The sequence below is a fragment of the Mus musculus genome, chromosome X, assembly GCF_000001635.26.
Source record: "Mus musculus strain C57BL/6J chromosome X, GRCm38.p6 C57BL/6J".
Lineage (NCBI taxonomy): Eukaryota > Metazoa > Chordata > Mammalia > Rodentia > Muridae > Mus > Mus musculus.
In genome coordinates, this window is record NC_000086.7 from 29120203 (window position 1) to 29192291 (window position 72089).

The 72089-nt window shown below is 40.0% G+C and overlaps 1 long non-coding RNA gene and 1 pseudogene across 1 annotated transcript in view; one reads left to right on the forward strand and one right to left on the reverse strand.

Annotated features, from left to right (window-relative positions):
* The first annotated feature begins 7921 nt into the window (after window positions 1-7921).
* Gm7415 lies at window positions 7922-29085 on the forward strand (annotated as a pseudogene).
* A 34079-nt stretch (window positions 29086-63164) lies between these two features.
* The window catches only part of Gm42181, a 16106-nt gene continuing 7181 nt past the window's right edge, over window positions 63165-72089 (reverse strand). Inside the window, exons 2-3 of the long non-coding RNA XR_880630.2 lie at window positions 64934-65044; window positions 63165-64638 (exon numbers count right to left, since the gene is read on the reverse strand). This is a non-coding gene — a long non-coding RNA (predicted gene, 42181). The remainder of the gene's footprint in view (window positions 64639-64933; window positions 65045-72089) is intronic.

Here is a 72089-nt window from a genome sequence, read left to right on the forward strand (position 1 = left end):
CCGGTCTCAATGGCTAATTTAGTCAAGGTCTCTTTTAAGGTCCTATTCATCCTCTCTACCTGTCCTGAGCTTTGAGGGCGGTAAGCACAGTGTAATTTCCAATCGATGCCCAACTGAGTGGCCAAGCCCTGACTTACCTGGGCAACAAAGGCTGGTCCATTGTCAGACCCGATTACCTTAGGGATTCCAAATCTTGGCAGGATTTCTTCAAGGATCTTCTTGGCCACAATCTGGGCAGTCTCAGTTTTAGTGGGAAACGCCTCAACCCATCCTGAAAAGGTGTCTACAAATACTAACAGATACTTGTTACCATACATTCCAGGTTTAACTTCAGTAAAATCTACCTCCCAATACACTCCAGGACGGTCTCCCCGTTGTCTCTTTCCAGGTTCTTTGTAGGCTCTAGTCGCATTAGTGAATGCACATGGTTTGCAGGAGTCTATAATCTTTTGAGCCACTGACTTCAGGTTGGGGACTTGGTATCGGGAATTTTTAATTAGTCTCATCATCTTTTCAACTCCCAGGTGGGTGAATTGGTGTAGTCCTTTCACAAATTTTATTCCTTCTTCGGGAGTCAATTCTATTTTCCCTTCAAAAAAGTATGGGAGGGGATCACTGGTCCACAATAGCTCTTTTATGTTATACCTCTCATCCTCAGGGCTTTTGGGCAGATCACCTTTTTCAGTTAAGATCATGGCCCCTTGAGCAACTTGTTTTGCCACTGAGTCTGCCATTCGGTTGCCCTTGGCCACCAAGTCTTCTCCTCTTTGGTGGCCGGGGCAGTGGATGATGGCTACCTTCTTAGGTGCATGTATGGCTTCCAACAGGGCCAGAATTTCTTCTTTGTTTTTAATGTCTTTACCAGCCGAAGTCAATAGCCCTTGCTGCCTGTAGATGGCCCCATGGATGTGTGTGGTAGCAAAAGCATAGTGGCTGTCAGTATAGATGTTAACGATCTTACCTTTAGCCTCTCGGAGGGCTTGTATAAGCGCTATAAGTTCAGCCTTTTATGCCGATGTTCCTTCAGGCAAAGCGCTTGCCCAAATTACCTTTTTCCCGTCCACCACCGCAGCTCCAGCCTTTCGCTTCCCCTCTATCAGGAAACTGCTGCCGTCCGTATACCAACTGGGAGCTCCAGGCCAGGGTTGGTCAGTCAGGTCCCTTCTGGTCCCAGTTTCTTCAGCGAGGATGTCTGTACATTGATGTACTGGGACGGAATCATTTGTTAGAGGGAGAAGGGTAGCTGGGTTGAGGATGGCAGGGGGGCGCAAAGGTTACACGCTCATTTAGCAGCAGGCTCTGATAGTGTGTCATTGGGGCATTTGTCATCCATCTGTCAGGTGGCTGCCGCACGATACTTTCCAGGGCATGAGGGGCTACAACAGTCACCTGCTGTCCCATTGTCAATTTGTCAGCATCTTTGATCAGCAGGGCTACTGCTGCAATAGCTTTCAGACATGTGGGCCATCCACTAGCAACGGGATCTAATTTTTTTGACAGATAGGCTACAGGTCTCTTCCAGGGTCCCCGTGCTTGTGTCAACACTCCCCTGGCTAACCCCGCTCTCTCGTCCACATATAGGACGAAAGGCTTAGTCAAGTCTGGTAATGCTAGCGCGGGGGCAGTCATTAGAGACGACTTGATAGCCTCAAAAGCTCTTTGGTGCTCTTCTTTCCACTCAAAAGGAAGCCCTTCTTTAGTCAAAGGATATAGAGGTGCCGCTAGGGTTGCAAAGCCTGGAATCCAGAGTCTACAAAAGCCAGCAGTCCCCAGAAACTCATGTACTTGCCGTGGGGTGGTTGGCGATGGGATCATCATAACAGTCTTCTTCCGGGCTTCTGTGAGCCATCTTTTACCCCCTCGGAGGGTATACCCCAGGTAGGTTACCTCAGTTTGACAAATTTGTGCCTTTTTAGCCGAAACTCGATACCCCAAGTCACTCAGTTCTGTGAGGAGCCTCTCAGTTCCCTGGTGACACAGCTCCTTCGAGGCCGCCGCGACCAAGAGATCATCCACATACTGTAGTAGGGTAAGCTGAGGGTTTCGAGCGCGAAAAGGCGCGAGATCCCGATGGAGGGCCTCGTCAAACAGGGTGGGGGAATTTTTGAACCCCTGTGGTAGCCTAGTCCAGGTTAGTTGACCAGTCTGTCTGCCCTCTGGGTCCCTCCATTCAAAGGCAAACAGGAGCTGACTCTTAGGGTGCAAGCGCAGGCAAAAGAAGGCATCTTTTAAGTCCAGGACTGTATACCATGTTCTCTCGGGTGGGAGAGAGCTTAATAAATTGTACGGGTTCGGGACTGTGGGGTGAATGTCCAGGACCCTTTTGTTAACTTCCCGGAGGTCTTGCACCGGGCGATAGTCATTGGTCCCTGGTTTTCGAACTGGCAGAAGTGGTGTATTCCAGGGGGACTGACAGGCCACTAAAACTCCTTGGTCTAGCAACCTCTGGATATGAGGCCAGATGCCCTCCCTAGCTTCCTTGCTCATGGGGTATTGTCTTACCGAGATGGGGGTGGCATCAGCTTTAAGTTCTACCACAACCGGAGGCACTTGTTTAGCCAACCCCATTCCTGCTTGTTCTGCCCAGACATTGGGGAACGCAGTTAGCCAGCCTGAAGAGACTGCATTTTTGGGTTGCTCTTCATGCAACCGGTACTCTTCCTCTGTGTTGAGGACAAGGCAGGCAACGGGGGCTTTTCCCCAGCTTACTTGTGGGCCTTCTGAAGTAAATTGGACTTGAGCCTTTAGTTTGGTTAGCAAATCGCGCCCCAAGAGGGGAGCAAGACACTCAGGTATCACCAGGAAGGAGTGGGTCACTATGTTCTTGTTTATCTGTAGGGCTCATTCGGTCGTCCAGGGGTAAAATTTACTACCAGTGGCTCCAATCACCATGGTCTTTTTAGAGCCTAGCTTGCCTCGGGGGCTAGTGAGTACTGAATGCTCTGCTCCGGTGTCTATCAGGAAGTTGACGGGGGTCCCCTCCACGGACAAAGTTACCCTAGGCTCAGGGAGGGGGTCTGAGCCCCGACTTCCCTAATCATCTTCTAGGGTCAGGACCTTGGATTGCTCCCGGTTTTTAGGGCAGTCTCTAGCCCAGTGTCCTTTCTCTTTGCAATAGGCGCATTGGTCTTTTTCCAGTGGTATCTTTCTGCCACCTGGCGGTTTCACTGCCCTGTTGCCCAGGAGCCCTGTTTTACCTTTTCCTGACTGTCTATCATTTACAACTGCGGCCAAAATTTTACTCAAATTTCTCTCCTGACGGCGATCCCGTCTATTTTCCCTCTCCTCCATTTCTTTCTTCTCTCTCTCCTGCCTCTCTTCTTCTGTTTCCCTCTTATGATAGACTTTCTCTGCTTCTTTTACTAAATCTTGGAGCGTATGATCTTGGAGCCCCTCCAGCCTTTGCAGCTTTTTCTTAATGTCGGGAGCGGACTGACCAATGAAGGCCATGGCTACAGCGGCTTTCTGCCCCTCTGACGAGGGGTCAAAAGGGGTGTACCTCCTATATGCCTCCATGAGACGCTCAAGGAAGACTGAGGGTGGTTCAGTCTGCCCCTGCAAGACCTCTCTTACCTTAGCCAAATTGGTGGGCCGTCTAGCGGCCCCTCTGAGACCTGCCACTAGAGTCCGGCGATAGACAAGGAGGCGTCCCCTACCTTCCGCGGTGTTGTAGTCCCAGTTGGGGCGGTTCAAGGGGAAAGCCTCGTCCACAAGATTAGGGAGGGCAGTGGGTGTGCCGTCCTCTCCTAGAACATTTTTTCTCGCCTCCATCAGGATTCTTTCTCTTTCTTCTGTGGTGAAAAGAACCTGCAAAAGCTGCTGACAATCATCCCAAGTGGGTTGATGGGAGAACATAAGTGACTCAAGGAGCCCAGTAAGCCCAGAGGGGTTCTCAGATAAGGGAGGGTGGTTAGTTTTCCAATTATATAAATCAGAAGAGGAAAAAGGCCAGTATTGTAAAGGAATGAGATCATTAGGTCCTGACGCTGGCCCTCCCACATGTGCTCTAAGTGGCAAGGCAACTGTTGAATCCGGCCCCCCTTCCTCCCCGGGGCTTCGGCCTCGGCGGCTGCGAGTGCCTCCCGCCGGTCCCTGAGCCCCTCTCGCTATTGGTCCCTGTGGTGGGGCGGCTGCAGGTGGCTGCTGGGGCAGGGGGTAAGGGGGAGGTTGGGAGTCCATCCAGAGGAGGTCGTCAATCTCTGGATAAATCTTGGGGGGTGCTGACGGGCCGGACTTTCCAGCTGCATCAGACTGGGCAACCACGACCGTCAGTTTCAAAGAATTTGGGGTCCAAGGCTTGACCCATGGAGGTGGGAATTGGATGAGATTCTGCCAGGTCACAATGTAGGGGATCTGATCAGGGTGACCCCCTTCCTCCTGAAAAACAATTCGCCTGACGGCGGCGATTAGTGACAAGTCAAAAGCACCTTCTGGTGGCCAGCCCACTCCAAAGGTCGGCCACTCGGAGGCGCTAAAGTTCTGCCACGGACCCTTTCTGACCTCCACCGACTGGTTGAGGGCTCTGACCTGCACCTCCTTCCAATGCTCCAGAGTTAGAGAAAGGGGAGTGGACACAGATTGTCCCATTTCTAGAATAATAGTAGACACAACAAGAGCGAACACAAAACTAAGACAAAAAAGAAACCAAAAACGGCGGCGACTTTGCGTCAACCACAAGCAACTCAAAGAATCAGATGGCCTTTCTAAGGCCGGCCGATTGAGACCCTCTGCGCGAGGTGGGACTCGAACCCACGATCTCGCAACAAAACACGAGGTGGGACTCGAACCCACGGTCTCGCAACAAGGCGCGAGGTGGGACTCGAACCCACGATCTCGCAACCCCAGATGGTCTCTTGGCCTCCAAAGGGGTCCACCAGGCGTCACTGGTCCTACCCTGTTCCTCCTGGGACGTCTCCCAGGGCAAACGGACGGTGGACACCTGGACACGTCTATCCTTATCCACCCCGCGTTCCCTCTCGGAGCGCGGTCTCACTGAGCGTCCGCAAAACCGAAACTGCGATCGCACCAAACTTAGAAACAGAACACAGACACCAGACCAAGGCAGGTCAAAGAATCTTACCTTAAAGTGGGTCTATGACCTCTGGGTGGTCGCGCTAATCCCGGACGAGCCCCCAAATAAAAGACCCCCGAAGGGAGACCCTCACTCAAGCCTCGGGACAGCCGCGGACCCAAGAAGACACTGAGACCGAACTCAAATTGTAGTGGGCAAGATTTAATAAAGTAACAGCAAGAAAACACATAGACCAGAGCTCTGGGGTCGAAACTCATACACCTAGTATGGTATAGAGGAGAATCGACCTCGAGCCAAATTTTTCACAGGCTTATATAGGAAAAACTCAAGGGGGGAGAGCGGGGCAGGGAAAGTACAAGTTTGCATAACTAAGGGGTTCTGCCAAGGGACAAGGGGTTCTGCCAAGGGAATTCTACGTAACTAAGGGGTCATGTCCTATTATTTGGCAATGTACCCGGTTCATTCTGAGGTTGTTCCAGGAGGCCCTTATCTCAAAAATGTTCTTGGAACAGTCCTTAGTTGGGAGGGTTCGAACTCTAGGGTGAGGAGTTCAGGAATGCATTCTGGGGTGAAGAGTTCAGGAGTGTTCTGGGAACAATCTCTAGATGGGAGGGGTCGGGCTCTGGGGTGAGGAAGAGTTCAGTAATTTTTTTATCTTTATTCTTCAGTTGGAAAAATGACTCATCTGTTAAAAGCACCTGTTCTATGCAGATGACCGGGCACAAAACACCCACATCGTGGCTCACAATTTATGCACAGCTAAAGTTTCAGAGAATCAGTGCACACTTCCAGCCTCTGTAGGCAACAGAGGCATAAGTGCGAGAGAAGGCCAGAAGGGTCTAGCACGTTCTTGTAATCAAGGTCAGTACTAGGAAGGTGGAGACAGGAGGGTACCAGGGGATATAGGGGATCTGGATGCTCCCTTCTGATCTCTTAGGACAGAATAAACTCTTGTGGTGTGCGTATGTACATTCAGAAAGAGTGCACACACATTCAATGTTACGCACATGAATAAATACAAACCAAAATGGCATGCAAGAGACTCTACAGTTGAAATAAAGTAGTGCCGTTTGCAGTGTTTCATGTTTCACGTTTGTTCAAGTTTTTCAAGTATGTAAGGGCTTATGAACCTAGAATTTGTCTTAAAGCCAGTAGTAGCTCATTCCCACCTCCTGAAAACTCCCTTTGAAGCGATGGTGCCTGGTACTCCATGTACGCATGAGCAGGATATATTCAGCCAATCAGCACAGACCTGATTTCTCCAGCTTGCATCACAAAGGGTCCTAAGAATCCTCAGTCCAGGCATCTCTGCTGACAAAGGTTTTTATACCATTGAGGAGTTGAGCATGGAAGGGTGCAGTTGTGAAGGTGTTCACCTCTGAGATAACCTGTAAGTGATAATCGGCTCTGCTCAGGGTTGTTGGACAGTTAATCAAGGTATGACAGGGTGGGGCATATCAGGCCCAGGTTGCCACTAGGTGAGAAAATGCCTCATGATCGCCATTTCCTATGGCTTCTGATTGTTAAGTGAAGGTGGAGGACCATATTCATGGCAGAGGATTGAACAGGTCAGGGCCTTAGAAGATTGTGAACCCTTGGAGGACACAATCATGGGGCCTTGGAATAGGATCAGAGAGCTGGCTGCAGGATTGAGGGTCGGGGGAGCATGGGGCTGTGAGTGAGGATCCTTGGCGCTTGTCCTGTGTGCTGTAAGGAGCCTTAGGGTCCAACTTGGCGCTTGTCCTGTGTGCTGTCCGGGATCCATTAGAAACACACTGAGGATTCCTCCCTCTTCATTGTCTTCTCTATGGTGTGTTCCTTTGGTATAGACTGTATGGACATTGCAGAGAGGGGAGTGGCGTAGGAAGAATGAATGAAAAGAAGAAGAGGAGACATTACAAGAGATTAATAAGTAATCTGGGAAGGATTCTGAACAGGGATCCTCCTGTCTAATCGCCCATGTATTGGGATTAAAGACTTGGACCACCAAGTTCAGGTTTTTCTCTCAGTTTTAGTTCTGTAGGATGGGATCTTCCTTTGTAGCTCAGGCTGTTCTGGCTTGGGCTGGCCTTTAACTTACAATCTTCAGATGTTTGAAATCCTCGGCTTCCCCCAATCCCAAATTTCTCCAATATAAGGATTTTCTGTGTGGGTAATGGTGGTGAGTGTTTGTTGTAGACTGAGCATTGGGTATTCTTGACATGAATATATAGTTACCATGTTCATCATCTTTCTGGATAGTACTATGAATTTACTTTAAAACAGAGATATACTGAAAATCGGAATTGCTGATGTTTTGTTTAAAAAGAATCTTTGGGAGATAGTACCAAAATTCAGATGCCTCAAAGTTTAAATGCAAACACATTTTGCTCATCATTTTTGGTGAGAAAGGGAGGACTCACGTATTAAAGGCTGACCTGTTTTTGCCTTTTTTAAACTGAGAAATGACAGATTGTTAACTTGGGTTCTAAAGAAGGATTTAAAATAAGTAAGTTAAAGAAGATTTTAAAACAAAGTTGGGAGGGAGAGGGACATGATAAATGGGATACATGAAGGAAATTGTAAGGGGAAGCATATATATATATGTGTGTGTGTGTGTGTGTGTATGTATATATATACATATACATATACACATACACATACATATACACATACACACACATACACATATACACGTGTAACCATATTGAATATGTATGCAAAACTCTCTGATAAAGACAAATTATTAAAAATATAAGTGTTAAAAAACAAAAGAAACAATCTTTCAATGAGCTAAAATAATTATTTGACTTTTTGACATTTTTAACTATTTAAATGATACCTTTGGATTTAGATAACTATTTTTTTTTTTCTTTTTTCCTTTTTATTTATATTTTTTAACTAAGAAGACAACTGAGCGCTTAATAGAAAAATGTCTATTAAGAAACTGCGGGTGATACCAAAGGAAGGTTACTTATTACTTTTTGACTTTGATTCAGATGAAGAAGAAGAGCAGGCTCATTCTGAAGGTATCCAGTCTTCAGTATTGATTGTGTCCTGCAGTTCATTAGACTTTTCCCAACTCACCTGCAATGGAAGAAGTCTTTTCTAAGTTTTCATGTACTTCATTTCTAATTTTACCTATATCTATATATTCCTATACCCGAGTTTTAGCAGTGCATATACCTACTCTTGGCACTTTAGACATAATATGTTGAGAAACAATAACTTGCTATGATTTTACCCCAGAAAAAGATCTGAACGGTGTTCCTATATGTTAGCAAAACATGAATTTATTTCATAAAACCTGCAAATAAATTATTTCATTCCTTTTTTCTATTATATATTTTCTTTATTTACATTTCAAATATTATCACCTTTTCTATTTACCCTCTGCAAATCCCCTCTCCTCTCACCTCTCCCCCTGCTTCCAACACACCCACCCCCAATTCCTGGCCCAGGCATTCCTTAATACTGGGGCATAGGACCTTTACAGTACCAAGGGTCTCTCCTCCCGTTGATGACATACTAGGCCATCCTCTCCTACATATGCAGCTGGAGCCATAAGTCCCACCATCTGTTTTATTTGATTGGTGCTTTAGTCCCAGGGAACTCTGGGGGTACTGGTTAGTTCATATTGTTTATCCTCCTATGGGGCTGCAAACCCCTTATGCTCCTTGGGTACTTTCTCTAGCTCCATCATTGGGGACCCTGTGCTCAGTACAATGGATGTCTGTGAGCATTCACTTCTGTATTTGTCAGGCACTGACAGATCCTCTCAGGAGACAGCTATATCAGTCTCCTGTCCCCAAGCTCTTGTTGGCATCTGCCATAGTGTCTGGGTTTGTTGGTTATTTATTGGATTGATCCCTGAGTGAGGCAGTCTCTGGATTCATTCAGTCTCAGCTGCAAACTTTGTCTCTTTAACTCCTTCCATGGGCATTTTGTTTCCCATTCTAAGAAGGAATGACGTATCCACACTTTGGTCTTCCTTCTTCTTGAGTTTCATGGGTTTTGCAGGTTGTGTCTTGGTTATTGTGAGCTTCTGGCATAATATCCACTTATCAGTGAATGCATATCATGTGTGTTCTTTTGTGATTGGGTTATCTCCCTTAGGAAGATATCATCAAGATCCATCCATTTGTCTAAGAATTTCAAGAATTCATTGTTTTTAATAGCTGTGTAGTATTTCATTATGTAAATGTACCACATTTTCTGTATCCATTCCACTGAAGAGGGACATCTGGGTTGTTTTCAGCTTCTTGCTATTATAAATAAAGATGCTATGAACATAGTGAAGCATGTCAGTATTACAAGTTAGCATATCTTCTGAGAATATGCCCAGGAGGAGTATTGCTGGATCTTCCAGTAAAACTATGTCCAATTTTCTGAGGAAACACCAGACTGACTTCCAGAGTGGTTTTACCAGCTTGCAATCTCACCAGCAATGGAGGAGTGTTCCTATTTCACCACATTCTCGCCAGCATCTGCTGTCATCTGAGTTTTAGATCTGAGCCATTCTGACTGGTATGAGGTGGAATCTCAGGTTTATTTTGACATGCACTTCCCTGATAATTAAGGATGATGAACATTTTTTAGGTGCTTCTCTGCCATTCGGTTTTCCTTAGTTGTGAATTCTTTGTTTATCTCTGTCCCCATTTTTTAATGGGGTTATTTGATTTTCTGGAGTCCAGATTCTTGAGCTCTTTATATATATTGGATATTAGTCCCCATCTGATTTAGGATTGGTAAAGATTTTTTCCCATCTATTGGTTGCTGTTTTGTCCTATTGACAGTGTCCTTTGACTTATAGAAGCTTTGCAATTTTATAAGATCACATTTGTCTATTCTTAATCTTACAGCACAAGCCATTGCTGTTCTGTTCAGGAATTTTTCCCTTGTGCCCATGTCTTCGAAGCTCTTCCCCACTTCCTCCTCTATAAGTTTCAGTGTCTCTGGTTTTATGTGGAGTTCCTTGATCTACCTAGACTTGAGCATTGTGCAATGAGATGAAAATAGATCAATTTGCATTCTTCTACATGCTAACTGCCAATTGAGCCAGCACCATTTGTTGAAAATGTTGTCTTTTTTTCCACTGGATGGTTTTTGCTCCTTTGTCAATGATCAAGTGACAATAGGTGTGTGGGTTCATTTCTGTGTCTTCAGTTCTATTCCATTTATCTACCTGTCTATCAGTATACCTGTACCATGCAGTTTTTATCACAATTGCTCTATAGTACAGCTTGAGGTCAGGCACGGTGATTCCAGGAGAGATTCTTTTATTTTTGAGAAGAGTTTTTGTATCCTAGGTTTTGTTCTTATTCCAGATGAATTTGCAAATAGCCCTTTCTAACTCAGTTAAGAATTGTGTTGGAATTTTCATGGGGATTGCATTAAATCTGTAGACTGCTTTCGGCAAGATAGCCATTTTTACTACATTAATCCTGCCAATCCATGAGCATGGGAGATCTTTCCATCTTCTGAGATTTTCTTTGATTTTTTCTTCAGAGACTTGACATTTTTATCATACAGATCCTTCTTTCACTTACTCAGTTAGAGTCACACCAACGTATTTTATATTATTTGTGACAATTCTGAAGGGTGTTGTTTCCCTAATTTCTTTTTCATCCTGTTTATTCTTTTTGTAGAGAAATGCCATTGATATGTTTGAGTTAATTTTGTATTCAGCTACTGCACTGAAGCTGTGTATCAGATTTAGGATTTCTCTGGTGTAATTTTTGGGGTCACTTATATATACTATCATATCTTCTGGAAATAGTGAGATTTTGTCTTCTTCCTTTCCAATTTGTATTCATTTGTTCTCTTTTTGTTGTCTAATTGCTCTGACTAGGACTTCAAGAACTATGTTGAATAGGTAGGGAGAAAGTGGGCAGCATTGTTTAGTCCCAGATTTCAGCGGGATTGCCTCCAGTTTCTCACCATTTAGTTTGATGTTGGCTACTGGTTTGCTATCTATTGCTTTTATTATGTTTAGGTATAGGCTTTGAATTCCTGACCTATCCTGGACTTTTACTATGAATGGGTGCTGTATTTTGTCAAATGTTTTCTCAGCATCTAATGAAATGATCATGTGATTTTTGTCTTTGAGTTTGTTTCTATAGTGGATTAAGTTGATGGATTTCTGTATATTAAACCATCCCTCATCACAGGTATCAAGTGTACTTGATCATGATGGATGATCATTTTTATGTATTCTTGGATTCAGTTTGCAAGGCTTTTATTGAATATTTTTGCATCAATTTTCATAAGGGAAATTGGTCTGAAGTTTCCTTTCTTCATTGGGTCTTTGTATGGTTTGAGTATAATTGTAATTCTGGCTTCATAGAACAAATTGAATAATGTTCCTTCTCTTTAGATTTTGCATAATGGTTTGAAGAGTATTGGTATTAGGTCTTCATGAAGATCTGATAGAATTCTGTACTAAACCCATCAGATCCTTGTCTCTTTTGTTTGGGAGACTATTAATGACTGCTTCTATTTCTTTAGGGGTTATGGGAGTATTTCTAGGGTTTATCTGATCCTGAATTATATTTGGTACCTGATATCTGGCTAGAAAAGTGTCCATTTCATCCAGATTTTCCAGTTTGGTTGAGTATAGGTTTTTGTAGTAGGATCTTATGATTTTTTGGATTTCCTAAGTTTCTGTTGTTATGTCTCCCTTTTCATTTCTGGTTTTGTTAATTAGGATGATGTCCCTGTGCCCTTTAGTGAGTCTGGCTAAGGGTTTACCTATCATGTTGATTTTCTCAAACAACCAGCTCCTGGTTTGGTTGATTCTTTGTATAGTTCCTTTGTTTCCACTTGGTTGATTTCAGTCCTGAGTTTGATTGTTTCCTGCCTTCTATTCCTCTTGGGAGAATTTGCTTCCTTTTGTTCTAGAGCTTTTAGTTGTGCTGTCAAGCTGCTCCTGTATCCTCTATCCAGTTTCTTTTTAGAGGCATTCAGGGCTGTGAAGTTTTCTCTTATTACTGTTTTCATTGTGTACCATATGTTTGGTTATGTTGTAGCTTCATTTTCATTAAACTCTAAAAAGTCTTTAATTTCCTTCTTTATTCCTTCCTTGACCAAGTTATCATTGAGTAGGTTGTTGTTCACATTCCACATATATGTGGATTTTCTATTATTTATATTATTATTGAAGATCAGCATTAGTCTGTGGTGATCTGATAGGATGCATGGGATTATTTCAATATTTTTATATCTGTTGAGGCATGTTTTGTGACTGATTATATGGTCAATTTTGGAGAAGGCCTCATGAGGTACAGAGAAGAAGGGATATCCTTTCGATTTAGGATAAAGTTTTCTATAGATATCAACTAATCCATTTGTTTCATAACTCCTGTTGGTTTCACTGTGTCTGTTTTTAGTTTTTGTTTCCAGGATGTGCCCATTGATGAGAGAGGGGTGTTGAAGTCTTCCACTATTATAGTGTGCAGTGCAATGTGTATTTTGAGGTTTACTAAAGTTTCTTTTATGAATGTGGCTGCCCTTGCATTTGGAGCATAGATGTTCAGAATTGGGAGTTCCTCTTGGTAAATTTAATTTTGATGAATATGAAGTGTTCCTCCTTGTCTTTTTTGATAACTTTGGGTTGAAAGTCAATTTTTTTTTGATATTCTAATGCCTACTCCAGCCTGTTTCTTGTGACCATCTGCTTGGAAAATTGTTTTCTAGCCTTTTACTCTGAGGTAATATCTGTCTTTGTCTGTGAGATTTGTTTCTTGTATGAAACAAAATGCTGGGTCATGCTTACACATTAAGTCTATTAGTCTATGTCTTTTTATTGTGGATTTGAGTCCACTGATATTAAGAGATATTAAGAAATAGTCGTTGTTGGGTCCTGTTATATTTGTTTTTAGAGATGGAATTTTGTTCATGTGGCCATCTTCTTTTAGGTTTGCTGCAAGATTACTTTCTTGCTTTTTCTAGAATGTAATTTCCCTCCTTGTTTTGGTGTTTTCCCTTCATTATACTTTGAAGGGCATGATTTTTTGGAAGATATTGTGTAATTTTGCTTTTGTCATAGAATACCTTGGTTTCGCCATCTATGGTAAAAGAGTTTTACTGTGTATAGTAGCCTTGGTTGGCATTTGTGCTCTCTTAGGGTCTGTATGTCAACTGTCCTGGATCGTCTGGCTTTCATAGTCTCTGGGGAGAAGTTAGGTGAAATTCTGATAGGTCTGCATTTATATGTTACTTGAACTTTTTTCCCTTACTGCTTTTAATATTCTCTTTGTTGTGTGCATTTGGTGTTTTGATTATTATGTGATGGCAGGAATGTCTTTTCTGGTCTAAAGTATTTGGGGATCTGTAGGCTTCTTTTATGTTCATGGGCATCTCTTTCTTTAGGTTAGGGAAGTTTTCTTCTATAATTTTGTTGAAGATATTCACTGGCCCTTTAAGTTGGAAATCTTACTTCTCATCTATACCTATTATCCTTAAGTTTTGTTTTCTCCTTGTATCCTCAATTTCCTTGATGTAATTATTTCATTTATAAAAGCTGTTTCAAAAACTCACGTGGGCAGTTTTTCCAGAGAAATGCAAATTGAAAATACTTTATTAACTATTACTTATATAGCATACTTTCAAATGTTTCCATTTTCTATTGTCAATATAGTAAAAAGGCCAGCATTTGGCAAACATGAGAATATGCCGCCTCACGTAGAAGCAGATGAAGATATAAGGTAATATTTTCAATTTTTCCCAGTTCAATAGAGTACTTCAAAAGTAGTGTTTGTGATCCCTTCACTGGAGGAGTAGATTCAGGAAAATCAACAATTCATGGTCAGATGCAACTATATATTGAGTTCAAGCCCTGCTTGGGGTCCTTAATTCCTTGCCATCACAAACACATAGCAACTTGGACAATATAGCCACCTGCATGGGATCTTCCCAGAAATAAACACAAACAAAAGGAGAAACATCATAAAAATAAGAGGGGGACCATCTGGGAAGAAGAAGGGTCTCAGCAAGTGTGGGAGAGTTATGAATAAACTACTGTGGGGTATAAATGTATGAATTGTTAAAAGTAAATAATTCAGGTTCACTTTGGTTGTCTACCATGTATTTTATATGCATATGACATTTGTTCCAAACCACACATTATATATCTATTCTAAATAATTAAAAGAAGTTCCTGTGTAAAGTTTTTTTTTGTGTGTGTGCTAGGCAAATGCTCTACCAGTCCACTATATTTCTAGCTTTAAAATTTTATTGTCCTTTCTTCACAGAGATGAACAAGACAGTATGTTGGATAAATCTGGAGGTAGGTGTTTTTGGAGATATTTGCCTGTTGTTTGAAGAGGACAGAAGATGGCATCAGATCTCTATAAACCCTATAGCATAGGAGGATAATTTTAGGTTTCACAATAATTGTAGTTTTCTTTAAAACACATACAGATGACTACTCACCCAACATTCAGAAACAAAGATTAGCTGAAGGTGTACCTCAGTGGTACAGCACCATGTAAAAGCTATGAGTTTCATCTTCAGTGGTGAAAAAAAAAACCCAACCAACACACGAAATTAACAAAACACCTACCAAACAAACAAAAAACAACAATAAGCCTCGCAAATGAAATGTTAGTTTTTCCAGTTTGCCCAATTAACTGTAAAGTGAGCAAGAAATGCAATTGGCTATTGTAAGGAAACAAACAAAACCAGCATTAAGCATTTTAGGAACTTAAATTTAGGCATGATTAGAGAAATATGCACCCCCCCCCAAAAAAAAAAGACAGTGGCTACAGCAACATAACAAACCCTGCAGAGGGGCTAGAATTATGGCTCATTTGGTAAAGTGCTTTCCTTGAAAATATATGGACTTAAGGTGGGGGCCTAGAATCCACTTTAAAAATGCAGGCTGCAGTCCAGTGCTGAGTAGGTAGAGATAGCTAGCTGGCTAGCCAGGCTAGTGACGTCGGTGAGCTGCAGATTCAGAGAGACCCTGTCTCTGAAGATTTAAGTTGGATCAGGCAGTGGTGGCGCATGCCTTTAATCCCAGCATTTGGGAGGCAGAAGCAGGGGGATTTCTGTGTTTGAGGCAACCCTGGTCTACAGGGTGAGTTCCAGGACAACCAGGGCTATATAGAGAAACCCTGTCTGGAAAAACAAACAAACAAAAAATGTAAGTTGGAATATGATTGAGAATACAGTCTTCTTCTGCACACATATACTGAAATGTATACACATCATTTTTGCTGAATCTCTTTTTATGATTTACAGAATCCTTTAAAATTATGGTTTTTTTTTCTTTTTCTGGAAATAGACAATATGAGGAAAGTGTCATATTTCTATAATCTCCACTGTATATTAAAAATAAACATCTATCGAGAGAAATGATCCAGCATACCTTAAAACACACACAGGACAGGGATGGAAAGATAGCTTTGAAATTAAGACCACTTGTTGCTCTTGGGGAAAACCAAGGTTTAGTTCCTAGGACCCATATAATGGCTCACAACCATTTGTAATTCTAGATCCCGGGGATTTGGCATCCTATTCTAGTTTCTATGAGCACCAGACATGCATGTTGAACAAATACAAACATGCAAAAGCACGTTAGTTAAATAAATAAAACAAATCCGAAATACACATAACAGCCCCTTCAACTGAAACAAAGTAGGAGAGTCTTCTTTGGGGTTCATTTTATTTTAACTTTCAAGTTAGTATTGCAAACTTGGAAAATGGAAAACTTCTGGGTAGTAGTGGCAGCTAAAATACTATCTCTTATTTGCTGCTTGGATGACAGATGACTGATAGAGCCTCTCTCACTTTAGTAAGCATGTGCAAACACGGCCAATCAGCAAGGGGCTTGGCTGAGATTGTTTTCCAGCTGCCCAATCCCTGTTACCCAGTATGCTTTGTGGTGGCCATGAAGCTGAGTTCTTGAGGAAGGGAAGTTTCTTGAGGAAGCATGGTAGGGGGAAGTCTCTGTGGAGGTAGTCAGTGACCTGTTAAAAGATGGTTAATAATGGTTCAGGTGGGGGTCCGGATGGGGTGAAGGTGGAGGGGCGGAGGTGTTACTTCCAGAGTAAGGAGAGGAGATGACCCTCCCTGGACTCCAGATAGCACTGCTGCTGGGTTCACAATCGACTTTACCCACTTAGACCTCTGCGGTGAAAAACGGAGAACTTCACTAAGGGCAGGAGTTTGAACAGCCTAGTATCTAGCAGAAAGCAGGAAGGCCAGGGAATTGGAGACCCCGAAAGTCATCCTTGGGCCTGGGGATGTGAAGTGTGAGTAAACTGGGGGTCAGTTAGTGGCAGAAACAGACTAGAACCTTTTCTGTGCTGCTGCTACCCGCCAGAAATTCATAAAAAACAAACTGAAGACGAGTCTTCATTTTCTTCTACCTGGTGTTGAAAGGCCAGATTGCCAAAATTTGTATATATAGGATCCAAACGGCCTCAAAATCCCGAGGCTCCTCTCAGCCTCTGAAGTGCTGGAACTTCAGACATACTTCAGGCCAGGCTGTGTTTATTTATGTGTTGTTTTGGTTTAGGAAAGTAAGCTCTAACTCTGTATCTCAGGAGTGTCTGAAACCTCATGTGCAGCTTGAACTGGCCTTGAAACTGAAGTCCTCAGCCTTACAAATGTACTGGGGCCTGAGGAAACATGCTTGTTTTATTTTTTATTTTTAAAATTTGTGGGGGTTTTTCATAGTTGAAGATTGAACCCAGAGCTTCTTGCTGTAGCAGTGAAATATATGTCCAGACAGACAGAACTTTATAATTTAGACTTGTATTTCGATGAAAAAGATTGAGGAGCTTGGTTGTGATAATAGCAACTATGATTTTACTTGGAGATTGAGATGCAGACACATTTGCTCTAACTCATCAAAAACCTTGCAGGAATGGGACCAACATGCAGATCCTCTTATGTTTAGATATAAACCCACTTGAAGTCACAGTTAAAGCCATCATAGTGTGTGTGTGTGTGTGTGTGTGTGTGTGTGTGTGTGTGTGTGTGTGTAAGAGAGAAAGAGAGAGAGAGAGAGAGAGAGAGAGAGAGAGAGAGAGAGAGAGAGAGAGTTTTAAACTGAAAAATAACAAACCTCTATTCTTTTATAGTAAGGAAGACCAAGATACTTTATTCAACTTAAATAATTCTTTTTAAAAATGTGTACATATTAAAGTTAAGGTTATTAATGGCTATCTTTGAAGCCAACTATTATGTTCCATGTTTAAATACTAAAGTCTTTAGTATTAAATCAGAGGGTAATAGAAATATGGTTTTATCTTTAAACCCTTCATGCAATTATGAAGTGCTGTTTTTGTAAAAATCATTCCTTAATGTTATTTTATATTTCAATTTTATTAGTTTAAGTGATTTTTTTAATTCAAATGGCTTGAGAAAATTTCTTTTTATTTTAAATCAGAAAACGTAAGTTTCTCAGAGGAATGGCAGCGTTTTGCACGTTCTGTAGAGACACCAATGGAAAACTGGAATTTGTTAAGTGGTGAACAGCAAGTTAGGAATGCTTCAGAATTGGACCTTATGGAAGGTACCAAATATTTAATGATGGGCATTGATGTTACACTTCCTTTTTTCTCAGTTGTTCTTCTTAGGCTTGTAAAGGAGATCAAAAATCTCATATTGTATCTCTTGTCTTTAATCACAACATATAAATAAACAGCTTAAAACATATTTTTAGATGACAATTAGACATTACTTGATTTTGTTTAACTTCTAGGCAAATAATAGATCTGCTTTAAAACCTAATGTTGGCACTATGCCTGAATGATCACAAAGTATTTCATTAAAATTTGCAAAATAACATAATTGTTTTAATATCTTGTTTTATTACGAACCCAGTACAGAATCCAGTAACTCATGATGATGGGAATGCAAATCCTGAAGAAGTAGTTGGAGATACATGGTAATGTGTTCAAACTTATTATTTCCTTCTTAGTGTAAGTACTTCCAGAAAAATTTAATTGATTGTATAGCAAGTAATGTATATTAATAATTGGAATATGATATATACTATAAACAATATTTCTATAAGATTAATCCTTAATTTGAATGGTTTTCTTGGAGGGTGTAATGTTGTGGGTCAAACTCTCATCGTCCTGCTTGTAGGACAAAAGCTGAGCAATCAAACAGTATCCCCAGCATCCTTACTTTGTAAAGCTTTAATTACTTCACAGATCTCCAGTACAAAATATACTGGGAAATTTTGAAGGTACATTTTTGGATATATAATTTGTTTAAACTATATAGTATTAACATAATTTATATATTAGGAAGTATTGATTAATATACTATATGACATCTTAATGACTTATTTATATGTAGTATTTTGTGAATATTTTTTTTAATTTAATTTATTTATTATGTGATATTATCTTTATTTACATTTCAAATAATAGCCCTTTCCTGGTTTCACCCCAGAAACTCCCTATTCCATTACCCCTCCCTGTGCTTCTATGAGGGTGTTTGCCCACCCACCCACTCCCACTTCCCCACCCTCGCATGTGGGTACACTGGGGCATTGAACCTTCACAGGACCAAGGACCTCTCCTCCCACTGATGTCTGACAAGGCCATCTTCTGCTATATATGCACTGGAGCCATGGGACCCCCTCTTTTGTTGATGGCTTAGTCCCTGGGTGCTCTGGGAGGTCTGGTTCATTCATATTGTTGTTCTTCCTATAAGGTTGCAAACCCCTTCAAATCCTTCAGTCCTTCCTCTAACTCCTCCACTGGGAATCCTATGATCAATCTGATGGTTGGCTGTGAGCATCAGCCTCTGTTCTTGCCAAGCTCTGTCAGAGCCTCTCAGGAGAAAGTCATATTAGGCTCCTGTCAGCAAGCACTTGTTGGCATCCACAATCGTGACTGGGTTTGGTGTCTGTATATGGGATGGATACACAGTTTGGGCAGACTCTAGATGGTCATTCCTTCAGTCTCCGCTCTGTACTTTGTCTCCATGTTTCCTCCCAGGAGTATTTTGTTCCCCATTCTAAGAAGGACTGAAACACCCACACTTTTGTCTTCCTTCTTCTTGAGCTTCTTTTGGTCTGTGAATTACATTTTGGGTATTCTGAGCTTTTAGACTAATATCCACTTATCAGTGAGTGCATACCATGTTTGTACTTTTGGGATTGGGTTACCTCACACAGGATTATATATTTTAGATCCATCCATTTGCCTGTGAATTTCATGAAGTAATTGTATCTGTACCATTACCATACATTTTTATCATTATTTCTCTATAATACAGCTTGAGGTCGGGAATGATTCCCCCTGAAGTTCTTTTATTGTTGAGAATATTTTTTTGATATACTGGATTTCTGTTATTCCAAATGATTTTTCAAATTGCTCTTTCTATCTCTATGAAGAATTGAGTTTGAATTTTGATGGAGATTGCATTGAATCTGTTGATTGCTTTTGGCAAGATGGCCATTTTTACTAAATTAATTGTGCCAATCTATGAGCATGGGAGATCTTTCCATCTTTTGAGATTTTCAATTTCTTTCTTCAGAGACTTGAAGTTCTTATCATACAGATCTTTCGCTTGCTTGGTTCGAGTCACACCAAGGTATTATAATTTGTGACTATTGTGAAGGGTGTTGTATCCATAATTTCTTTTTCAGCCTGTTTATCCTTTGAGTAGAGGAAAGCTACTGATTTGCTTGAGTTAATTTTATATCCAACCACTTTGCTGAATTTGTTTATCAGGTTTAGGGGTTCTCTGTTGGAATTTTGGGGGTCACTTACATATACTATCATATCATCTGCAAATAGTGATATTTTGAATTCTTCCTTTCCAATTTTTATCCCTTTGACCTCTTTTTGTTATATAGTTGCTATGGATATAACTTCTAGTACTATAAAATACTACTATATTATATACTACTGTGAATAGGTAGGAAGAGAGTGGTCTTGTCTTGTCTGATATTAGTGGGATTGCATCAAGTTTCTCTCCATTTATTTTGATGTTGGATACTGGTTTGCTCTATATTGCTTTTACTATGTTTAGGTATGGGCCTTGGCTTCTTGATCTTTCCAAGAATTTTATCATGAAGAGTTGTTGAATTTTTGCAAATGATTTCTCAGCATCTAATGAGATAATACTGTGTTTTTTTTCCTCAAGATTGTTTACATAGTGGATTACGCTGATGGATTTCCACATATTGAACCATCCCTGTATCCCTGGGATGAAGAACATTTGATCATGAAGGATGATCATTTTAACGTGTTCTTTGTTTGGGTTTACCAGAATTTTATTGAGTATTTTTGCATCAATATTCATAAGTGAAACTGGTCTCAAGTTTCCTTTCTTCATTTGGGTCTTTGTATGTTTTGGGTATAAGTGTAATTGTGGCTTCATAGAAAATTGAATAGTGTTCCTTCTCTTTTGATTTTGCATAAAAGTTTGAAGAGTATTGGTATTAGGTCTTCTTTGAAGGTCTGATAGAATTCTGTACTAAACCCATCCGATCCTGGGGTTTTATTTTTGGTGAGGGGGTGGGAGCCTATTAAAGACTGCTTCTATTTCTTTAGGGGTTATACGAGTGTTTACAGGATCTATTTGATCCTGATTTAAATTGGTACCTGATATCTGTCTAGACAGTTGTCCATTTCATCCAAATTTTCCAGTTTTGTTAAGTATAGGCTCTTATAGTAGGATCTGATAATTTTTTTTTGGGGGGGGGGTTCCTAAGTTTCTGTTTTTATGTCTCTCTTTTCATTTCTGGTTTTGTTAATTTGGACTCTGTGCCCTCTCTTTAGTCTACCTAAGGGTTTATCTATTTTGTTGATTTTCTCAAAGAACCAGCTCCTGGTTTGGTTGATTCTTTGTATAGTTCTTTTTGTTTCCACTTGTTTCATTTCAGCCCTGAGTTTGATTATTTCCTGCCTTCTACTCCTCTTGGGTGAATTTGCTTCCTTTTGTTCTAGAGCTTTTAACTGTGCTGCCAGGCTGCTAGTGTATGTTCTCTCCAGTTTCTTTTTTGGAGGCACTCAGAGCTATTAGTTTTTCTCTTAGAATGCTTTCATTGTGTCCCATAAGTTTGGATATGTTGTAGCTTCATTTTCATTAAACTCTAAAAGTCTTTAATTTCTTCCATGACCAAGTTATCGTTGATTAGACTGTTGTTCAACTACCACGTGTATATATATATATATATATATATATATATATATATATATATATATGGGTTTTGTATAATTTATATCATTATTGTTGTTGTTGTTGTTGTTGTTATTATTATTATTATTATTATTATTATTATTATTTGGGGGGTTAAGACAGGGTTTTTCTGTGTATCCCTGGCTGTCCTGGAACTCACTTTGTAGACCAGGCTGGCCTTGAACTCAGTAATCCACATGCCTCAGTGTCCCAAGTGCTGGGATTAAAGGCATGTGCCCCCATGCCTGGCTTATTTATATTATTATTGAAGATAAGCCTTAGTCCGTGGTGACTTGATAGGATGCATGGGATTATTTAAATATTTTATATCTGTTGAAGCCTGTTTTGTGACCCATTATATGGACAGTATTGGAGAAGGCATCATGAGGTGTTGAGAAGAAGGCACATTCTTTTGTTTTATGATAAAATGTTCTATGATATCTATAGATATAGATATCTGTTAAAACAATTTGTTTCATAACTTCTGTTAGTTTCACAGTGTCTCTCTTTTGTTACTGTTTCCAGGATCTGTTCATTGCTGAGAGTGGGGTGTTGAAGTTTCCCACTATTATTATGTAGGGTACAATATATACTTTGAGCTTTAGTAAAGTTTCATTTATGAATTTGGTTGCCCTTGCATTTGGAGCATGGATGTTCAGAATTGTGAGTTCATCTTTGTTGATTCACCCTTTGACAAGTATAGTGACAGTCCTTATCTTTAAAAAACAAAAACAAAAACAAAAGAAAAACAATAAAAAAAACAAACAAAAAAAAAACAATAACAAAAACCTTTTGGTTGTAAGTTGATTTTATTCCATAGTAGAATGGCTATTCCATCTTGTTTCCTGGAAATATTTGCTTGGAAATTTTTTTCCAGACTTTTCCTCTGAGGTAGTGTCTGTCTTTGTCACTAAGGAGGGTTTCCTGTATGCAGCAAAATCCTGGGTTCTGTTTATGTATCCAGTCTATTACTCTATGTCTTTTATTGGGGAATTGAATCCATTTCTATGAAGAAATATTAAAGACCAGTGACTGTTGGTTGTTTCCTGTTACTTTTGTTGTTTGAGGTGGAATTATGTTTATATTGCTATCTTCTTTGGGGTTTGTTGAAAGAAGATTTCTTTCTTGATTTTTGTATGGTGTAGTGTTTCCCTCCTTGTGTTGTAGTTTTCCATCTATTTTTTTGAAGGTTTCGATTCGTGGAAAGATATTGTGTGTATTTGGTTTTAACATGGAATACTTTGGTTTCTCCATCTACGGTAATTGATAGTTTTGCTGGGTATAGTAGCCTGGGCTGGCATTTGTGTTCTCTCAGGGTCTATATAACATCTGTCCAGAATCTTCTGGCTTTTATAGTCTCTGGTGAGAAGTCTGGTGTATTTCTAACAGGTCTGCCTTTTTATGATATTTGACTTTTTTCCCTTACTGCTTTTAATATTTTATCTTTAGTGCATTTGTTGTTCTGATTATTATGTGTCGGCAGGAATTTCTTTTCTGGTCCAGTTTATTTGGAGTTCTGTAGGCTTCTTGCATGTTCATGTGCATCTTTCTTTAGGTTTGGGAAGTTTTCTTCTATAATTTTGTTGAAGATATTTGCTGGCCCTTTGACTTGGGAATCTTCTCTCTCTTCTATATCTATTTTCCTTAGGTTTTGTCTTCTCATTGTGTCCTGGATTTCCTGGATGTTTAGGGTTAGGAGATTTTTGCATTTTGCATTTTCTTTCACTGTTGTGTCAATGTTTTCTATGGTATCTTCTGTACCTGAGATTCTCTATTCTATCTCTTGTATTCTGTTGGAGATGCTTGCATCTATGTCTCCTAGGTTTTCTTTCTCCAGGTTCATCTCTCTTTGTGAGTTTTTATTCTGTATTTCCATTTTTAGATCTAGATGGTATTTGTTCAATTCCATCACCTGTTTGATTGTGTTTTCTTTAACTTTTTAAGGGATTTTTGTGTTTCCTCTTTAAGGGCTTCTAGCTGTTTTCCTGTATTTCTTTAATGGAACTATTTTTGTTCTTAAAGACCTCTATCATCATCATGAGATGTGATTTTGAATCTGAATCTTTCTTTTCCAATGTGTTGGGGTATTCAAGACTTGCTCTGTTGGCCAAACTGGTTTCTGATGACACCGACTAGTCTTGGTTGCTATTGCTTATATTCTTGCACTTACCTCGTGCCATCTCATTTTCTTTGGTGCTACCTTCCCTTGCTGTCTCTGTCTGGAGCCTGTCCCTCCTGTAATCCTAGTTGTGTCAGAACTCATAGGAGTCCAGCTATCTCTGAGATCTTGGGATCCTGGGATCCTGATATTTTGGGTTTGTCTGAGCTCCTGGAAGTCATGCTGCCTCTTGGATCTTGAAATCCTGGTGTGACCAATCTCCTGAGATCCTGCTGTGTCAGAGCTCCTGGGGGTTAAGCTTTTTCTTGGTGTTGCAAGATTTGGTGAGGTGCCAGAGCCCTAGGTTTTCTCTAGACACAGTTGCATACTGCAAGGAACCTGTGCCTCTGGCCGGGAGGATGATTTTGTTTCCCTGGTTCTTGTGGGCGTCCCAGATACACAGGGTGTTGGGAAAGATATTGTGCCCTCAGCTCTGCTCTTCTGTCAGAACTCCAGTGTTCCTGGGTGTGTCTGATCTCCTGGGAGTCGAGCTTCCTCTGTGATCCTGTGATCTTTAGCATTTCAGAATACCTGAGAGTCGTGCTCCCTCTGGGTGTTTTAAGAGTGGGTGCAAAGCCAGTACCCCAGGTCTGATCCAGGTGCAGTTTCAGAACAGATGGAATCCATGCCACTGGAAAGGCAGGAGTTCCTGTGTCCCTGGATCCTTAGGGACTCAGTTACTCCTGATGTTGGGGCCATTCCTGTGATCCTGGGAGTGTTAGAGCACCTGGGATTTGAGCTTACTCTGGGTATTGTGGGACTAGGTCAGCACCCAAGAACTACTCATGACATGGACTCTTGCAAATATTTTTGATTTAGCATCATGGACTTATTTTTGCCTGTGGTACAGAAGTGAAAATGGTACTTTTTCAACAGGTGTGACATTAATTAAACTTAATTTTATTTTTTTCATATATTTCTGTCTGTGGTGCATATATACACATGTGGAGGGCAGAGGAGGATGTTGGGTTTTGCTCTATTTCTTTCCACCTTATTCCCGTAAGACCTGCTCTTTCACTGAACATGTAGCTAGATAAGCAGCCAGCAAGTCCTAGCAATTCTCACTCTGCCTACCACAGTGCTGCTATTGTAGAAGCAACCATCCATGGTTAGTTTTCTAAATGGGTACTAGAATCAAACTTGCGAACGTCCTCCTTTCACAGTAAACCCTATTTATTACTGAGGCATTTTCATAACTGCATTGAAGGGATTTTTAGAGGAAAAAAATGATGTAAACTTTTCTACATTCCATGTATTCAAAGCTAAGTGATATGTATACAAAATTCTGTACATGCAACAGTATTTCGTTGACCCAGTATTAATTTTATATTAAGTCAGTTTCTTTTCTAAAACTCCTCTGTGCTTTTCTTTATATGACACAATGGAAAAATGAATTCTTTAATATAACCCTTATTACTTATTTTTTTAAATTTTATTTTATGGGTATGTTTGTTTTGCTTGATTGTGTGTATGTACACAGCTTGTATGTCTTGTACCTGAGGAGGCCAGATGAAGGCATTGAATTCCCTGGAACTGGAGTTATAGGTTGTGAGCAACCTTGTGGATGCTGGGAATCCATTCTCAGATCTCTGGAAGGGAACCAGTGCTCTTAACTGATGAATCATCTCACCAATCCCCTCACTGATTTTTATAAAATGAATTATGTAACTGAAAGTGAAAGACAAATTTACTAACCAGTGAGGGAATGAAACTCAGATCCCAAAGAATCTATTTTAAATTATATGTAATTGAATGTTGCATGAGCTTTCTTAGAGGATAATAATTTGTCTTTGATATATAGTCTCACTATGTATGTCAGGCTGGCTGGAATTTTCCTAAGTAATCTATGTTGTCCTTTACACTGGAAATCTCCTGCTAAGCTTCCTAGACTAGGATCATAGACCCAAAACGTCTTACATGGCTTAAGAAACAATGCTCTTAATACCTATTTTTCAGACATATTTGTGTATTAGTGTTTTGCTTACAGGTATATATGTGCACCACATATGTGCCTGTTGCCCATACATATAAGATGATTATTTCAGACACCTTGGACCTGGAGTCACATAAAGAGAAAACACATGGAAACTTATATCAAAGATTCTTTCAAAAAATGCAACCAGAAATTAGAATGACTTTGGCAAACGAACAAATGGGAGAGGTAGAGTTGTTAGTTTTGTAGTGTCACATTTGTATCATTTTAAAAATTATATGTGGCTGAAGTTGAAAAAAAAACATTACTGAGCTTTTAGTAAAAATGTGTGTCTTTGATTTTGTCTAAGCAGTTAACCATATAACTTCATGCCTTCAAGTAAACTAAATCTAATTCTTAGAAATCTGTGAAAATTTTTATTTTCTACTTTAAGTACCTGTTAATGAGATTTTAAAATTTGATTTACATTAATTGTGGAAACACAGAAGTCTTACACAAAATCTTAGAAATGTAATTTGTTGTTTATTATGTTTAACAATATGGAAAAAAATCAATTACATATGCAGACAATTTGTATATTTTAATTGACTTATGTTTTGCACTAAGTCTTAACTGAATCAATATAGGAAAATAAATTAGACATTATATTTGATAGAAAATAATGAAAAAATACTTTGAAATACAATTAATATTCTAAAATAAGATATATATGTATTAAAACTTCTTTAATTTTTGAAAAGCTAAAACATAAAAGAAGACTTCTCTGATAATCTTTCAGGGAAAAAAACTATAATGATTTCCCATTAGATAATTTTTTACTGCTGTTTTTCTTTTTATAGTATGAAATGGTCAATTTAATTTGTTTTGAGTGGTCTTTTTCATATCGGTATGAAATGTGACTGCTTTTATTACTGTGCTTTACAGAAAGAAGATCAACAACAAATTGTGTGAGCAGAAGTTTGATATGGATATACAGAAATTCAATGAAGAACAAGATAAATCAGTGGTTGGTATCATAACTAACTTCATAATTAACCTAGAATAACTAAGTATCAAGTAGGAATGGAGAAACTAGCCTTGTGTTGGGCACATGAAACGAAGTTAAGTTTCATTATCTATCTATCCTTGGTTCTGTTCTAGTCCTACTGAATTGTAAAGCAGAGAAGTATGATCACATACTATATCAATGAAAACCACTAGGTATTTTCTTGTAGACCAGATTATAAATTTTCAAGAGGCAGACTTTTGCTGAAAGATGAAGAGAGGATTACCAGTTTCTACAAAAGTAAGCACACTATGTCAGCCTCAGGTACAGTTGAAAGGAGAGAGAAAGCTTACTTACTGGTGTCATCTGGACTCTGTTGTTAATATTCGAAAGCCATCTCAAACTGGCAAATCAGTTCTTACAATCCTAAACTTAGTACAAATTTAGTAACAGTGGATAGAAACAACCTTTCTCAACAGCCCTGGCAGAATATTCCTGTGGAAGAATATCACCAAACTATTTTAGATCATCTCTCCATTACTGTACCAATGACTGTAGTCATCACATAGTTTCCAAGTAAGATCTGAGATGATGACCATATTAACTATTTTTTATTTGATTGGTTAATAGTTTGAGAAGTATTCAATTTGAAATGAACAGGAGATCCATTCCTGCCTGGGAAGGCATTGAGGAAGCCGCCATTATGAGTCAGTTCTGGAAAGAGATAGGGACTAAAGATAAAAAGTAAATAAATACTCCAATTGAAGGCAATTTTTAAACCTTGAACCCTGGATGAAATTTCAAGGGGGAGTAATCATCCATGTATATGAGGAGTCTAAAGACAGACTCCCAGAGTACTTCAATATTTGTAATTCTGCATGAGGTGGGGGTGAGGGGGTGAGAGTGAACCAGAAAGGGAAGAGAACAATTGGTACAAATAAAACTACTATGAGTGAAGGAAAACATTTAAGGAAGAAAAGTTCACTAACTTTGTCATATGCTGCTAATGGGTCAAATAAAATAGATTTGCAGGGCTTGAAGATGGTTTATTTGGTAATCTTTCTCACTGTAGGCATGGAGACTCGAGTTTATATTCCCTGAGTAAGCATGCACGCACACACCTCCACCACCATCACTACCACCAACACCACCAACAACAAAACAAACAAGCAAAACTAAAAACAAACCACCACAACAATAAAAGTTGGTGTGGTGGTGAGTATTTTAGAACCACCAAACTCAGATTTAGTTCAGAGATAAGAAGATTCCCAGAGCTTCCTAGCCACCAGTTGTAGCCTAATGGATGAATTCTAGGTTCATTGAGACCCTGTCTCCCAAACAGTGGGATGCAACCAAAGAAGACACCCAATATTAATCCTTTGTCTCCATATGTATGCACGTGTACATTTTTTAAAGAGAAACTTCACAAAGTGGAGGTCATTGTACTTAATCAGGATGATTTGAGTGGAAATGTGAGGTACAAAACTGATCACTGTGAATAAAGGACAAAATAGGAATGTAGTAGCAGAAGGAGAAAAGGTGTAAACAGCCTGTCTTAATTTTTTAAATGCAAATTACCATGGTTGTCTGCCAACATAAAGAATACAAAGAGAAATTTATATTACTACTTCCATTGTTACTTGAGATTGGAACCTAGATAAAACAAATCTACCACTAGATTGGACTTAGTAAAGAATAAGTATAAGGCATCCTTAAGAAAGGAAAAGAAAGTAGAAGACATGGCACATACACCTTAGGTGGGGGCTAGATACAGAGATGAGGTAGTGAACCACCTCCTGGGATTACTTCTGCTGGTTAGAAAAAGGAGGCCACCATATGGTAAAAGCATTAACACTAGCTAGAGTTAAGCTTCCAGGGCTAGGATTTTACCAAGTTCATGTTTACATGGTGCATGCCTATAAACTTAAGTACTTGAGAGGCTAAGGCCAGTCTCTGCAGCATGGCAAACACTTTCTCATAAAAAAAAGTTTTATTAACCCACAATTGGTAGTATAATTGTATTTCATGTTACTTAAAAATATAAGTATATTTAGTCATAATAGTTGTTAAAATGTTAAATCACTTGGAAAACTATTCCTTTTACATTTCATATGGAATTATTTTTGCTCACGTAAATATTTTAGTATTGGAAATACATTAAGTGGTTGGTTGTTAGCCTAGCATTCATGCTGCATGGCAGTAAAAACAAAAATGAACAGAATTGTTACAGTAATGTTTTCCTTTTACATTTGTAGAACAATTATCAAAAAGAACAACAAGCATTAAAACTGTCCGAATGTAGTCAGAATCTGACCCTGGAAGCAATTGAAGACATGCATGAGAAGTCCATGGAGGTATGTTGCACATGGTCCATAAAATGTCCTTAGGAAACGAAATATGTTTTAGGAATCAAAAAGTTTAACTACTTGATATTTTGAATTATTTCTTACTGAAGTGACTGATATTATCTGTAAAATCCTAATGACTTTGTAGGAATTATTCAAGACATGAAATGATAAATTGGGAATTTGACCTCAGATGTACCTCATAGTTTATTAACACTATAATTATCCTGCTTAACTAAACATAGCACATCTATACATCATTTGCAGAGAATCTTTCATATTTGTATCCTTTGGAGTTTCTTTAGTAAGAAGTGCTTTTCTGTTTTAGGGTTTGATGAACATGGAGACCAACAACTACGATATGCTTTTTGATGTAGATGGTGAAGAGACATTATGAAGCATACTCTGAAGTACTCTTCTCCTTTCCCATCTTCAGACTAATGAAGCATACATATTTCTCACTTGCTGGTACATTTGTAACCAAATAAAAAATTCACTAACATTTTTGTCTCCTATGAAACAGAGTTTGAAAGGCTCTTTAATCCTTGTAATTCTGATGATTCTAAGAAGGAAGTTAACCCCCGTGAAGTGATTACAAAGTTAACTAGGAGGTATACCTTTAGAGTCAAAATAGAACTCCTTTATTTTTAAACATCTTTAATCATTTTCTTGTTTAAGTGTAAGAGCCTCTTTATATTAACTTCCAAACAAAATCTAAATGAATAAGTGAGTGGCAAATAGTCCTTTGTACCGAACTTCCACACACTAATGTAGTGAATTATTTAAAATTTATTCCTTAATCTTTTTTTAAAGTCTAGACTTTATCCCCCTCCTTGTCCACCCTCTGATTGTTCCACATCCCATACCTCCTTGCCTCATGCTCCCACACCCCAACTCCCCATCTCTAAGAGGATGTCCCCACCATCCTACCCCCACCCCACCAGACCTCCCTACTCCCTGTGGCCTCAAGTCTGTATATGTGTTGGGTCTTCATATCAGCTGGTGTATGCTGCCTGGTTGGTGGCTCAGTGTCTGAGAGATCCTGGGAGGTCCAGGTTATTTGAGACTGTTGGTCCTCCTCCTTCAACTCCTCTTCCTCAGCTTCTTCTAGCTTTTCCCACCACAGGGGTTCCCAGCTTCTGTCCATTGGTTGCATGTAAATTTCTGCATCTGACTCTTTCACCTGATGGTTGGGTCTTTAAGAGGGCAGTCATGATAGGCCCATTTTTGTGAGCACACCATAGCATCAGTAATAGTGTCAGGCCTTGATGCCTCTCCTTGAGCTGGATCCCAATTTGGGCCTGTCATTGGATCTCCTTTTCCTTAGGCTTTTCTCCATTTTTTTTCCAGTAGTTCTTTCAGACAGAAACAATTCTGGGTTAGAGCTTTTGACTGTGGGATGGCAACCCCATCTTTCCACTTGATGTCCTGTCTCTCCACTGGAGGAAGACTCTACAAGTTCCCTCTCCCCACTGCAGGGCATTTCATCTAAGGTCCCTCCCTTTGAGTCCTGAGAATCTCTCACCTCCCAGGTCTGTGGTATATTCTAGAGGGTTTTCTAACCTCCTACATATCAAAGATGCCTGTTTCCATTCTTTTTGCTAGTCCTCAGCGCTTCAGTCCTTTTTCCCACCCCCACAATACCTGATCATGTTCCTCTCCTCTTCTCCTTGTCTGCTTTCCCACCCAGGACCCCTCCCCCTCCCTGTAGTGATTTTTTTAACCTTCTTAACATTTCTAATTATTTTTATTCATAAGGATAATTGAAATTTATTTTTGATTCATTATCTTATTAGTTCCCGAAGGTACAAGTTACAAATATAGAAGGCACATTGGTTTGGTTTTATTTCATTTATTTTATTTTTGAGACAGGCACTTAGTATTTTTTTGTATGTCTAGTAAGGTCTAGAATGTTTTGGTTCAGCATTCCATGTAGGTGCTATACAGGAATGTGACAACATACCTGGCTTACACTGTTCTTAAGAAAATAGTCCCAAAAAATCTCCTATAAACACTATAAAATTAACACTGTCAGCTCTGAGAGATGAAAATATTTCCTGTTCACTTACAGAATTCATTGACAGAAAGTATATTTGTTTCTTGAAACAAACTAGACTGCTAACTGTGAGGCAGGATAAAAGAACTGATTAGCCCCATCTCACTGTTCCAGGCCCAGCCCCTTCTCTCTGTTCCCATTGTTCTTGTTTCTGAGCTCTCTGTCTCTGTCTTTGTTCTCAGCTTCCCCTCTATCTGTTCTCTGCCCTACTTTTTCTGACCGAATGACTTTGCTTCTTCTGTCTGTCTGCCTCTATCCCTTCCCCAGTTCCTCACTCTTCTCCCCTCCCCCAATAAATCCATTTTATACCAGGTCTGTTGCATGGTATAATTTCTCAGGGGCACACCTTGCATGAGCCCACCAAAGGTACTCCCTTGCCATGTTATATTTCATAACACTAACACATTAAATGCAACTGACAAAATCTATAAATATTAGTTTGAGACATGGATTTTTTTATTCTCATAAAGGCATCAAAACATCATTTCATTGTGCTTGGCCTTCAGATAAATGACACCTAACCTTACCTAATGCTTAAGAATGCTTCACATGCTCTTCCGCTCGACTCGAGACTCGAGCCCCGGGCTACCTTGCCAGCAGAGTCTTGCCCAACACCCGCAAGGGCCCACACGGGACTCCCCACGGGACCCTAAGACCTCTGGTGAGTGGACCACAGTGCCTGCCCAAATCCAATCGCGCGGAACTTGAGACTGCGGTACATAGGGAAGCAGGCTACCCGGGCCTGATCTGGGGCACAAGTCCCTTCCGCTCGACTCGAGACTCGAGCCCCGGGCTACCTTGCCAGCAGAGTCTTGCCCAACACCCGCAAGGGTCCACACGGGACTCCCCACGGGACCCTAAGACCTCTGGTGAGTGGATCACAGTGCCTGCCCCAATCCAATCGCGCGGAACTTGAGACTTCGGTACATAGGGAAGCAGGCTACCCGGGCCTGATCTGGGGCACAAGTCCCTTCCGCTCGACTCGAGACTCGAGCCCCGGGCTACCTTGCCAGCAGAGTCTTGCCCAACACCCGCAAGGGTCCACACGGGACTCCCCACAGGACCCTAAGACCTCTGGTGAGTGGATCACAGTGCCTGCCCCAATCCAATCGCGTGGAACTTGAGACTGCGGTACATAGGGAAGCAGGCTACCCGGGCCTGATCTGGGGCACAAGTCCCTTCCGCTCGACTCGAGACTCGAGCCCCGGGCTACCTTGACAGCAGAGTCTTGCCCAACACCCGCAAGGGCCCACACGGGACTCCCCACGGGACCCTAAGACCTATGGTGAGTGGAACACAGCACCTACCCCAATCCAATCGCGTGGAACTTGAGACTGCGGTACATAGGGAAGCAGGCTACCCGGCTTGATCTGGGGCACAAACCCCTTCCACTCCACTCGAGCCCCGGCTACCTTGCCAGCTGAGTCGCCTGACACCCGCAAGGGCCCACACAGGATTCCACACGTGATCCTAAGACCTCTAGTGAGTGGAACAGAACTTCTGCCAGGAGTCTGGTTCGAACACCAGATATCTGGGTACCTGCCTTGCAAGAAGAGAGCTTGCCTGCAGAGAATACTCTGCCCACTGAAACTAAGGAGAGTGCTACCCTCCAGGTCTGCTCATAGAGGCTAACAGAGTCACCTGAAGAACAAGCTCTTAACAGTGACAACTAAAACAGCTAGCTTCAGAGATTACCAGATGGCGAAAGGCAAACGTAAGAATCCTACTAACAGAAATCAAGACCACTCACCATCATCAGAACGCAGCACTCCCACCCCACCTAGTCCTGGGCACCCCAACAAAACCGAAAATCTAGACCCAGATTTAAAAACATTTCTCATGATGATGATAGAGGACATCAAGAAGGACTTTCATAAGTCACTTAAAGATTTACAGGAGAGCACTGCTAAAGAGTTACAGGCTCTTAAAGAAAAGCAGGAAAACACAGCCAAACAGGTGATGGAAATGAACAAAACCATACTAGAACTAAAAGGGGAAGTAGACACAATAAAGAAAACCCAAAGCGAGGCAACGCTGGAGATAGAAACCCTAGGAAAGAGATCTGGAACCATAGATGCGAGCATCAGCAACAGAATACAAGAAATGGAAGAGAGAATCTCAGGTGCAGAAGATTCCATAGAGAACATCGACACAACAGTCAAAGAAAATACAAAATGCAAAAGGATCCTAACTCAAAACATCCAGGTAATCCAGGACACAATGAGAAGACCAAACCTACGGATAATAGGAATTGATGAGAATGAAGATTTTCAACTTAAAGGGCCAGCTAATATCTTCAACAAAATAATAGAAGAAAACTTCCCAAACATAAAAAAAGAGATGCCCATGATCATACAAGAAGCATACAGAACTCCAAATAGACTGGACCAGAAAAGAAATTCCTCCCGACACATAATAATCAGAACAACAAATGCACTAAATAAAGATAGAATATTAAAAGCAGTAAGGGAGAAAGGTCAAGTAACATATAAAGGAAGGCCTATCAGAATTACACCAGACTTTTCACCAGAGACTATGAAAGCCAGAAGAGCCTGGACAGATGTTATACAGACACTAAGAGAACACAAATGCCAGCCAAGGCTACTATACGTGGCCAAACTCTCAATTACCATAGATGGAGAAAACAAAGTATTCCACGACAAAACCAAGTTCACACAATATCTTTCCACGAATCCAGCCCTTCAAAGGATAATAACAGAAAAGAAGCAATACAAGGACGGAAATCACGCCCTAGAACAACCAAGAAAGTAATCATTCAACAAACCAAAAAGAAGACAGCCACAAGAACAGAATGCCAACTCTAACAACAAAAATAAAAGGGAGCAACAATTACTTTTCCTTAATATCTCTTAATATCAATGGACTCAATTCCCCAATAAAAAGACATAGACTAACAGACTGGCTACACAAACAGGACCCAACATTCTGCTGCTTACAGGAAACCCATCTCAGGGAAAAAGACAGACACTACCTCAGAGTGAAAGGCTGGAAAACAATTTTCCAAGCAAATGGACTGAAGAAACAAGCTGGAGTAGCCATTTTAATATCGGATAAAATCGACTTCCAACCCAAAGTTATCAAAAAAGACAAGGAGGGACACTTCATACTCATCAAAGGTAAAATCCTCCAAGAGGAACTCTCAATTCTGAATATCTACGCACCAAATGCAAGGGCAGCCACATTCATTAGAGACACTTTAGTAAAGCTCAAAGCATACATTGCACCTCACACAATAATAGTGGGAGACTTCAACACACCACTTTCTTCAATGGACAGATCGTGGAAACAGAAACTAAACAGGGACACAGTGAAACTAACAGAAGTTATGAAACAAATGGACCTGACAGATATCTACAGAACATTTTATCCTAAAACAAAAGGATATACCTTCTTCTCAGCACCTCACGGGACCTTCTCCAAAATTGACCATATAATTGGTCACAAAACAGGCCTCAATAGATACAAAAATATTGAAATTGTCCCATGTATCCTATCAGACCACCATGGCCTAAGACTGATCTTCAATAACAACATAAATAATGGAAAGCCAACATTCACGTGGAAACTGAATAACACTCTTCTCAATGATACCTTGGTCAAGGAAGGAATAAAGAAAGAAATTAAAGACTTTTTAGAGTTTAATGAAAATGAAGCCACAACGTACCCAAACCTATGGGACACAATGAAAGCATTTCTAAGAGGGAAACTCATAGCGCTGAGTGCCTCCAAGAAGAAACGGGAGACAGCACATACTAGCAGCTTGACAACACATCTAAAAGCCCTAGAAAAAAAGGAAGCAAATTCACCCAAGAGGAGTAGACGGCAGGAAATAATCAAACTCAGGGGTGAAATCAACCAAGTGGAAACAAGAAGAACTATTCAAAGAATTAACCAAACGAGGAGTTGGTTCTTTGAGAAAATCAACAAGATAGATAAACCCTTAGCTAGACTAACTAGAGGGCACAGGGACAGCATCATAATTAACAAAATCAGAAATGAAAAGGGAGACATAACAACAGATCCTGAAGAAATCCAAAACACCATCAGATCCTTCTACAAAAGGCTATACTCAACAAAACTGGAAAACCTGGACGAAATGGACAAATTTCTGGACAGATACCAGGTACCAAAGTTGAATCAGGATCAAGTTGACCATCTAAACAGTCCCATATCACCTAAAGAAATAGAAGCAGTTATTAATAGTCTCCCAACCAAAAAAAGCCCAGGACCAGATGGGTTTAGTGCAGAGTTCTATCAGACCTTCAAAGAAGATCTAATTCCAATTCTGCACAAACTATTTCACAAAATAGAAGTAGAAGGTACTCTACCCAACTCATTTTATGAAGCCACTATTACTCTGATACCTAAACCACAGAAAGATCCAACAAAGATAGAGAACTTCAGACCAATTTCTCTTATGAATATCGATGCAAAAATCCTCAATAAAATTCTCCCTAACCGAATCCAAGAACACATTAAAGCAATCATCCATCCTGACCAAGTAGGTTTTATTCCAGGGATGCAGGGATGGTTTAATATACGAAAATCCATCAATGTAATCCATTATATAAACAAACTCAAAGACAAAAACCACATGATCATCTCGTTAGATGCAGAAAAAGCATTTGACAAGATCCAACACCCATTCATGATAAAAGTTTTGGAAAGATCAGGAATTCAAGGCCCATACCTAAACATGATAAAAGCAATCTACAGCAAACCAGTAGCCAACATCAAAGTAAATGGAGAGAAGCTGGAAGCAATCCCACTAAAATCAGGGACTAGACAAGGCTGCCCACTTTCTCCCTACCTTTTCAACATAGTACTTGAAGTATTAGCCAGAGCAATTCGACAACAAAAGGAGATCAAGGGGATACAAATTGGAAAAGAGGAAGTCAAAATATCACTTTTTGCAGATGATATGATAGTATATATAAGTGACCCTAAAAGTTCTACCAGAGAACTCCTAGACCTGATAAACAGCTTCGGTGAAGTAGTTGGATATAAAATAAACTCAAACAAGTCAATGGCCTTTCTCTATACAAAGAATAAACACGCTGAGAAAGAAATTAGGGAAACAACACCCTTCTCAATAGTCACAAATAATATAAAATATCTTGGCGTGACTCTAACTAAGGAGGTGAAAGATCTGTATGATAAAAACTTCAAATCTCTGAAGAAAGAAATTAAAGAAGATCTCAGAAGATGGAAAGATCTCCCATGCTCATGGATTGGCAGGATCAACATTGTAAAAATGGCTATCTTGCCAAAAGCAATCTACAGATTCAATGCAATCCCCATCAAAATTCCAACTCAATTCTTCAACGAATTGGAAGGAGCAATTTGCAAATTTGTCTGGAATAACAAAAAACCTAGGATAGCAAAAAGTCTTCTCAAGGATAAAAGAACTTCTGGCGGAATCACCATGCCAGACCTAAAGCTTTACTACAGAACAATTGTGATAAAAACTGCATGGTACTGGTATAGAGACAGACAAGTAGACCAATGGAATAGAATTGAAGATCCAGAAATGAACCCACTCACCTATGGTCACTTGATCTTCGACAAGGGAGCTAAAACCATCCAGTGGAAGAAAGACAGCATTTTCAACAATTGGTGCTGGCACAACTGGTTGTTATCGTGTAGAAGAATGCGAATCGATCCATACTTATCTCCTTGTACTAAGGTCAAATCTAAGTGGATCAAGGAACTTCACATAAAACCAGAGACACTGAAACTTATAGAGGAGAAAGTGGGGAAAAGCCTTGAAGATATGGGCACAGGGGAAAAATTCCTGAACAGAACAGCAATGGCTTGTGCTGTAAGATCGAGAATCGACAAATGGGACCTAATGAAACTCCAAAGTTTCTGCAAGGCAAAAGACACGGTCAATAAGACAAAAAGACCACCAACAGATTGGGAAAGGATCTTTACCTATCCTAAATCAGATAGGAGACTAATATCCAACATATATAAAGAACTCAAGAAGGTGGACTTCAGAAAATCAAATAACCCCATTAAAAAATGGGGCTCAGAACTGAACAAAGAATTCTCACCTGAGGAATACCGAATGGCAGAGAAGCACTTGAAAAAATGTTCAACATCCTTAATCATCAGGGAAATGCAAATCAAAACAACCCTGAGATTCCACCTCACACCAGTCAGAATGGCTAAGATCAAAAATTCAGGTGACAGCAGATGCTGGCGAGGATGTGGAGAAAGAGAAACACTCCTCCATTGTTGGTGGGAGTGCAGGCTTGTACAACCACTCTGGAAATCAGTCTGGCGGTTCCTCAGAAAACTGGACATAGTACTACCGGAGGATCCAGCAATACCTCTCCTGGGCATATATCCAGAAGATGCCCCAACAGGTAAGAAGGACACATGCTCCACTATGTTCATAGCAGCCTTATTTATAATAGCCAGAAGCTGGAAAGAACCTAGATGCCCCTCAACAGAGGAATGGATACAGAAAATGTGGTACATCTACACAATGGAGTACTACTCAGCTATTAAAAAGAATGAATTTATGAAATTCCTAGCCAAATGGATGGACCTGGAGGGAATCATCCTGAGTGAGGTAACACATTCACAAAGAAACTCACACAATATGTATTCACTGATAAGTGGATATTAGCCCCAAACCTAGGATACCCAAGATATAAGATATAATTTGCTAAACACATGAAACTCAAGGAGAATGAAGACTGAAGTGTGGACACTATGCCCCTCCTTAGATTTGGGAACAAAACACCCATGGAAGGAGTTACAGAGACGGAGTTTGGAGCTAAGATGAAAGGATGGACCATGTAGAGACTGCCATAGCCAGGGATCCACCCCATAATCAGCATCCAAACGCTGACACCATTGCATACACTAGCAAGATTTTATTGAAAGGACGCAGATGTAGCTGTCTCTTGTGAGACTATGCCGGGGCCCAGCAAACACAGAAGTGGATGCTCACAGTCAGCTAATGGATGGATCATAGGGCTCCCAATGGAGGAGCTAGAGAAAGTAGCCAAGGAGCTAAAGGGATCTGCAACCCTATAGGTGGAACAACATTATGAGCTAACCAGTACCCCGGAGCTCTTGACTCTAGCTGCATATATATCAAAAGATGGCCTAGTCGGCCATCACTGGAAAGAGAGGCCCATTGGACTTGCAAACTTTATATGCCCCAGTACAGGGGAATACCAGGGCCAAAAAGGGGGAGTGGGTGGGCAGGGGAGTGGGGGTGGGTGGATATATGGGACTTTTGGTATAGCATTGGAAATGTAAATGAGTTAAATACCTAATAAAAAATGGAAAAAAAAAATAAAAAATAGCAACAAAAAAAAAAAAAAGAATGCTTCACATATGTCTTCAAACATAAGTAATCAAGAATGCCTTCTATTTTCATGTTCAGCAAACATATAGAAGTTTGATTTTTAGATTCATTTTTTTTTAGTATTAGTATTTTATTTATTCATGCAGATTCAACATCTTGCAAACTTTATATGTTTCAGTATGGGGGAACAACAGGGCCAAGAAGTGGGAGTAGGTGGGTAGGGGAGTAGGGGGAGGGTCTAGGGGGTTTGGGGGATAGCATTTGAAATGTAAATGAAGAAAATACCTAATTTTAAAAAAGAAATAATTCTGATAGGCCTGAATTTATGTGTTACTTGACCTTTCTCCGTTACTGCTTTTAATATTCTATCTTTATTTAGTGCATTTGTATTTCTGATTATTATGTGTCGGAAAGAATTTCTTTTCTGTCTATTTGGAGTTCTGTAGGCTTCTTGTATGATCATGGGCATCTCTTTCTATAGGTTTGGGAAGTTTTCTTCTATGATTTTGTTAAAGATATTTGCTGGCCCTTTAAGTTGAAAATCTTTTTTCTCATCAACTCCTATTATCCATAGGTTTGGTCTTCTCATTTTGTCCTGTATTTCCTGGATGTTTTGAGTTAGGATCTTTTGCATTTTTTATTTTCTTTGATTGTTGTGCCGATGTTCTCTAAGGAATCTTCTGCACCTGAGTTTCTCTCTTCCATCTCTTGTATTCTGTTGCTGATGCTCACATCTATGGTTTTAGATTTCTTTCCTATGTTTTCTATCTCCAATGTTGCCTCACTTTGGGTTTTCTTTATTGTGTCTACCTCCCGTTTTAGGTCTAGTATGGTTTTGTTCATTTCCATCACCTTTTTGGATGTGTTTTCCTGTTTTTCTATAAGGACTTCTACCTGTTTGTGTTTTCCTGTTTTTCTTTGAGGACTTGTAACTCTTTAGCAGTGCTCTCCTGTATTTCTTTAAGTGAGTTATTAAAGTCCTTCTTGATGTCCTCTACCATCGTCATGAGATATGCTTTTAAATCTCGGTCTAGCTTTTCGGTTGTGTTTGGGTGCCCAGGACCAGGTGGGGTGGGAGTGCTGCATTCTGATGATGGTGAGTGGTCTTGATTTCTGTTAGTAGGATTCTTTTTTTTTAATTAGGTATTTTCCTCATTTACATTTTCAATGCTATCCCAAAGGTCCCCCATTCCCACCCCCCCAATCCCCTACCCACCCACTGCCCCTTTTTGGCCCTGGTGTTCCCCTGTACGGGGGCATATAAAGTTTGCAAGTCCAATTGGCCTCTCTTTGCAGTGATGGCCGACTAGGCCATCTTTTGATACATATGCAGCTAAAGACAAGAGCTCCCGGGTACTGGTTAGTTCATATTGTTGTTCCACCTATAGGGGTGCAGTTCCCTTTAGCTCCTTGGGTAATTTTTCTAGCTCTTCCATTAGGGGCCGTGTGACCCATCCAATAGCTGACTGTGATCATCCACTTCTGTGTTTGCTAGGCCCTGGCATAGTGTCACAAGAGAGAGCTATACCTGGGTCCTTTCAGCGAAATCTTGCTAGTGTATGCAATGATGTCATTATTTGGAAGCTGATTATGGGATGGATCCTTGCATATGGTAATCACTAGATGGTCCATCCTTTTGTCACAGCTCCAAATTTTGTCTCTGTAACTCCTTCTATGGGTGTTTTGTTCACATTTCTAAGAAAGGGTAAAGAGTCCACACTTTGGTCTTCATTCTTCTTGAAATTCATGCGTTTGGCAAGTTGTATATTATATCTTGGGTATCCTAAGTTTCTGGGCTAATATCCACTTATCAGTGAGTACATATTGTGCTAGTTCCTTTGTGATTGGCTTACTTCACTCAGGATGATACCCTCCAGGTCCATCCATTTGCCTAGGAATTTCATAAATTCATTTTTTTAATAGCTGAGTAGTATTCCATTGTGTAAATGTAGCACATTTTCTGTATCCATTCCTCTGTTGAGGGGCATCTGGGTTCTTTCCTGCTTCTGGCTATTATAAACAAGGCTGCTATCAACATAGTGGAGCATGTGTTCTCCTTACCAGTTGGGAAATCTTCTGGACATATGCTCAGGAGAGGTATTGCGGGATCCTCCTGTAGTACTATGTCCAATTTTCTGAGGAACCGCCAGACTGATTTCCAGAGTGGTTGTACAAGCTTGCAATCCCACCAGCAATGGAGGAGTGTTCCCCTTTCTCCACATTCTCGCCAGCACCTGCTGTCACCTGAGTTTTTGATCTTAGCCATTCTGACTGGAGTGAAGTGGAATCTCAGTGTTGTTTTGATTTGCATTTCCCAGATGATTAAGGATGTTGAACATTTTTTCAGGTGCTTCTCTGCCATTCGGAATTCCTCAGGTGAGAATTCTTTGTTCAGCTCTGAGCCCCATTTTTAAATGGGGTTATTTGATTTTATGGAATCCACCTTCTTGAGTTCTTTATATATATTGGATATTAGTCCCCTATCCAATTTGGGATAGGTAAAGATCCTTTCCCAATCTGTTGGTGGTCTTTTTGTCTTATTGACAGTGTCTTTTGCCTTGCAGAAGCTCTGCGATTTTATGAGGTCCCATTTATCGATTCTCGATCTTACAGCACAAGCCATTGTTGTTCTATTCAGGAATTTTCCCCTGTACCCATATCTTCGAGGCTTTTCCCTACTTTCTCCTCTATAAGTTTCAGTGTCTCTGGTTTTATGTGGAGTTCCTTAATCCACTTAGATTTGACCTTAGTTAAAGGAGATAGAAATGGGTCAATTCACATTCTTCTACATGATAACTGCCAGTTGTGCCAGCACCATTTGTTGAAAATGCTGTCTTTTTTCCACTGGATGGTTTTATCTGTCTTTTCAAAGATCAAGTGCCCATAGGTGTGTGGGTTCATCTCTGAGTCTTCAATTCTGTTCCATTGGTCTGTCACTATACCAGTACCATGAGGTGTTTATTACAGTTGCTCTGTAGTACAGCTTTAGGTCGGGCATGGTGATTCCACGAGATGTTCTTCTATCCTTGAGAAGAGTTTTTGCTATCCTAGGTTTTTTGTTATTCCAGATGAATCTTCTGATTGCCCTTTCAAATTCGTTGAATAATTGAGTTGGGATTTTGATGGTGATTGCATTGAATCTGTAGATTGCTTTTGGCAAGATATCCATTTTTACTATATTGATCCTGCCAGTCCATGAGCATGGGAGATCTTTCCATCTTCTGAGATCTTCTTTAATTTCTTTCTTCAGAGACATGAAGTTCTTATCATACAGATCTTTCACTTCCTTAGTTAGAGTCACGACAAGGTATTTTATATTATTTGTGACTGTTCAGATGGGTATTGTTTCCCTAATTTCTTTCTTAGCCTGTTTATCCTTTGTGTACAGAAATGCCATTGACTTGTTTGAGTTAATTTTATATCCAGCTACTTCACTGAAGCTGTTTATCAGGCTTAGGAGTTCTCTGGTGAAATTTTTAGGGTCACTTATATATACTATCATATCATCTGCAAAAAGTGATTTTTGACTTCATCTTTTCCAATTTGTATCCCCTTGATCTCCCTTTGTTGTCTAATTGCTCTGGCTAGGACTTCAAGTACAATGTTGAATAGGTAGGGAGAGAGTGGTCAGCGTTGTCTAGTCCCTGATTTTAGTGGGATTGCTTCCAGCTTCTCACCATTTACTTTGATGTTGGCTACTGGTTTCCTGTAGATTGCTTTTATCGTGTTTAGGTATGGGCCCGAATTCCTGATATTTCCAAGTCTTTTATCATGAATGGGTGTTTGATTTTGTCAAATGCTTTCTCCACGTCTAACAAGATGATCATGTGTTCTTGTCTCTCCGTTTGTTTATATAGTGGATTACATTGACGGATTTCTGTATATTAAACCATCCCTGCATCACTGGAATGAAACCTACTTGGAATGAATGAATGATTGTATTGATGTGTTCTTATATTTGGTTAGGAGAATTTTATTGGGTACATTTGCATCAATATCCATAACGGAATTTGGTCTCAAGGTCTCTTTGCTGGGTCTTTCTGTGATTTAGGTATCAGAGTAATTGTGGCTTCATAGAATGAATTGGGTAGAGTACCTTCTGCTTCTATTTTTTGGTATAGTTTGTGAAGAACTGAAATTAGATCTTCTTTGAAGGTCTGATGGAACTCTGCACTAAACCCATCTGGTCCTGGGCTTTTTTTTTTGGTTTGGAGACTTCTAATGACTGCTTCTATTTCTTTCTTTTTTAAAGATGTATTTATTTATTTTATGTAAGTAGCTGTCTTCAGACACTCCAGAAGGGCACCACATCTCATTACAGATGGTTGTGAGCCACCATGTTGTTGCTGGATTTGAAAACAGGACCTCCGAAAGAGCAGTCAGTGCTCTTAAGCACTGAGCCATCTCTCCAGAACTGCTTCTATTTCTTTAGGGGATATAGGACTGTTTAGATCATTAACCTGATCCTGATTTAAGTTTGGTACCTGGTACCTGTCTAAAAATTTGTCCATTTCATCAAGGTTTTCAAGTTTTGTTGAGTATAGCCTTTTGTAGAAGGATCTGATGGTGTTTTGGATTACTTCAGGATCTGTTGTTATGTCTCCCTTTTCATTTCTGATTTTGTTAATTAGGATGCTGTCCCTTTGCCCACTAGTGAGTCTGGACAAGGGTTTATCTATCTTGTTGATTTTCTCAAAGAACCTGCTCCTCCTTTGGTTGATTCTTTCAATAGTTCTTGTTTCTAGTTGGTTGATTATTTGCCCCTGAGTTTGATTGTTTCCTGCTGTCTATTCCTCTTAAGTGAAGTTGCTTCCTTTTGTTCTAGAGCTGCTAGGTATGTTCTCAAGCTGCTAGTGTTTGCTCTCCCCAGTTTCTTTTTGGAGACACTCAGCGCTATGAATTTTCCTCTTAAATATGTTTTCATTGTGTCCCATGAGTCTGGCTAAGGGTATGTCTATCTTGTTGATTTTCTCAAAAAACAACCTCCTCATTTGGTTGATTATTTGAATAGTTCTTCTTGTTTCCACTTGGTTGATTTCGCCCCTGAGTTTGATTATTTTCTGCCGTCTACTCCTCATGGGTGAATTTGCGTCCTTTTTTCTAGAGCTTTTAGATGTGTTGTCAAGCTGCTAGTATGTGCTCTCTCCCGTTTGTTCTTGGAGGCACTCAGAGCTATGAGTTTCCCTCTTAGAAATGCTTTCATTGTGTGCCATAGGTTTGGGTATGTTGTGCCTTCATTTTCATTAAACTCTAAAAAGTCTTTAATTTCTTTCTTTATTCCTTCCTTGACCAAGGTATCATTGAGAAGAGTGTTGTTCAGTTTCCACGTGAATGTTGGCTTTCCATTATTTATGTTGTTATTGAAGATCAGCCTTAGTCCATTGTGATCTGATAGGATACATGGGACAATTTCAATATTTTTGTATCTGTTGAGGCCTGTTTTGTGACCAATTATATGGTCAGTTTTGGAGAAGGTACCAGACGATCTGAAAAGAAGATATATCCTTTTGTTTTAGGATAAAATGTTCTTTAGAGATCTGTTAAATTCATTTGTTTCATAACTTCTGTTAGTTTCACTGTGTCCGTATTTAGTTTCTGTTTCCATGATCTGTCCATTGATGAAAGTGGTATGTTGAAATCTCCCACTATTATTGTGTGAGGTGCAATGTGTGCTTTGAGCTTTACTAAAGTTTCTTTAATGAATGTGGCTGCCCTTGTATTTGTAGCATACATATTCAAAATTTGAAGTTCCTCTTGGAAGATTTACCTTTTATGAGTATGAAGTGTCCCTCCTTGTCTTTTTTGATAACTTTGGGTTGGAAGTCGATTTTATTTGATATTAGAATGGCTACTCCAGCTTGTTTCTTCATACCATTTGCTTGGAAATTTGTTTTCCAGCCTTTCATTCTGAGGTAGTGTCTGTCTTTTTCCCTGAGATGGGTTTTCTGTAAGCAGCAAAATGTTGCGTACTGTTTGTGTAGCCTGTCTGTTAGTCTAATTCTTCTTATTGGAGAATTGAGTCCATTGATATTAAAAGATATTGAAGAAAAATAATTGTTGCTTCCAATTATTTTTGTCGTTATAGTTGGGATTCTGTTCTTGTGGCTGTCTTCTTTTAGGTTTGTTGAGAGATTACCTTCTTGCTTTTTCTAGGACGTGGTTTCCCTCCTTGTGTTGGTGTTTTTTTCTTTATTATACTTTGAAGGTCTGGATTTGTGGAAAGATATTGTGTGAATTTGGATTTGTCATGGAATACTTTGGTTTCTCCATCTATGGTAATTTTATGTTTGGCTGGGTATAGTAGCCTGGGCTGGCATTTGTGTTCTCTTAGAGTCTGTATAATAACTGTCCAGGCTTTCATAGTGTCTGGTGAAAAGTCTGATGTAATTCTGATAGGCTTGCCTTTATATGTTACTTGATATTTTTCCCTTACTGCTTTTAATATTCTATCTTTATTTAGTGCATTTGTTGTTCTGATTATTATGTGTCTGGAGGAATTTCTTTTCTTGTCCAGTCTATTTGGACTTCTGTTGGCTTCTTGTGTGTTCATGGGCATCTCTTTCTTTAGGTTTGGGAAGTTTTCTTCTATTATTTTGTTGAAGATATTTGCTGGCCCTTTAATTTGAAAATATTCCTTCTCATCTACCACTATTATCAGTAGGTTTAGTCTTCTCATTAAGTCCATTTTTTCCTGGATGTTTTGAGTTAGGATCGTTTTGCATTTTGCATTTTCTTTGATTGTTGTGCCCATTTTCTCTATGGAATCTTTTGTATTTGAGATTTTCTCTTCCATCTCTTGTATTCTGTTTCTGATGCTCCCATCTATGGTTCCAGATTACTTTCCAAGGTTTTCTATCTCCACCATTGCCTCACTTTGTGTTTTCTTTATTGTGTCTACTTCCCTTTTTAGGTCTAATATGGTTTTGTTCATTTCTATCACCTGTTGGATGTGTCTTCCTGTTTTTCTTTAAGGACTTCTACCTGTTTGTGTTTTCCTGTTTTTTCTTTAAGGACTTGTAACTCCTTAACAGTTTTCTCCTGTATTTCTTTAAGTGAGTTATTAAAGTCCTACTTGATGTCCTCTACCATCATCATGAGATATGCTTTTAAATTCCGGTCTAGGTTTTCAGGTGTGTTGGGGTGCCCAGAACTAAGTGAGGTGGGAGTGCTGCATTCTGATAATGGTGAGTGGTCTTGGTGTCTGTTAGTAACGTCCTTACGTTTGCCTGATCATCTTTGGAGTTAGTTGTTATAGTTATCTCTGGTTAGACCTTGGTCCTCTCATGATTCTGTTAGCCTCTATCAGCAGACCCTGGAGATTAGCTCTCTCCTGATTTTCAGTGTGTAGAGTCCTCTCTGCAGGCAAGATCTCCTCCTTTAGGGAAGGTGCACAGATATCTGCCATTCAGTCCTGCTTCCTGACAGAAGATGAAGGCCTGAAACAGGGCCTCTCCCAGAAGCTGTTAGCTTCTGTAGTCCACACTCTCATCTGGGCAGACTAGTCTCAGATGGATTCAGGAACCAATATGACTCCCCCAGGTGCTCTGGCAAAGCCCTGCCAGAAGGGGGGGACACCTCTCCTCTGGCAGGTAAGGTACCCTGATGTCTGGAGCCCGAAGTGGGGTTTTCCTCAGAAGCTATGTGGCTTCTGCCTGTCCCAGAAGCTATTAGCTTCTGTAGTCCACACTCTCATTTGTGCAGAATAGTCTTAGAGGTTTCCAGGAACCAAGATGGCTCCTCCAGGTCCTCAGGCAAGGCCCTCCCGGTAGGGGGGTACAACTCTCCTCTGACAGGGAAGGTGTCCTGATGTCTGTAGCCTGAAATGGGGTCTGCCTCAGAATCTGTCCTCTTGGGACCTTGGGAGTATCCGCTGACTTCATGCCCACGGTGACCAGGTACTGGAACCAACTGGAAGGGACTTGTGACTGCCTTCTGCTTCCATAATGCTGTCTCATGTCCCATGTGTTTGGATTGGAACAGAAGTTGTGTTCCACTCACCAGAGGTCCTAAGATCGAATTGAAAATCCCCTAGGGACCTTGGGGGTGTCTGCTGACTCTGCGCCAAGGTCACTCATTGCTGGCACCGAAGGGAAGTGCTGGAGCAGCCATTCTAATATCGAGTAAAATTGACTTCCAACCCAAAGTTATCAAAAAAGACAAGGAGTACCACTTGATAGTCATTAAAGGTAAAAATCTATGAAGATGAACTCTCAATTTTGAATATCTATGCTCCAAATGCAAGGTCAGCAACATTCATTAAAGAAACTTTAGTAAAGATCAAAGCACACATTGCACCTCACACAATAATAGTGGAAGACTTCAAAACCCTGCTCTCAACAATTGACAGATCCTGAAAACAGAAACTAAACAGAGACAATAGAAACTAACAAAAGCTATGAAAGAAATGGTTTTAATATATATCAACAGATTGTTTTATCTTAAAACAAAAGGATATACCTTTTTTTCAGCATCTCATGGTACCTCCTCCAAAATTGACCATATAATTGGTCACAAAACAGTCCTCAACAGATAAAAAAATATTGAAATTATCCCATGAATCCTATCTAATCACCATAGACTAAGGCTTATCTTCAATAACAGCAAAAATAATGCAATGCCAATATTTAGGGGGAAACTGAACAACACTCTACTCAATGATACCTTGGCCAATGATGAAATAAAGAAAGAAATTAAAGACTTTTTAGAGTTTAATGAAAATGAATCCATAACATACCCAAAATTATGGGACACAATGAAGAGAGTACTAAGAGGAAAACGCATAGTGCTGAGTGCCTCCAAAAAGAAACTAGAGAGAGCATATATTAGCAGCCTGACAGCACACCAGAAACTCTAGAAATAAAGGAAGTAAATTCACCCAAGAGAAGTAGACAACAGGAAATATTCAAACACCGGGCTGAAATCATCCAAGGGGAAACAAACAAACAAAGAAACAAACAAAACCTATTCATCGAATCAAACAAATAAGGAGCTGGTACTTTGAGAAAATCAACAAGATCGATAAACCCTTAGCCAGACTAACTAGAGGGCACAGGGACAGCATCCCAATTAACAAAATCAGAAATGAAAACGGAGACATAACAACAGAACCAGAGGATATCCAAAACATCATCAGATCCTATGACAAAAGGCTTTACTCAACAAAACTAAAAAACCTGGATGAAATGGACAACTTCCTAGACAGATACCTGGTGCCAAAGTTAAATCATGATCAGATTAATGACCTAAACAGTCCCATTTCTCCAAAGAAATAGAAGTAGCCATCAATAGTATCCCAACCAAAAAAGCACATGACAAAATGGGTTTAATGCAGAGTTCCATCACACTTTCAAAGAAGATCTAATTCCAACTCTCCTTAAACTATTCCACAAAACAGAAATGGAAGGTACTCTACCCAATTCATTCTATGAAGCCACAATTACTCTGATACCTAAATCACACAAAGATCCAACAAAGAAAAAGAACACCAGACCAATTTCACTTTTGAATATCGATGCAAAAATAATCTATAAAATCCTGGCAAACCGAATCCAAGAACACATCAAAATGACCATCCATCATGACCAAGCAGGATTCCTCCAAGGAACACAGGGATGGTTTGAATCTGGAAATCTATCAACATTATCCACTATATAAAAAAAGTCAAAGAAAAAAAGCACACTATCATCTCGTTAGAGGCTTAGAAAGCATTTGACAAAATGCAACATCCATTCATGATAAAAGTCATGGAAAGATCAGGAATTCAATGCCCAAACCTAAAGATAATAAGAGCAATATACAGCAAACCAGTTGCCAACCTCAAACTAAATGGAGAGAAACTGGAAGCAACCCCACTAAAATTAGGGACTGGACAAAGCTGCCCACTTTCTCCCTTCCTAATCAATATAGTACTTGAAGTCCTAGCCAGAGCAATTCAACAACAAAAGGAGATCAAGGGGATACAAATTGGTAAGGAAGAAGTCAAAATATCACTATTTGCAGATGATATGATAGTATATATAAGTGACCCTAAAAATCCCACCAGAGAACCCCTAAACCTGATAAACAGTTTCAGTGCAGTAACTGGATAAAAATTAACTCCAACAAATCAGTGGCCTTTCTCTCCTCAAAGGATAAACAAGCTGAGAAAGAAATTAGGTAAACAATACACTTCACAATAGTCACAAATAATCTAAAATATCTTGGTGTGACTTTAACTAAGGAAGTAAAAGATCTGTAGGTAAGAACTTAAAGTCTTTGAAGAAAGAAATAGAAGAAGATCTCAGAAGATCGAAAGCTCTCCCATGCTCATGGATTGTCATGATTAATATAGTAAAAATGGCTATCCTGCCGAAAGCAATCTACAGATTCAATGCAATCCCCATCAAAATTCCAACTCAATTCTTCAATGAGTTAGAAAGGGCAATTTTCAAATTCATCTGGAATAACAAAAAACCTAGGATAGCAAAAACTATTCTCAATGATAAAGAACCTCTGGTGAAATCACCATGCCTGACATCAAGCTATACTACAGAGCAATTGTGATTAAAAACTGCATGTACTGATACAGTGACAGACAGGTGTACCAATGCCATAGAATTGAAGACCCAGAAACGAGCCCACATGCTGATGGTCACTTGATCTTTGACAAGGGAGCCAAAACTATCCAGTGGAAGAAAGACAGCATTTTCAACAAATGGTGCTGGCACAACTGGTGGTTATCATGTAGAAGAATGCAAATTGATCCATTCTTATCTCATTGTACACAGCTCAAGTCTAAGTGGATCGACATAAAACCAGAGATATTGAAATTTATAGAGAAGAAAGTAGGAAAAAGCCTTAAAGATATGGGCACGGGGTGTGGTGGGGGTAGGATTCCTAAACAGAACAGCAATGGCTTATGCTGTAAGATCAAATATTGACAAATGGGACCTCAAAAATTTGCAAAGCTTCTTTAAGGCAAAAGACACTGTCAATAAGACAAAAAGACCACCAACAGATTCGGAAAGGATGTTTTCTAATCCTAAATATGATAGGGGAGTAATATCCAATACGTACAAAGAGCTCAAGAAGCTGGACTCCAGAAATTCAAATAACCCCATTAAAAATGGGGTACAGAGCTAAACAAAGTATTATCAACTAAGGAATACTGAAGGACTGAGAAGCACCTGGAAAAATGTTCAACATCCTTGATCATCTGGGAAATGCAAATCAAAACAACCCTATGACTCCACTTCACTCCAGACAGAATGGCTAAGATAAAAAGTTCATGTGAGAGCAGATGCTGGCGAGGATGTGGAGAAAGAGGAATAATCTTCCGTTGCTGGTGGGATTTCAAGCTTGTACAACCACTCTGGAAATCAGTATGGAATTTCCTCAGGTAATTGGACTTAGTACTACCACTAGATCCAGCAATTCCTCTTCTGGGCATATACCCAGAATATGTTCCAACTTGTAATAAGGACACATTCTGCACTATGTTCATAGCAGCCTTATTTATAATAGCCAGAAGCTGGAAAGAACCCAGATGTCCCTCAACAGAGGAATGGATACAGAAAATGTGGCATCTTTACAAAATGGAGTACTACTCAGCTATTAAAAACAATGAATTTATGAAATTCTTAGGCAAATGGATGGAGTTGGAGGATATCATCCCGAGTGAGGTAACCCAATAACAATAGAAGTCACTTGACATGCACTCACTGATAAGTGGATATTAACCAAGAAACTTAGAATAGCCAAGCTATAATTTGCAAAACACAAGAAAATCAAGAAGAAGGAAGACCAAAGTGTGGATTATTCATTCCTCCTTAGAATAAGGAACAAGTTACCCAATGAAGGAGTTACAGAGGCAAAGTTTGGAGCTAAGATGAAAGGATGGACCATCCAGAGACTACCCCACACGGGCATCCATCCTATAATCTGCCACCAAATTCAGACACTATTGGATAAGGCCCCTTGGTCTTATACACTTTATATGCCCCAGTACAGGGGAACACCAGGCCCAAGAAGAGGGAGTGGGTGGGTAGTTGAGCAGGGCAGGGGGAGGGTATAGGGAACTTTCAGGAGAGCATTTGAAATGTAAATAAAGAAAATATCTAAAAAGAAAAAAAAATCCTGTACTCTGCAAAATTGGAAAATCTTAACGAAAAAAGAGTTTTCTAGAAGATATCAATTATGAATGTTAAATCAATTACACATAAACACTTTAGACAGCCCAGTAACACTAAAGAAATAGAAGCAGTCATTAAAAATCTCCCAAATAAGAAAATAGAAAGTCAATGGTCAATTTAATTTAACACAGAATTCTACTAGAGTTTCAAAGAACTAACTCAATGTATGTTGCTTTCTTTCAGAAAATGGAAAGATAAGGAACACTGCCAAACTCATTCTCTGATTCGACAGCGACCCTGTGGTTTCATAGTTCTACCACAGTTCATAGCATCACCTAAATCATATAAAGACTCAACAGAGAAATAGAACTTCAGACTTATTTCTCTTATGAACATTGATGCAAAATTACTCAGGAAAATAATCAAACTGAATCCTGGAACATAACAAGATGCAACAAACCCAAACATATACTTTAATAACAAGACAGTATGTAGTAATCCACTAGTAGGAAAATGGTTCCACAAACAGTCAAAAGAGTTTTAGACAACCCCATTCCCACTGGTAGGAAGACAACACAAACCCCTTGCTTCACAACTATATCATGAATGTAGAGGGCCTAGTACAGACCCACAGGGGCTCTGTGGTTGTTGCTTCTATATTAATGAACACCTAAAAGCCTTGATGAGTTGACTCTGTAGACTGTGATTTCCTGGTATCCTGACCCCTCTTATTCCTATAATCATTTCTCCACATATCCCAAGGAATTCCCTGATCTCCACCTAATGCTTGACAGTGGATCTCTGCACCCATCAGATGCTATGGGAAGCTTCTCTAATGATTAGGCAATTTAGTGATCTAAATATCATCTTCTGGTGTCCTCTTTGATTTATTTCTATAAACATTTAAAATGTTTTGTCATACTCTACTTTTATTTTTGTGGGTACTTACCCAAGATGTTTTTTGTGGTTTGTGGCTGTTGTGGATGGTGGTATTTACCTGCTTCATTGGCTGGGCCATACCCCACAATAAATTTACCACATCTTTGTATGTTTTCTTGGAGAATAGACAAACACTACCCCAATAGCGATATCCTATCCACATTGCCAGTGATGTCTAACTGCCATTAAAAGCAACTTTTATCTGACTCCACACCCAGTTTGCATCAAGATTTATTAATTCTTCTGCTATATTTATAATATATTGTCCTTCTATATATTAAGATATACAATTCTACATACTAAATTCGGCTATGTCTTCCATAGAGATACATGGGGACTCTTAGATAAAATATAAAAATAAAAATATACTCAGTAACATTGAGGGGATGTGGTGGGGAGAAGTATTAGATTTCAATAGACCAGGAGATCATAATGGATGATGAGCAATCCCAAGGAGATCCCTATGGGTCAGTATGCAGAGCCCAACAGGCAGGAAGAAGCAGAGATGCAGCATTTTTCTTATGAAATATTTTTCTCTCAAGATAGGGATCATGCATAACCTCTTATTTCACCATATATTTTGGGGGGGTATTCCCTGATGAGCCATGAGCAAGCTGCAAAAGATGGCATTAAACTGACACTAATCCATGCCTAGGGTACCTGATGGAATAGACTGTGGTCTTTGGACAATATGATGAAAGAGATTTGGCAATAAATGTCCTTCTCATAAGAATCTGAACTCCTATCTGAGAAACACAAGACCTCAGAGGTAAAGACAATGGGGTAAGTTTTCCCCTGTCTCTGCCTGAGACCTGCCTTCACCAAGGTTTGAAGCATTTTCTCACACCATCCCTTATACAATGAAGGTGTCTGTCTCTGCATGTATGACTTTTCCCTTGTCCAGTGATCTCTAATACCTTGGTTGTGTAGTGTAACCATGGTGTACCATAATGCTGGTAAGACTGCCTTGGGGTTTTTCTTATACCCTGGGGTCAACCTGATAGCTGAGGATCCTGGGCCAATGTCTAATTCAGGATATTGTAATTTCCTAAGGAAGCATAATGGAACTATACACCTGGTTTCAGTGTCCATGGTTTAGTTTCTGAGGCTTTTGTGCAGGATGATCCATGTGTCCACAGGAGACCTGCCTTCAGCAAGTTTTGAAGCCACTTCTTGCCCTAAGCCCTGGTTGATGAAGGTACTTATATATGCAGTGGCACCTTCCCAACTTCATCTATATGCAGTGGTCTCTAAAAGCTTGGTTATAGTTCCACAGTGTCAGCACAGCACTGATGAGATATGTGAGTCTACCTTGCTACTGTCAAGATTACAGCTGAGGATGCTACACCAAGTCAGGATATTGCTGTAGCACAGTGAGAGGACCTGGGCCCAGTATTCATGGTTTGGTGTCTGAGGATTCTGTCTTCTATTTAAACTAAGAGTGGTGTTACTTTTGTCTTATATGTGTATAATCTCTACGCCTTGATGGTGTAATACCCATGACTAGATTGTCTCAGTCCAGTGGAAATGAGAGCCCTGTGTGGTCTTCGACTTAAAGGCCATTTCCATGACTCACTCTGGGAAATCCACCTATAGCCTGAAATGCCTAAGATGCTAGGTTGCCACCTAGATGCCTGGTGGCAGTCCACTTTTTAGGGTGTTTTTTCTGAGCAAAGGTCCAAGGAACTAGATAAAGGATAGTTTAGCATTCTAGACAAAATACTATCATGAAACCTAATTATCTTGCTGAGGCCCCCAGTGCTTTGCTTTGCTTTGCTTGGCATGTTTTGAGAGTGGCAGAGAGGCAGGGCAAAATATTCTTTCAGTATTTCAAGTCCAGGGAGAAAGAAGGGTCTAGTGATTCTGGCAGCCAGAGTCAGTGCAGGCTCCTCAAACAGACAGGGCTCCAGATCTCTTGACCTACTAGATACAGAAGGCATAGCATACCACTTCCCTTTGAGGCCATGTCCATCAGAGATGGCAAACAATAGCAGCCCAGCAGTTTACACATATTCTCAGAGATATAGGAATATTGCCCTGGCATCCTCTAAGTCTTTCTGATAGAAAACATAGTGCCCAAGCACACACATTTTACTACAGGATCCCTAGCTACTTTCTCTTCCCCTACTTGCAGCAAAGTTCATTTCTTTTTTTTTCCATTTTTTATTAGGTATTTAGCTCATTTACATTTCCAATGCTTTACCAAAAGTCCCCCATAGCCACCCACCCCCAGTCCCCTACCCACCCACTCCCCTTTTTTGGCCCTGGCTTTCCCCTGTACTGGGACATATAAAGTTTGCGTGTCCAATGGGCCTCTCTTTCCAGTGATGGCCGCCTAGGCCATCTTTTGATACATATGCAGCTAGAGTCAAGAGCTCCGGGGTACTGGTTAGTTCATAATGTTGTTCCACCTATAGGGTTGCAGATCCCTTTACCTTCTTGGGTACTTTCTCTAGCTCCTTCATTGGGGGCCATGTGATCCATCCAATAGCCGACTGTGAGGATCCACTTCTATGTTTGCTAGGCCCAGGCATACTCTGACAAGAGACAGCTATATCAGGGTCCTTTCAGCATAATCTTGCTAGTGTATGCAATGGTGTCAGCATTTGGAAGCTGATTATGGGATGGATCCCCGGATATGGCAGTCTCTACATGGTCCATCTTTTTATCTCAGCTCCAAACTTTGTCTCTGTACCTCCTTCCAAGGGTGTTTTGTTCCCACTTCTAAGGAGGGGCATAGTGTCCACACTTCAGTCTTCATTTTTCTTGAGTTTCATGTGTTTAGGAAACTGTATCTTATATTTTGGATATCCTAGGTTTTGGGCTAATATCCACTTATTAGTGAGTACATATTGTCTGAGTTCCTTTGTGAATGTGTTACCTCACTCAGGATGATGCCCTCCAGGTCCATCCATTTGGCTAGGAATTTCATAAATTCATTCATTTTAATAGCTGAGTAGTACTCCATTGTGTAGATGTACCACATTTTCTGTATCCATTCCTCTGTTGAGGGGCATCTGGGTTCATTCCAGCTTCTGGCTATTATAAATAAGGCTGCTACGAACATAGTGGAGCATGTGTCCTTCTTACCAGTTGGGGCATCTTCTGGATATATGCCCAGGAGAGGTAGTGCTGGATCCTCCGGTAGTACTATATCCAGTTTTCTGAGGAACCGCCAGACTGATTTCCAGAGTGGTTGTACAAGCCTGCAATCCCACCAACAATGGAGGAGTGTTCATCATTCTCCACATCCACGCCAGCATCTGCTGTCACCTGAATTTTTGATCTTAGCCATTCTGACTGGTGTGAGGTGGAATCTCAGGGTTGTTTTGATTTGCATTTCCCTGATGATTAAGGATGTTGAACATTTTTTCAGGTGCTTCTCTGCCATTCGGTATTCCTCAGGTGAGAATTCTTTGTTCAGTTCTGAGCCCCATTTTTTAATGGGGTTATTTGATTTTCTGAAGTCCACCTTCTTGAGTTCTTTATATATGTTGGATATTAGTCTCCTATCTGATTTAGGATAGGTAAAGATCCTTTCCCAATCTGTTGGTGGTCTTTTTGTCTTATTGACGGTGTCTTTTGCCTTGCAGAAACTTTGGAGTTTCATTAGGTCCCATTTGTCAATTCTCGATCTTACAGCACAAGCCATTGCTGTTCTGTTCAGGAATTTTTCCCCTGTGCCCATATCTTCAAGGCTTTTCCCCACTTTCTCCTCTATAAGTTTCAGTGTCTCTGGTTTTATGTGAAGTTCCTTGATCCACTTAGATTTGACCTTAGTACAAGGAGATAAGTATGGATCAATTCGCATTCTTCTACCCGATAACAACCAGTTGTGCCAGCACCAATTGTTGAAAATGCTGTCTTTCTTCCACTGGATGGTTTTAGCTCCCTTGTCGAAGATCAAGTGACCATAGGTGTGTGGGTTCATTTCTGGGTCTTCAATTCTATTCCATTGGTCTACTTGTCTGTCTCTATACCAGTACCATGCAGTTTTTATCACAATTGCTCTGTAGTAAAGCTTTAGTTCAGGCATGGTGATTCCACCAGAGGTTCTTTTATCCTTGAGAAGAGTTTTTGCTATCCTAGGCTTTTTGTTATTCCAGATGAATTTGCAAATTGCTCCTTCTAATTCGTTGAAGAATTGTGTTGGAATTTTGATGGGGATTGCATTGAATCTGTAGATTGCTTTTGGCAAGATTGTTTGATTGTTTTGTTTTGTGTGTTTCAAGTTTTCTCTTATTTATAAGGTTTTTTTTTACATTTCAAATGTTATCCCCTTTTCTCATTTCCCCTCCAAAACCCCAATCCCACCCCCTTTCTTTTGATCTCCAACCCACCCACTCTCGCTTCCCTGTCCTGGCATTCCCCTACAGTAGGGCATCAAGCCTTCATAGGACCAAGAGCCTCTCCTCCGATTGATGTCCATCAAGACCATCCTCTACTGCATATTCTTCTGGAGCCCATGTGTCCTAGTTCCAGCTCACAGAAAAATCTTCCCCATTCCCTTTCCCTAGAATCCATCAAGTAATCCACTATATAAACAAACTCAAAGGAAAAAAATTATCATCTCACAAGACCGTGAAAAAGCCTAGGCCAAAAGCCAAAGCTCCTTCATGATAAAAGTCTTGTAGAGATCAGGAACTCCTGACACACAACTAATATAACATAATAAAATCAATATGAAGGAAACCAGCACCCAGTATCAAATTAAAAGAAGAGAAAGTTGAAGCAATCTTCCTAAAATAAGTTGCAATACAAGGCTGCCCACTCTCTCCCTATTTATTCAATGTAGTACTTGAAGTTGTCAGGAGTCATCATATGACAAGCTAATAAATAATATGTGATCTTCCTGAGATGGTCTGTCTTGGATTATAATCCACGAGAGATTTGCTCCAATAGGCATATCGCAGGAGAAAATCATTTCAGGAACGATTCCTGCTAATGCTTTTCTTGTTAATATTGAACATATAAATTGAACATAACACTAGGAATTAGCCCACACTTCTGAGCAGATCTCTGCAAATCTACAAAAATATACTGGCTTGTAGTGATGCTATATATGAAAATACATGATCTCTTAAATCTTGAAAATGATCCTATCAGATTTCCTTAAGTTATATCAGTGTTTATTAAGCTCTTTTATAGTGGGTCTGCTACTAGATCCTTTTGTGATAGTCAAAACTGCAATGAGAACTCTGCCATTCTCCCATGTGTTACCAGTTAATTCCTCTACATAATAACCAGACTTTCTACTACTACTACTACTACTGCTACTACTGCTACTACTGCTACTACTACTACTACTACTACTACTACTACTACTACTATTACATTGTACTACTACAATGTACTACTACTACATTCCAAATGGTTGTAAAACAATTAACCAAAGGTCGTAAAAATATAACTAACAATTAATTAAAGGCTCTGGTATAGAAAATATAATATTGACTAGGTTTACTATACAAAACTTCACTAATAACTTACTTATGGTTTTTACCTTTCAGTGAACCTTCTTAGCTGTGACAGGTGATGAATATTTAGCCAGATAATTACTCCTAGTATATATGCATGTAAGCATTCTCTGTTGTAAAATTCTATTTCAATTTATGATTTTATGTGTGAACATTTGATGATCTTTTTAACATGTGGTCATGTATTCTGTAAGATGTGTAAGTGCTGAGGATAAAGAGAAGAGAGAAGAAATGAGCTGAGAAATTTTTAGATAGAACAGTTTATGGACATAACAGAGCTGAACAAGAACTTAGAAGTATAGGAATAGCATTGGAAGAGAAGATGTTGAGAGAAAGGGGGAAAGAGAAGAGAGCAAGATTAGAAAAAATGCAGAGTGGATTAAATTCTAAACTATATGTAACATTAAAAAAAATAAAAACTAATAGAGCAATGTGCAGAATGCGGAGAGAAAGAGGAAAAGGAACCTGCAGAGATAGCAGAAGTAGCAGGCAAGTTTCTCCTTACCATGGACAGAATAGGTCTTTTCTTACTAAGGCAAGCTTAGCCTTATTAAAGAACAAACCTTTTTTCTTATAATCTTGTGTTAAATTCATTCAGCATTAAAAGGGTAGAAACTTTTTTCTTCATAAAATAAAGGTTGGAGCACATTTTTCATCCAGAATGAGTTAGTTTCCTGCACCAGTGCTTGATCTTTGCGTCATATGCATAGGTCTGTATGGATATGTGCGTGTAAGTATGTAATTGACACAATTCATGCAAGTTGAACCTAACTGGTTTGAATTGGAATGTATGAATTTGCATTTGTGTAACTCTATGTGAATTTATGTGTTTATGCATATTTTCTTATGCAAAATTTTTCCTTCTGTGAGCACTATTCTCTTCTTCTCATCCAATAGAAGTTTATTGTTCCATGCTTCCCCCTAGACTGAGAAGTAAGAGGCATCTGGACAAAAGAGAAAAGTCTCTAGCAATTAATTCTTTACTTAATCCCATGCTATTTTAGGATGAGGTGTTAAGTGCCAGAGGCCACAGTTTCAGGTCTCAGAGAAACACAGGAGGCAGGTCAGCTACAGCAGCAAAGTAACTTAGACTTAGATAAGTAAATTTTTTATTATTATACAGCAACTCTAGATATCTTGAAAGACAGTCTTACCCTGTATCTTGTAATATGAAGTCTTACACTCCACTGATGCTCTCCCCACTCTGCTGCCTCATCAAAACAAACAAAAGAGAAGAACCTGCCAGGGCTGGCCACCAGCAAAGTTCTAGCTAGAGCAATAAGACAACAAAAGGAGATCTTAGGATATACAAATTGGAAAGGAAGAAGTCATGGTATGACTATTCATGGGTGATATGATACATAAATGTCCCTCAAAACTCTACCAGAGAACTCCTATGATAGATAAACAACTTCAGCAATGTGGCTAGATATTACATTGACTCAAACAAATCAGTTTCCTTCCTTTATACAAATGATAAAGTAGATGAGAAAGAAATTAGGGAACAACACCATTCAAGTAGCCACACATAACATAGAATACCTCAGTGTAACTCACCAATCAAGTGAAAGGCATGTATGAAATGAACTTCAAATCCCTGGAGTAAGGAAGGGAAGACCTCAGAAGACAGAAAGATCTCCCTTACTCATGAATCAGTAGGATTAACAGTGAAAATGGCCATCTTACCAAAAGTAATCCACTGATTTAATGCAAATACCATCAAAATTCCAAGACAATTCTTCACAAAAATAGAAAGAGCAATTCTTAATTTCAAACAAACAAAAACAATATACCCAAAACATTATAAACAATAAAAGAACTTTTGGGAGAATCATTGTCACTGACATCAAAGTCTTTTCTAAAATTAAATATCTATATCAAGTGTTCCCTACTGCTTGTCCCCCCTTAGAGAGACCCTACCACTATCCTGTATCTCTTTCTCTGAGAGGGCAGTGGCCTCCTGTGGGTATCCACCCACCCTTGTACATCGAGTCTCTGTAGGGCTAGGCAGAATTTCTCCCACTGTAGCCAGACACGTCAAACTATGTTGAGGAACAGATATCACTGTCAGGATATAACTTTAGGGAAAGCCTCTGGTCCCCTAAAGGTTTTTTTTTTCTTTGTTCTGCCTTTACTTTGCTGGTTTTTCTTTTCTTTTCTTCTTTTCATTCTAATGTTCAATCTTGAATCCCATGTATGGACTTGTGACATTCCATGAAGGAGAATCACAGCTAATAATATTTTTGAATTTTATTTTTTTATACTTTTTATAGACCAAAATATATTTTATTAGATATTTACCTTATTTACATGTCAAATGTTTTTCCCTTTCCTATATTCCTCTCCCAAAACCCCCTATCTCCTCCCCCTCCCCTTGCTCACCAACCTACCCACGCCTGTTTCCTGGCCTTGACATACCTCTACAGTAGGGCATAGAGCCGACATAGAGCCTTTCCTCCCACTGAGGAATGACTAGGACATCTTCTGCTACATATGCAGATAGAGCCATGATTCTCACAATGTGTACTCTTTGGTAGGTGATATAGTCCCTGGGAACTCTGGGGGTACTGGTTAGTTCATAATGTTCCTCTTTTGGGGCTGCTAACCCCTTCAGCTCCTAATTTTCTTTATTTCTTTTTCTTTACTTCCTTTTTTTTTTTTTTTTTTTTTTTTTTTTTTTTTTTTTTTAAGACGGGTTTCACTCTATAGCTTTGGCTTTCCTGGAACTCTTTCTGTACAACAGGCTAGCTTCCAACTCTGATCTGTGAATGTCTCTGCCTCCTGAATGCTGGGATTAAAGGTATGAGCCAGCACAACCAACTTCAAAGGTTTCTTCCATTTATTTATTTATTTATTTATTTATTTATTTATTTATTTATTTATTCAATTTACATCCCTTCCCCACTACTCCCTCCCTGTTTTCTCAGAGTAGAGGAAGTCCCCTCAGGTCTCACCCTGCCCTGGAACAGGTAGTCCCAGCCAAACTAAGCACATCCCCTCCCACTGAGGACCAACCAGGAAGTCCAGCCAGAGGAAGGAAATTTCATTCAATTTTTGAGATTATGCTATAATTACATTGTTTATCGCTTATCTTTTCTCCCTTCAGGCCTTCCCATATATCCCTCCTTACTCTCTCTATACTAATCAGGACTCACCAGTATGATAGTTTAAACATGAGATGAAGATGGACAGGATATGTGGCAAAGTGGACATAGAACGCCCATGAGGCCTCAACCCTATACAAAAACTACTGCTAACTGTTGAATGTTGAGAGTGGGAGCAATATATGCCCTAGAGAAGAGCACACAGTTTGGTTAGCAATTACTATCATTATTTTTCTTTTGTTAAGGAAACAGAATAACCACAGCATTTCCCCCTTCCAGAGTAAGATGAAATATATCCTCTCCCATCCAGGTTTGAAGCTATTTAGGAGCCTAGTAACTAGTTGAGGTAGGTGATTGTGTCCCCCATGGCAGCGACCCACCTTTTTATACTGTATGTTCTCTAGGACTTTGGGTGTGGTATGGACCACAGCGATAGCAAATCCTTGGCAGGCATGACCACCCTGGGCATCACTCTGCATTTGAGGAGTCAAGATGATAACTAGGATCCTGTACCAACATCCAAGTGAGAGGGCCTGTGTTCAGCCCCTGGATCCAGTGTCCACGCTTTTGTATCTGAGGGTTCTGATCTCTTTTCCAGAAAGGGAGAAGGTTCCTTAAGGATAGTTATATCGTATGGTTCCTGTCCCTTGGGAGAATTTAATTCTCACAGTACAGTGGAAATGGTGACACAACGGGGTCTTTGTCTCCCAGGCTGAGTCATATGACTCATTCTTAGAGGCACATATCTAGCCAGAAGTAGCCAAGATACTGAGTAGCCAACGGTGAGTTTGGAAGGTAATGAGTTGGTGTGTTTTGCTCAGTAGAGGATCAGGTAGTGTGTGGCAATGCATTATTATGAAACAGTTGCTTACATCCCAGTTCTATGATACTAGGGTTGACTCAGCAGAAGGTAATATTGCTAAAGAAGCAGACACTGCATCAAGTGTAATAAGCACCTTGCCACTCAACTCCATCCCTAAATCCTAAAACAGTAAGAAATACGATTACTACCACTAAACAAAGTTCGTGATTAGGCTGGAATCTGTAATTTCAATCATAAAATTATACATAATTGAAATAATAAAGATTTCTGACAACTATGTTAACTCCTTCCACATATCCTTAATTTACTTGCCAAAATCAAAAACCTGATTCCACAGACAGATACTGAACTCAGTTGAATTTTTTAATAAACTTTATATTCGAGTTTCCATCAAACTTGTTCTCAAAAAAGACATTGTAGGCACAGTAGATGATGTTTCTATTTGGTATACCAATTCCCCAACTTTTGACAGTCAAAGGATTCATGGCAAAGGTAATTCCCCCATCAAAGTACAGAATAAGTGTGTGCAAGGTTTCAAAGCAAAGCTCACATTTTCAACTCTATATTTCCCCCTTACCTTGCTCTCATTTTTTTTTTTTTTTTTTTTTTTTTTGGTTTTTCGAGACAGGGTTTCTCTGTGTAGCCCTGGCTGTCCTGAAACTCACTCTGTAGACCAGACTGGCCTCGAACTCAGAAATCCGCCTGCCTCTGCCTCCCGAATGCTGGGATTAAAGGCGTGCGCCACCACGCCCGGCTCCTTGCTCTCTTTAGGGTAGAAGTTTCTGTCTCAATGGAGTTGTAAAACTCTGTCCCAGAACATTCTTTCTCAAGGAGCTACTGAAAAACTCCTATCCAATGTTCTTGAATGGAAGGGTTTCTTGTTTCAGCACACTAATGTGTAATTAAGGGGACAAACGTAAACATTTGTATCAGCTAATCCAAGAATAACTTCAGGAAGATCATATAGAGTTATACTTCAAGACCTGGAATATTCCTATATCCTGTATTCCTGAAAGTCTGGTAAATAGTTGACATGACCTCCTTTCTGTCAATGCCCATCTCCATTACTTTGATGCTCTTTAGCCTGGAGTTTTGTCTCCTGCAATGGTCACATGGTCACTCAAAACTGTCTTCTTCTTCTTCTTCTTCTTCTTATTATTATTATTATTATTATTGATTTACAGGACCACATTACTATTCTTTTACATCCTAGTGATAAAGTTGTGCTTTTTCAGGGACTACTCAGCAATCAAGTGCTGACATCTGGCTTTCAAAATATATTCAAGGTCCCCACCTTCTGACATCGCTAGGTAACACAGCAATGTGCCCTAAAATACAAAAATATCACCCACATTGAATACCAAAATGCAATTGTTTGAATGTAGAAATGATTTTAGAGCACCCAAAAACCATCAGTGTTAAATTATGTGCCATGCGCTCTGGTCGAGTCAACTTAAGCTGAGAGGCTTGAAAGTCACTCATGAGGCAAAGAGCTTCAAGGAAGCTCTCCTCCTGGAGTCTGGCATTCCCTCTAACCCATACATTAATTTTCCATTCCCGAGTTAGTCTAGTGTATGGATCCACGTGCTCTCTTTCAGTATTTTCCTATTATAAGTGCCTTTTATGTTTGAATTCTGACATAGCTAAAGCCTTCTGCCAGTGTTCCAACAGTCCTAGAACATCCTTGAGCAAGGCCATGGGCTTGAAATTCAGTAAGAATGTTGCTAATCAGAATAGCCTCTGGTACTATACTATCACTTTGAATAAAGGCTAGGTCACTCCCTTACACAGGAATTTACCATCACTGAGGAAGAAGGAAGTTTCAGACCAAAAGAGTAACCAGAATAGATACTTAGAACTATAGCGAAGTTACACCTATACACACACATATTTACAATGGCGTAAGGGGAAGATGGACTATACAATAGACTAAAATAGGAACTATGGCAAGGGCGCAAAGTCCTTGACCCTGGCATCTAAGATTTGTGAATCTTAGGTGGAGCCCTTGTTGATCCTAGTTGTTATCAATGAATTCTATCCCAGGTGGTTCCCTTTAGACCTCTTGTGTTTGCATTACTCTGTTTTATGTAAGATTCTGGTCACCTCATTTGTAACTTACGAATATGTCACCCAACTTCCTTATTGTCTTCTGCATAAAAAGTCTGATGCTTGATTTGAAAAATACATTCAGATTTCACACAACCTCTCCTGTGTGTGTCTGTTTGTGAATTCATCCTACGCTTTGCCCACCCACAACTAGAGACCTGTTCCAAGCAGACAAAGGGGCCCAGAGTGTCTGTGGCAATTATGGAAAATAAATATAAATGCATTTCCTTGGTGAATTTAACGAAGAATGATCTAAGATTTGAATTTATTATTTCTCTCCCTCCAATATCTTCCACTGTTTCTCTCTGTTGCATGAATCTGTGTCTTTACCAGCTTGAATAACTGAATCAATTTCTCTCTCTCTCTCTCTCTCTCTCTCTCGCTCGCTCGCTCGCTTGCTCCCTCTCGCTCTCTTTCTCTCCGTCTCTCTCCCTCTCTCCCTCTCTCTCCCTCTCCCCTCTCTCTCTTTCTCTGTCTCTACCCCCATTGAGCCACACAAAAAGCACCATATGGGGAAAAATTAGTGATACCTAAAGAAATGTTTCATAGTGTTTTTCAAGTGAATAAATAACTGACTTCAACTGATCTGGATAAAAAACATTACAAATACCATTTTATGCACTATTTATATATTTTATTCAATATTTGTGGTGGGTATTCATTTTTAAAAAACAGCTTTGATCCTATTTACCATTTTCCAAATGTGATCATTGTAACACTTACATAGATACACATTCATTACACTCTGGGTCAGAAGCATTGAAAAACATATTTTAAAATAACAGCTATGCCTTACATCAGATTATAATGATTGGTTACTTAAAACTCAAGGCAAGTAAGGTTGGTTGTTCCATTAGTCCCTTAAAGAGAGGTTATACAAAGGAAATGCATACAGTTGGCATTGTTCTACGTCTGAAGTGACCTCAGAGTATATTATTAACTCTGGTTTTGAGATTAAGCAAAAAGGCCAGTCATAGTAAAAGAAATTTCTCCTGAGAAATTTTTATTAAAAATTCATTACCATTGGTGTAGACTTGAGGTAAAGGTAGCTTGGCCTTCACAGAGTGATTTTGACCTGAAGGAGAATTTTCTCATAGATGCCCCAAATATTTCCGTGTGGTTTTCCTGCATGGATTTGGGAAATGGGTTATTTGGGTCTCAGAAGTATGGGAATGTAAGTTCCCTCAGACTAAGGAGTCTTTAGGAGAACCAAGAACCAGGTTGACCTGTGGCAGCTTGGACAAGTGCTGGCTCCTGAGGCAGGCAGTGCTCCAGAGGAGTTAAAGTCATAGGAGATGCATATACATCGACATCATGTGACAGCAATATTTGCCAAGTGAACCCGTTGCTCTCTTCTCAGTAGAATGCATCTGCCATTGAGGGATGTGATGAAATTTCCTGGGATAGCTTCCTGGCCTCTTTGCACACAGTAGTAATATGCAGCAATGCTTTGGATCCTTAGGTCTTCTCTGGGCTAAGCTGCTTACTCAAAACTATTTTGAAGAAGTCACACCTAATGCTGGATATCCTTGGATCATCCCATGGTGTTTGGGGCACACAGACCTACTACATAAATAGCTCTTTATTTTTCCTTCCTCACTTTTCTCTCCTTCATTCTTGTCTCTTACACTCTATCTCCACATGTGTACCTAGCCCCAGACATGAGTATGTGACTGTTTACAGAGGACATAGAAAGTCTTAAAGTGACTTAGGGACTTTGGAAAAACAGAAGACAGTGAAGTATTTTGAGTGATACTTAGTGATTAGAGTAGGGTGTGATGGAGCTGTGGGCTGGGGAGAAGAGAGAGATTGTCACAGATCTCGAGATTCCTTATTATGATTGCATGGCTATGTGCAGGAGATGGTTCAGATGGGGGCCCAAACCCAGGGCGTGGCAGGCATGAAGGCAGGTGGTATGGAATGCTTCTCCTTTTGCTATGTCCTCATCCACACATAAGATTCCTGGGCTTCCTGACTTCTCAACAATTGTTGTGAATGTACGCTGCTGCCCTCTGGTGGTAGGTGGGTTGGAAGACATGCTGCGGCATCAACCTGGACCCTGATGACTGGGTGCCTGAAGACTCAGACCTTAGTTAATGGAAAAAAGAATCAAAGGTATTGGCAAATATTCTTATCTCCTGGCTCCAGCTTGAAAATGTGAATAGAGCTGCCTGTGCTTTGCCCTGAATCCACCCCAGAGCTATATTCTGGTAGATTGAAGCTGTCTACTCTCCCAGGGGCCCAGCTGAGGTTGTTGGAATTCACCCTTTTGGCATTTGTTCATCTTCCCTTATAACCTAATCTCTCAGCTACAACCAACTCTCTCATCTACCAGCACAGGGTTCTCCTGGGAAGACTGGGGGACAAGCATCTTTAAACTTACAGCATTCTTGTGGTCTGAATTCCAAATGTTTGCGCACTCATGACAAGCTTGGCAGCTGTACAGCAGGTACTTTATTGTTAATGACGTAGTCATAAGCCAGGTATCTCGGCCCTGAGAACAAAAAATTATTAATCTGAGTCAAGCTCTCAGATAGGAAAATGGAAACACCATTACCATATAGATGGACTTTGCTATGATTTTTACTACTCTGTCCACTGCATGTATGTATGAACGATAAAGGCGGCATCTTACCACTACAAGACAGGATATTAAAAACAAAGAGAATTTATTGAACTTTCTAGAAGCTATTTGACTTTTCCTATGAACTGTGGTCCTCCACTGCCAGGTTGCTGACCTGGCTCCCCAACAAACACCCCTAACATCTATTTATATTATATTCTGATGACATAACCCAACCTGGTGCCGCCTGAGACTCCATTGTAAAGAAAAAATATACAGCTCACATCCACAGGTTGATGGAGGACATCAGAGGCAAAGATCATTCTCACACAAACAACTGGCAAGATTGTTGGTAATTGATCTTCACCAGGCATCTGGGGTCCATGCAACTTTCTGAGTTACTCAGATTAAAGTACATTTCACTTAAACTGGACATCCTGGTTCAAGATTATGCCAGGTTTGTATTCAAATTAATCTAAAACAGGGAGCCCTTACCTAGGAAGGGTTCGAAATATGAAATAAACACCTCAGCAACTTTAGGGAAACTGACTTCAGCAAGCTTCAGCCTGCCAGGGGATGGAAAACTTTACTTGCTAGGTTTGCAGGTACCTTTTTGTTGAGGCCAGCCAACAGCTCACATGTATGGGTTCAGCAATGCCTCTACAAGAATTATGCCAATTGTCACAACACAATTTGTGACTCTTAGGCTATATTGGGAGCTAGAGGTCATCCTCCTCATCTTTATTGTCTCTATGGCCTGATGAATCAGACCAAAAGCCATAATATGTACTGGAATGCTTTTAGAATGAAAATTAGTAGCTGCCATCTGCACACTCTTGGGGGCAGGGATGCACACCTGGTACAGTCAGGCTGAAGGGTGTTGATTGACCTGCTTGAAAAACAAAATCCAGACAGTGAAAGGCAACAGTACACAGTTTCTTTGTGGAAGCACAGGTACTTTATTCAGTTGCAAATTAGCAACAATCAAGATCAGGCTCTGGCCTCCAGGTGTGTGGGAGCTGGCTTTTAGAATTAGTAAAAAGGCCAGAGATTCTCTGGAAGTGGAGGCTGTGCTCTGAATCAACTTTGCTAGATAATCAAGATTTTTAGCTATCTTCAATAGGAATCTCTAATATTGGACTTATTACTAGACCAGTCCAAGACTGTGTTAGAATAACTGGTCACCTTTAAGAAAAGAGAAAAATCATTATGACTATTATATGACTAATATTTCTAGTCAGAATATACAGTCTCTGATGTTCATTTTGCCATAAAGTTTTAAAAGCTTGAAGCAAGAGAGCTTCACTAGTCCAAACTGGAAAAATGGAAAGCAAGGATGGGTCGAAAACATGTACCCAATTTAGCTTCCTTGTCACTTCAGTCAGGGCACTGAGCCAACTCACCTGCCAGCTTGTCAAACGAATTAGCCATCATGCTTCTGCAGTGTTCCATGGAGAGAACCTATGTTTTTCCTTTCCCTAATAAGGTAGCTGTTTAGGATCAAACCATATGCCAATAAGTAGATCCTTTTAAGATACTATAAAGCATTAAGTTCTTTGACATCCAAATTTCAAAATTCTAAAATAAAAGTATGATTTAAATAATGTGCACAGAAATACACTAAATAATATGCACAGGGATATAATTTCCCCCTTCTTTGTCTTTTAAGAAGTTAAAGTTTTTTTTGTTTGTTTGTTTTTTTTTTGTTTTTTTGTTTTTTTTTTTTTGTTTTGTTTTGTTTTGTTTTTATCGTAAACTTTTTTTTAATTAGGTATTTTCCTCGTTTACATTTACAATGTTATCCCAAAAGTCACCCATACCCACCCCACCCCCCATTCCCCTACCCACCCACTCCCCCTTTTTGGCCCTGGTGTTCCTCTGTACTGGGGCATATAAAGTTTGCAAGTCCAAAGGGCCTCTATTTCCAGTGATGGCCAACTAGACCATCTTTTGATACATATGCAGCTAGAGTCAAGAGCTCCGGGGTACTCGTTAGTTCATATTGTTGTTCCACATATAGGTTTGCAGTTCCCTTTAGTTCCTTGGGTACTTTCTCTAGCTCCTCCATTGGGGGCCGTGTGACCCATCCAATAGCTGACTGTGATCATCCACTTCTGTGTTTGCTAGGCCCTGGCATAGTCTCACAAGAGACAGCTATATCTGGGTCCTTACAGCAAAATCTTGCTAGTGTATGCAATGGTGTCAGCGTTTGGAGGCTGATTATGGGATGGATCCCTGGATATGGCAATCACTAGATGGTCCATCCTTTCGTCACAGCTCCAAATTTTGTCTCTGTAACTCCTTCCATGGGTGTTTTGTTCCCATTTCTAGGAATGGGCAAAGTGTCCACACTTTGGTCTTCATTCTTAAAGTTAAAGTTTTAAAGTTCCACAATATCTTGTCCTTTAGAATTAATAACTTGTAGACAAAACATCTCAAATACTTGACTGTTATAGTCAGTATTCACGTAACATGGGCAGTGATTAATAGCACTTTGAATTGTTTCTCTTAAAGAGTGAGTGGTTGATGTCCAGGACTCCACAGAAAGTTGTCTGCACAGACCAGAGTGTGGACCTCAGAAGCTAACAGCTTCTGGGACAGGCGAGAGCCACAGAGCTTCTGAGGCAGCGCCGTTTTCGGGCTCCAGACATCTGGCCATCTTCCCGGCCAGATGACAGGGGTCTGCCCAGCCTGGGAGGCTAGGATTTTGACTCAGGAGCGGCGGGAGCCACCTTGGTTCCCGGACTCAGCAGAAAGCAGCCTGCACAGGTGAGAGTGTGGACTACAGAAGCTAACAGCTTCTGGGACAGGCAAGAGTGACAGAGCTTTTGAGGCAGCGCCATATTCGGGCTTCAGACATCCGGCCACCTTCCCGGCCAGAGGTCAGGTGTCTGCCCGGACGGAGAGGCCCTAGCCTCAGGATCCGCGGGAGCCATTTTGGTTCCGGGACTTCACAGAAAGTAGTCTGCACAGATGAGAGTGTGGACTACTGAAATTAACAGCTTCTGGGACAGGTGAAAGCAACACAGCTTCTGGAAAAGGTTCTATTTTGGCCCTTCATCTTCGGCCAGGAGAAGGTCCAAACACCAGATAAGTGTGCACCTTCCCTGTAAGAGGTGAGCTTGCCTGCAGACAGCGCTCTGACCACTGAAACTCAGAGGAGAGATCTAGTCTCCCAGGTCTGCTGATAGAGGGTAACAGAATCACCAGAGGAACAATCTCTAAACAGAGACAACTATAACAACTAACTCCAGGTATTACCAGATGGCGAAAGGTAAAAGTAAGAATCTTACTAACAGAAACCAAGACCACTCACCATCATCAGAACCCAGCACTCCCACTTTGCCAAGTCCAGGGCAACCCAACACACCCGAAAAGCTAGACCCGGATTTAAAAGCATATCTCATGATGATGGTAGAGGACATCGAGAAAGACTTTAATAACTCACTTAAAGAAATACAGGAGGGGCCACCTTCCTGGTGAGAGCACAGGGGTCCGCCCGGCCCGAGAAGTTTCTTCCATAGGCCCTGGCGGCCGGAGCCTCCTTGGCTCCGGGACTCCGCGGAGGGCAGGCTGCACGGGTGAGGGTGTGGAATACAGAGGCCAGCCGTTTCTGGGACAGGCGAGAGCCAGAGAGCTTCTGAGGTGGCACAAACTTCGGCTCCAGACAATCGGCCACCTTCCTGGCCAAAGCAACAGAGCTCCTGGGAAAAATCCTGTTTTGGGCCTTCATCTTCAGCCAGGAGAAGGTCCAAACACCAGATAACTGTGCACCTTCCCTGAAAGAGGAGAGCTTGCCTGCAGAGACTGCTCTGACCACTGAAACTCAGAGGAGAGAGCTAGTCACCCACGTCTGCTGATAGAGGGTAACAAAATCAACAGAGTAATAATCTCTAAAAAAAGACAACTATAACAACTAAATCCAGAGATTGCCAGATGGCGAAAGGAAAAAGTAAGAATCCTACTAACAGAAACTAGGACCACTCACCATCATCAGAACCCAGAACGCCCACTTTGCCCAGTCCAGAGGATCCTAACACAACTGAAAAGGTAGACCTGGATTTAAAAACATATCTCATGATGATGGTAGAGGACATAAAGAAGGAATTTAATAATTCACTTAAAGAAATACAGGAGAACACTCCTAAAGAGTTACAAGTCCTTAAAGAAAAACAGGAAAACACAACCAAACAGGTAGAAGTCTTTATAGAAAATCAGGAAAACACTTCCAAACTGATGATGGAAATGAACAAAACCATATTAGACCTAAAAAGGGAAGTAGACACAATGAAGAAAACCCAAAGTGAGGCAACACTGGAGATAGAAACCCTAGGAAAGAAATCTGGAACCATAGATGCCAGCATCAGCAACAGAATACAAGAGATGGAAGAGAGAATCTCAGGTGCAGAAGATTCCATAGAGAACATCGGCACAACAATCAAAGAAAATGGAAAATGCAAAAAGATCCTAACTCAAAACATCCAGGAAATACAGGACACAATGAGAAGACCAAACCTATGCATAATAGGAGTGGATGAGAATGAAGAATTTCAACTCAAAGAACCAGCAAACATCTTCAACAAAATTATTGAAGAAAACTTCCCAAATCTAAAGAAAGAGATGCCCATGAACATACAAGAAGCCTACAGAACTCCAAATAGACTGGACCAGAAAAGAAATTCCTCCTGACACATAATAATCAGAACATCAAATGCACTAAATAAAGATAGAATACTAAAAGCAGTAAGGGAAAAAGGTCAAGTAACATATAAAGGCAAGCCTATCAGAATTACACCAGATTTTTCATCAGAGGCTATGAAAGCCAGAAGAGCTTGGAAAGATGTTATACAGACACTAAGAGAACACAAATTCCAGCCCAGGCTACTATACCCAGCCAAACTCTTAATTATCATAGATGGAGAAACCAAAGTATTCCACGACAAAAATAAATTCACCCATTATCTCTCCACGAATCCAGCCCTTCAAAGGATAATATCAGAAAAAAAGAAAAAAACCAATACAAGGACGGGAACCACGCCCTAAAAAAACCAAGAAAATAATCCATCAACAAAACTAAAAGAAGACAGCCACAAGAACAGAATGCCAACTTTAACAACAAAAATAACAGGAAGCAACAATTACTTTTCCTTAATATCAATAGTCTCAACACCCCAATAAAAAGACATAGACTAACAAACTGGCTACACAAACATGACCCAACATTTTGCTGCTTACAGGAAACTCATCTCAGAGAAAAAGATAGACACTACCTCAGAATTAAAGGCTGGAAAACAATTTCCAAGCAAATGGTATGAAGAAACAAGCTGGAGTAGGCATCCTAATATCTGATAAGATTGACTTCCAACCCAAAGTCATCAAAAAAGACAAGGAGGGGCACTTCATACACATCAAAGGTAAAATCCTCCAAGAAGAACTCTCAATTATGAATATCTATGCTCCAAATACAAGGGCAGCTACATTCATTAAAGAAACTTTAGTAAAGCTCAAAGCACACATTGCACCTCACACAATAATAGTGGGAGACTTCAACACACCACTTTCACCAATGGACAGATCATGGAAACAAAAACTAAACAGGGACACAGTGAAACTAACAGAAGTGATGAAACAAATGGACTTAACAGATATCTACAGAACATTTTATCCTAAAACAAAAGGATATACCTTCTTCTCAGCACCTCATGGTACCTTCTCTAAAATTGACCACATAATTGGTCACAAAACAAACCTCAACATATACAAAAATATTGAAATTGTCCCATGCGTCCTATCAGACCACCATGGTCTAAGGCTGATCTTCAATAACAAAATAAATAATAGAAAGCCAACATTCACATGGAAACTGAACAACACTCTTCTCAATGATACCTTGGTCAAGGAAGGAATAAAGAAAGAAATTAAGGACTTTTTGGAGTTTAATGTAAATGAAGCCAAAACATACCCAAACTTATGGGACACAATGAAAGCATTCCTAAGAGGAAATCTCATAGCTCCGAGTGTTTCCAAAAAGAAACTGGAGAGAGCACACATTAACAGCTTGACAACACATCTAAAAGCTCTAGAACAAAATGAAGCAAATTCACCCAAGAGGAGTACATGACAGGAAATAATCAAACTCAGGGGCGAAATCAACAAAGTGGAAACAAGAAGAACTATTCAAAGAATCAACCAAATGTGGAGCTGGTTCTTTGAGAAAATCAACAAGATAGACAAACCCTTAGCCAGACTCACTAGAGGGCACAGAGAAAGCATTCAAATTAACAAAATCAGAAATGAAAAGTGAGACACAACAACAGATCCTGAAGAAATCCAAAACTCCATCAGATCCTTCTACAAAAGGCTATACTCAACAAAACTGGAGAACCTGGATGAAATGGAGAAGTTTCTAGATAGACACTAGGCACCAAAGTTGAATCAAGATCCGGTTAAATGATCTAAACAGCCCTATATACCCCAAAGAAATAGAAGCAGTCATTAATAGTCTCTGAACCAAAAAAAAAAAAAAAAAAAAAAAAAAAAAAAAAAAAAAAAAAAAAAAAAACCCAGGACCAGATGGGTTTAATGCAGAGTTCTATCAGACCTTCAAAGAAGATCTAATTCCAGTTCTTCACAAACTATTCCACAAAATAGAAACAGAAGGTACTCTACCCAACTCATTCTATGAAGCCACAATTATTCTGATACCTAAACAGCAAAGAGACACAACAAAGATAGAGAACCTCAGACCAATTTCCCTTATGAATATTAATGCAAAATACTCAATTAAGTTTTTGGTAACTGAATCCAAGAACACATCCAAACAATCATCCATCCTGACCAAGTAGGTTTCATCCCAGGGATGCAGGATTGGTTCAATATACGGAAATCCATCAAGGTAATCCATTATATAAACAAACTCAAAGACAAAAACCACATGATGATCTCCTTAGATGCTGAGAAAGCATTTGACAAAATC